Raw genomic sequence first — 72,089 nt, forward strand, 5'->3', positions numbered from 1 at the left:
GGTATACTGATGCCGATTTCCAGTCGGATCTAGATGATAGAAAGTCTACATCTGGGTATGTTTTCACGATAGGATCATGTGCTGTTTGTTAGAAAAGTAGCAAACAGGGGTCAACGGTAGACTCCACAATCGAAGTCGAGTACATTGCCGCAAGTGAAGCTGCCAAGGAAGCCGTGTGGATGAAAAAGTTCGTTCACGAATTAGGAGTGGTTCTGTCCAGCACATCACCTATCCCGTTGTTGTGTGACAACAATGGAGCGATCACTCAAGCTAAGGAGCCTCGAGCCCACTCGAAGTCAAAGCACATCGAGAGGAAATACCATGTACTGCGGGAGATTGTTGGCAGATGGGACGTCCAGATTCAGAAGGTAGCATCAGCGGATAATGTGGCAAACCCATTGACTAAGCTACTCACACAGAAAGTGTTTGAGAAACACGTGGAAAGCATGGGACTCCGGTTTGTACCAGATTGGATCTAAGTGCAAGTGGGAGCCATTAAACAGTTTTGTATGCCCTTAGCTCCAATCAGTTTTGATGTACTTTTGACATTTAGTGTAAATGAATAAAGTGCATGTTTGATTCATGTTGTGTGGTATGTTTCTATGTAAGACACTTAAACTGGACACTTAATGAGACTCGTGTTAATTTAGAATGTTCACAGCCGTTGGATAAGTCTGGGGAGATTTATCCTACCAAGGCTGACACTAGTGTGCTGCCAAGTGTTGGGGTGGCCGGTCTCAGCTGCCAGGGTGAGACCCAAAGCACATGTAGTGTAGGATTACTTGAATCTTTGAACCGGACTAGATTTCTAGTATTGCCCTGGACCTTGGTGATTGATGGGAAAAACTGGAAAGTTACACCTGACCCCTAGACTCGATTATGATACAACACTAGGTGTCGGATTGGGCTGTCTTTGATAGGCCAATCAGTGAGATCCTTAGTGGGGATCAAAACCTGGGTATGTTGGGACAGTCTAAGAATTCATCTGAGTGGGTGATCATAGTGACAGGATCACCCCCTTTGTCGGACAAAGGTAATGATCGGGGATGCACTCTCTCTGATGGAAACCAAACTGTCGGTAGTTGATTTCAATCGTTGGAATTTTGTTTTGTCGGGCAAATGGTTTTAATTCCCGGGATCCATATGTGCAGAGAGTGCATTACTGTTCCTTGCAACCGAGGGAGAGGTTCTCTCTTGTCGGACAGTGTTTGATCATTATGGGCTGAGAGGTTAAGTGTAAAGCCATTTAGGGTTATACCTAATGGGCTAATCTTGCATCTGCCCATAGTCCTTGGGTTTTTATAAGATGGCTTGACCCAGGGACCACTTAGTGTAAGTGTTGGGAACATATAGTCTATGTGATGGACTCAGGGGGTTCACTGGGCTCTCCAGTGAATTCGGTTAGGCTTTGTAACAAAGGCTGGGCCGAACCCATGTGACTGATGTATAGATCAATGCTTGGGTCCCACGCCATACAAAGAAGCCCAACTGGGCAGCAGTTTGGAAGCTTGTTGAGCACTTAATACATATTGGGCCTAAAGCCCATATCGAACTGGCTGATTTAATTACCCACTTAAAGGGGCAGATTTGAGATTAGGGCAAGCCAAAGGATTGGGTCTTGACCCTATCCATTCTTGGAGACCAAATTCAAATAAAGATTTGAATCTGGTAACCTCCTGATTAGATCAAGAGTGGGCTGACCTAATCTGTAGATAGAATTAAGATAATTCCCTATCCAAATACAGATTTGGATTGGGATAACTCCTAATAGGATTAGGAGGTTTCTTAATCGCTAAGAAAGAGGAGAAACCCTAATTTTGAATTACAAGAATTCGTACCAAGGGTTTAGCAAAAAAATCCTCCTGCAATTTGAGATAGGATCTCAGAAACCCTAGAGAGAAGAAAAGCAAATACGCCAACTTCATCTCTAGAGTTCTCCTCTAGCCGCCGCCATTCACTGCCTGGTTCGATCTCTCTGAGAGGGAAAGATCAAGAAGGTGTTATTGATATCAGTCTTTGCTGAATGGCTGATTGTGTACGGTGCTCTTCACGTCCATCGAATTCTTGTGAAGAATTTGGTTCGTAGGATGAACACTGCTGGTTCTGTTCCAGTATCACTGCGTCATCTTCAGTGGGAGCAGATCTTGGGAGTATTCTTTGGGCGTGAACACCGACGTTGGGAGATACCGACTCTCTGTATCAGGTATAACCCTTCCCTTTCTCTTTGGTTCAGATCTGGTTCGGCTTTGGTTCGATTAGATCCTTGAATATTGTATTCTAAAATCAGGGAATATGATTCCCAGTTGGAAGGGAGGAGAGAAAATTTTTCAAATTCGCCCACCCTGTTCCGCTGCATTCTTGGCGTCCATACAAAGGATCTCTCCCTCCTTTCACTTAGTGAGATATATTTGACATGCAACTTTGTAACTATGGAGCTTGAAAGTTTTGAAGCAACAACAAAACAAGAAGTATGGGTAAAGGAGATAAAGGAAGAAATCAATATGATTGAGAAAAATAAGACATGGGAATTAGTGGGTCGTCCTCAAGACAAAGAAGTGATTGAAGTTAAGTGGGTCTTAGCTCAACCCTAATGGCTTAATACAAAAACACAAAGCGAGACTAGTCATTAAAGGCTATGCACAATTGCTTGGGATAGATTACAATGAAACCTTTGCTCGGTGGCACACTTAGACACTATAAGAACACTAGTAGCATTAGCATCACTGAAGAAGTGGAAGATCTATCAAATTGATGTCAAGTCGGCGTTTCTTAATGAAGTGCTCTAGGAAGAAATATATGTAGAGCAACCTCAAGGGTTTATAGTAAAAGGACAAGAAGACAAGGTACTAAGATTGAAGAAAGCTCTCTATGGCCTAAAGCAAGAAGAATGAGCATAGTACAATCAGATTGATAGTTACTTCATCAATCAAGGATTAGGAGTCAAATCATGTCAATGTCACTCAATGAATTAGTAAATTCCACTCCCACCCAAATCATGTCATTCTTGCAACATTGATTCCCTTTGGTACTTTGGTAATTCCACAAGAGGATCGATATGCAATTTACAGGAAAACAATACCTTAAGTTGATTGCTAACATGAGATGAAAGTTTGTCAATAACCCAAATAAATAGTTTGATATCTCAAATATTGTTCTACAGTTATAATTGCTAATTATTTTGAAACATCATAATACAAAAGAAACCAAAAGAAAAGCACAGACTTGTCTATTGAGATGCATGTATCAACGTGGGAAAGTCATTGAAAATATCATATCATTCTCAAGACTATATAGCCTTGATGCATCACCATGGTGATAATAGTCCTTCTCTTTCTTCTTGTGATTGTTGAACCCATGGGTGTCTCGCTGACCTTCTCAGTCCTTCAAGCTCCATTGCAACCTCTCATAGTGGGTCTTTCCTCACCTCTCACATTGAGGCATCTTTTGGCAAGATTAGCAACTGCAGTAATTTGTTCAGTCTTCCCCTCGTCTACAAATTGACTATTAATGAGCTGAAACAAGCGATTCTCGTTCATCATTGAAATGCTAGATTTTTTTGTTCTTCCGATCTTTCAAAACAAATTGGTTTTTTCCCTGTTAAAAGCTCCACAAGTACCACTTCAAAGCTATAAACATCACTTTTCTCTGTTAGTTTACTGGTGTGGAAATACTCTGGGTCCAAATATCCAAAGGTCCCTCGGACTAAGGTGGTTATTTGAGTTTGATCCATAGGAAATAGCCTTGAAGCTCCAAAATCAGAGACTATTGCTGTAAAACTATCATCCAATAGTATATTTGCAGATTTGATATCTCTATGGATGATTGGTAGAGAAGTTGCAGAGTGTAGATAGGCCAATGCACTAGAGGTTTCTGTTGCAATCCTCAATCGATCATCCCATGAAAGTACAGAGATTCTGTTGTTTTTATGAATGTGCTGAGAAAGAGTTCCATTGGACACGTATTCATAAACTAGTAGAGGAACTTCAGTCTCTAAACAACATCCCAATAGCTTGACTATATGTCGATGGTTAATTTGTGTAAGAATAATAACTTCATTTATAAATTGCTCAATTTGGCTCTTATCCCCTATTTTGGATTTCTTAATGGCAACTATTCGATGATCAGGTAGAATGCCTTTATATACTGTACCTTGACCTCCTTGACCAAGAATGCAACTCTCATTGTTATTATTGGTTGCCAATTCTAACTCTTTTTCTGAATAGATCTTTACAAACTCTAAACCACCTTCATGTGAAGATAATTGTTGTTGTAGAAGCAAACCGCCATTTTGTAGAAGCAAACCACCTTCACATCATTTTCATACTACGATTTTTTAGGAGCATTACTTACTCAACTAATGAAAAAAAATGGCAATTAGCTACTTGACAAAGAGTCAACTAGAATAAGAGTCAATTAATGAAAAAAAAAAACCTTGTTTTTCTATGCAATTACCTAGGGAAACCTTCATTACCGGAAATCCTTCACTTTTCACAGTGCAACCACTTCCATCTCTTCTCCCATCGCCATAACTACCCCTTGGACAAGAACAGTAGTAAGATCCTTTTGTATTAGTACAGATGGCTACACAAAGATTGCTTTTTGGATCCTCACACTCATTTACATCTGCCCATGAATAAAATAAATAAATAAATAAAGCATTAGCTCAAAATTACATGTGCAGCCCGAATTGATTTACAACCTTTCAACCAAAATTAAAGGGCCCTGCATGTTCCTTTTTTGACCCATTACTTTATTCATGGTGGCAAGTTTCATCCCAAGAAGTCCTCGTATAATAGAGTTTTGATATTTTTAAACTGAAAAAGTAAAACAAAATAAAATATTGCATGGCTATTGGCTAGATTGAATTCACATTTCCGCCCTACAGCATATCCCCGCTGTGTATTAGGAATATCTCCCGATGATAGTATCAGTCCTGATGATGTCATCATTGGGAGATGTTTCCAATACACAGTGGGGATGTGCTGTGGGGCGTTGTGGGTTGGAGATGTGATCTCGGCTAGATTCTTATACTAAATTGATTTTAGGATTAATTGAAAATCCTTATTGGGCCAATGGAAGTGAGGGTTGGTCTCCTCCCCCACAAGGGACTGCCCCACAATGCCCCACAGCACATCCCTATTGTGTATTGGGAACATCTCCTGATGATCATTGGTTCTGATACTATCATCGGGAGATTTTCCCAATACATGGCGGGGCTGTACTGTGGGGCATTGTGGGGTGGCCTCTTGTGGGGAGGAGATGTGAGCTCATAATCTGTTCTAGGAGCCGGAAAATCAGTTTCTCTTTGCATAAGAATGCTGTTGATTCGTGGTATAGTTTATGGGATGAGAGCGGCATTTCTGTGCTTCTGGCGTTTCTAGTGAAGATAAGACTAGTGATCCTTCTTCCCATATCAATGTCAGTGTAAGTAATGGCAAAAAGTAAGTGAAGAAGCTCTTTGAGAGATTTCTTTGTAGTTATTTGTGCAAAGAAAGATGAGAAGAGAGGTTCTTTATACTTCTAGACAAGGTTTTTAAAACCGATTTGGAGAACAAACCCTAACTGGTTCTTAGGTTAAGTTGTATGACCGTTCAAATCAAATGGTTGGTCCATCCTCACGAAAAAATAAAAATATTTAAAAAATAAAAAAATGTTAATCCATTGAATGGTTTGAACGGTTCAACTGCCCAGGTCAACGGTTTGTTGATCAAATCAACGTTTTTTGCAAATGTCTGGTTTTAGAAAAAAACAGAACCAGTCACCTGACTAGTTCCCAGTTTTTCCGGTCCGACCGTCTGGTCCAATCCGATTTTGAAAACTATGCTTCTAGAGACCGGGACAGAGGAACTGCTCCTCACAGAGCACGCCTCACACCAACCACACAACATGTTTTAACCGTGCATTGGGAACATCATACCTTGGGTGCTATGCTTTTGCTTTTGTTTCTAGCTATTTGAGTGCTATGCTTTTACTTATAGCAGTTTTGGTGGAAACCAAATCAGCCCCCCACAACATCCCACAGCACATCCCCGTGTGTATTGGGAATATCTCCCAATGATGATATCATCCTTCTTGGTATTATTATTGGGAGATGTTCCTGATACACAGCAGAGATATGCTGTGCGAAGTTGTAGAGGCAGTTTAGTGGGGGCTGATTTGAACTTTTGGTTGGCTTTTCTGGGCGAGCTGTACTTATTTTTCACTGCTCCCTCTTTATAAATTTTACATATTAATTAGCAATAAATAAATAAATAAGGAACCCTTTTCCTAGTTAAATTTATATTGTAAAGCATAACACGTTAGAAGTGAAATCATACCTTGGCACCCATTGGAAAGATAAGGATTCCCTTGATAACCGTCCACACAATAGCAAAGATATCCAGGGCCATTTGTAGAGTTAGAACAGTAGGTATTCTCCCCACAAGAATAATCGGCCTTGTCACTTTGTGCTTCCTCACAAGTCTTATTCCTAATTGCCCAGTCGAGAACTATCGGAACTCTCACCCCAACGTTTACAAGATATTCCTTCTCATTTCTTAAATTCCATAGGTAGGGTGCATTTGAAGTGAACCAGCTTTGGTCAGAGAGAAAAGCGTAGCTGCATTTGCTGATATTCCAAGTGTAGGCATAGTTGGTTCTGTTGTCATACATTTGAAGCTTCAGAAAAAACGTATCAAGATGATTTGGTATTGCAGTTTGACAACAGCCAATGCCACTACAAGATAGGTCCGTCGATTGCATGCCATATGGACAGAATGAAATGCATCCACTCTGGAACTTCTCAGCATAGAAATCAGACATGATGCCTAGTGTGTTACATCCGATAGCCGTGAATCTGTTTCTGGTGTTGGAGAATCTGTATGCGTTTGGCAATTGGATGTTTAGACTGTATTCCTTTAACCTTCCGCTATTTTCCTCATAACAACGGATAGCAGCCAGCATGGACAAGGTAAGTTGGCCTTGTAGTGATATATTCAAAATGAATCTCTCAGCATCCATGAAAAAATTATGGCCATACAATTCCAGTTGGGGAGGGTCAGTGGCATTGTTGCAGAACAACTTAAATTCATCTCTGGCAGTTCCTTTTTCGCATGTCTTCTTTGCAGCTGACCAGTCGAACACTGGAAATACAAAATAAGCCCTCTTGAAAACCTTCCTTTGAACAAATTGATAACTTGGATGTTCTAATATCATTTAATAAATAATCTAGTTATAAAAGATCAGGTGTTGGATTGAGTAGACTGTAATAACTTGAATGGCTAATTGATCCGATTATGCTATCTTTTCTATTTAAACAGTACTGAAACAAGAGATCTTTATAACTGAATTCCTACCTTTGCATCCATCAGGGAGATAAGGATTCCCTTGATAACCTTGCATACAATGACAAAGATATCCAGGACCATTTGTGGAGTTAGTGCAGTAGGTGTTACTCCCACAAGCATAGCCAATCATTTGGCTTTGTGCTTCCTCGCAAGTACTCTCATTTCGAATTGCCCAGTCAAGTACCATCGGCGTTCTGAACCCAGTTTGTATAAGGTATTCCACGCTATTTCTTATGTTCCAGAGAGGTAACATTTGTGAGGTGAACCAATCCTGATCTGACAGAATGGCATACGCGCATCTACTGATATTCCTTGTGTTGGTGAAGTTGCCATAACTTCCTATATGTATGACTAAAGAGCTCAGATCCTTGGGTATCGTGGTTTGGCAGCATCCAAGGCCAGAACAAGATGACCCCGTAATTGTGGTATCGTTCAAGCATGATGAAGTGCACTCGACATAGTAGACCTCCTGGTTGAAGTCGTACAAAATGCCATACATATCGCAACCAATACCAGTGAATCTGTTTCTGGTATTGGATACCCTGTAGGTATTTGACAGTCTAAGAGATATGTCATATCCATTTAAGCTTTGGTTCCCTCCCATGTAACATTTGACAGCTGCCCAAATGGAGGTTGTAAGCTGACCTTGCAACGATATGTTCAGAATGGGTAGGCCTCTCTTGGTCCGTAAGGGAAAGTCACTAGAAGTGTTGCAGATCAACTTAAAATCTCCATTGACGAAACAGTTTGGATCATCTCCAATGCCAAAAGGGTAGGGGATGCTAGTGTTCCCGCATAGCTCTGGGCAGCCAGGCTTTGTGTGAGACAATGTCGATGCTGCTGCCTCTGCCTTCATTACCAACATCCCTATTGAGATGAGATAAAGCAACATGGGCCAAAGCATTTCCTTCTTACTGTTCGTCAACAAGATCATCGTTTTGTTCCTGCACGAAAGAGGAAAATAAAGCTTTTCGTTTAATTACTGGACCTCGCAATATGGACATAAGAACGGGCCGGACTGTAATATGCACGTTAGGTAAGCACAATGAATGAATGAACATGTAATAGCTGTGTCACACATGTCCCGAATTAATGCGCTTTCATCCAAACGTTTAAGTTTTTCTTTTTTATTATTTTTATTTTTAATTATTTTGACAAAAATAATAAAATAATGAATAATTACTATCTAACAGAACAAAAACATTTGGATGAAGATGAATTAACTGATAAATGTGTCACACAACTATTATGTATTTATTCATTGTACTTAAAGTATAATATTTTGTAAGAAGTATAATGAAGGCATACTTGAATAAGACTGAAAGTGGACTATTTAAAGTCTAGAAGAAATCACAAATAAAATTAGCGAACAAAAACCATGCCTCAAGAGAAAGTAAGAGAGAGAATTATAACAACAATAACAACAAAATTTAATAATAATAATAATAATTCAACCAATTATGAAAGGTAGGGACAGCCTATAAGTTTTCAGACCTGGGCCTAGGGTGGGTCCAAAACTTCTAAACCCATCAGACCTGGTTGGCCCAGTATATATGTCTTTAAGCGCAGGTGCCAATCCGGGCCCATCCTGGCCCATGTTCAACATCACAAGCAGTGTAAAATACAGCCTTTCCCTACCTTTCCGTTCCTCGGCTTTTTCCTTCAAACCAAACACAACCTACGGATTCAGGACACCGCCATACCCAGACTATCTAAGAATATTAAATTATTATTGCGCTAACTTTCAATTGATTGCATTATCAAATTCCTTTGTTAATTTTTATACCATTTTTGCATATTGCATGGTTCATGAGATCTGATTTGATTTTACTTTCCAGTTTCATAACATATCAACTGATCACGTTGTTTGGAACTTACCAACCTCTACAACAAAAACTTTAGTTTCCAGTTTTCGTAAGCCCATTGTTTTCAAATATATATATATATATAGCCTGCTTGCCTTTCACAAAGCTTGTGTAAATAATAGAAGGATGCTTATACAATTAATTCTGTAAAGTCGAAGTGCAATATTTGAGCCGTATTTATTGTTGGATTTTAATCTTATAAGATATTAAATCTAATAAGTTTGATTGGTCAATTATATGAGAAATTGTATCTATACATTTAATTGAAAAATTAACTTTTTTCTTATAAAATTCGATTTTGAACTTGTTTCACATTGAAAAATTATAAGCTTTGTTTTCAGTATTTTAATAGGAGCTGATTTAAATCCTTATAAATAGTAGAGGAGAATATGGGGGTTTGATACCGCGCAACGCGTGCGCACGTGTGCGGCGCAATGAGGCGCACTTTGCGCGCACGTGTGCGATGAATGGCGGCTTTAGTTTTGGTGCGATGCTGATCATTAATGAGATCAACGGTTATGATTCGATCAGGTGTGGTCAAGAGGCACAATTCAAAGTTAACAGTCATTAACTGTTAACTACTTTTTAAATAGTGTTCAAGGTGTCTTCTTTGAACCAGCACCTACTTTTCCTTCATACCTTTTCATAAACTATTTAAGGAGCATGAATCAGACTTCAAAAATACACATTTTCGAAATTCACTTTCTCTCTCTCTTAGTCCGATCTGCTATAGTCTCACAGAAGGTTTCTTCGGAGATTCTTCAATTTTGTTGGTTGCAGATTCTCGCCTAAGGTTCTGTTGTATCCTGGGAACGAATTTGCCTGTAACCCAACAGCAAACTCAATGAAACTGAGTGGGAACAAATAACGTTCTAAAGATAGTATCTCTAAAGTTACAGTAACCCCATTTTCCTATATCTATTAACTAGCTTTCACAGACAAAACTGCACTGCATGAAGAGTATTAAAAAGCTGCAATGATTTCAAATACACGATCATTAGTTATTTGGTTCAAAAATGCATTATATGGTTTCAGTATCAACCATTAACGAACAAAGAAAACTTTAATTAAGCCCATAAAACTAGACCAGTCAACAAGATATGCATGCAGGCTATTTTCATCATTAATATAACTACTATGATCATGTAGATACCTACCTATTCAAATTTAAAATTCTGTATCCAAACAGGGAAAAAGAGTTGTTTGCTCCTAGAGAATGCATGCCACGTATATACGAGCCTAAGAAACACATTGTTTGAGAAACCCTTCTAACTTTCAAGAAACATCTACATGCTGGAAGCTTAAAATCTGGATATGGAAAACTGAAACATAGATCAACAACAAATTAAACTAACCTGCAGGCCAGGGCTTCTTTTAGGCTTCTTTTCTTCTAGGGTTTTCGAAGAACTCTCATATCTAATATTGATTTCTTAAAAGTCAGAACTGGGTAGGGGAATTGAGGTTAGATTTGGGGAAGTATTATCGAGAGAATTAGTGATTCGATGTTGCAAATAAATAAATAATATATATTAGTGCTTCTAAGTTCGATGGAGGTGAATCGCTTGGATGGTCCAGATCAGCGTTTGGATTTTGAAAATTTTATCCTTGTCAACAATTAGATATTAGGACAGTTATTGAACAGTCCCAAACAATGTATTGGATGTTGATGGATATACGGAAACCATGGGCTTTCGTAATTCATATAAGAGGCAAGAGCAAAGCTTCCTCGCTTAAGAAACTCGGAATTTATCAAGGGATACAAATAAATCTTACAGCATACATCGGAACATTGTCATCGGAGTCACAGATAGGGGACCCACCTCGACTGCCTTGAATGTTCTGTACGTTTGCTATTAGATTGATTTGTATACATGCAATGTTTCTTCACTTACTTTTTTAAAAATAAATTTTCAGATTCCACACAAGGCGTGATGTCATAAACTTGATTCTTCAAGCAAAAGTAACGATGAGAATTTGGTTGACCAGAACGAGGCTAGAAGGGTTTAACTAGTCAAAACTAGATTGCAAGTTGAACCAGGAAGTTTTCTGGGTCAACAATTAACCGGTTTAACCTAGTGTTTTAGTTCAACTCGTCTAATTAAACCACCCAAAAACTGGTCCTCATTGGTCCAACCAATCATTCCGGCCAACAACAACATTAGCTTAAGAGGCTGGGAGTGGCATATAAGGCGTTCCAAAGTCTAAAGCCTCTTGTATCCACCTATCCAAAACCCATATTGCAAGCAATATAATACGTCTGGCTCATTTGTTTAATTAGATGTGCGAGAAGAGGCCCATAGGATAGGAATGGGTCTGTTCAAGAGTTATTGCTTAATTTTATGACAAATTCAATGGTACTGAACCATGTTTTATAATACTATTGTATCGAAAACACTGTGCTGTGGCACAAAGTATAATGTTTTCTTCGACATGGGGCCGTGGCTTTAAAACTCCTTGAGGTTGAGAGTAAGGGGCTGAGGTGTACCCAGGTGTGCAAATTGATTAAATTTGGATCACCTCTGATTGGATATTATCCACTATTCAATCTGATGTGTTATATATTTATAAATATAAATATATATAATATATATGTTATTTATTTATTTATTTATAAATATTTTATTTATATTATATTTTTATAAATTTGTTATATTATTTATTTATTTTTATAAAAAGCATGTATATATATATAAACATGATTTTTATAAAATGTAGTTATCAATTAATGGCTATTAACTTTGAATAGTGCATTTTAATCTTATCACCGTTGAAATATCAAAAGTTAAAACCGCTATTCTCAAACCACACGAGGTGTAAGCAAAGTGTGCTTCTAAAGTGCCTCATTGCGTTGCACACACGTATAAACATGTGTGCGCACGTGTTCCATGGTAGTAAGCCTCCATACTCTCCTCTTATATTTCTAACAAGTGAAAATAAGCTTATATTTAAAAACTCAAAATAAATTTAATAATTTTTTAATGTATGATAAATTGAAAACTGATTTTATTAAGAGAAAAAACGAGACAAAAAAGAGAATTGATGATATATAGATTCAAGCTTTTGAGACCCACGAAGAACTTCTCACCCAATAAGATCACTCCTCTAGTCCTAAGGGCCTATGGTAGGCAAGGAATCCCTAAGGATTTTCCATGCCAATTTTGATAACAAAGCTAAATTGAAAAGAGTAAAGGTCCATAAAACTTATTCCACCTTCAGCTTTTCTTTGAGAAGTCTTATCCCAACTAACCGATTTTACAATTCCCCACTACCTCTCCACTAAAAGGCTCTATGCTTCTTAACCAAATCTATGCATAAAGATTTTACTGAAAGGAAGTAGAACATAGTATAAGTAGAAATGACATTAATCATTGCTTTAAGAAGATTCTTTTCTTGCAAGTGATAAATACTGACTCTTGAAACCCAAGGTTTTTCCGTCAATACTATCAATTAGATGTTGAAAACATTCTTTGATTGACCTCAATACTATTAATTAGGTGTTGGATCTTTTATTGTTTTAATGAAGCAATGACCATCTCTACCTTTGGCATGGGATGGCGCAATTTAATTGCCATTTCCTGTCACTTATATGTATCATAGTTTTAAAAAACGATCTGAAAATAGAACTGATTTGGCCATTGCTTTCTGAGTCGACAGTTTAACCATCCAGTTCAAATAGACAGCCTGTTCTAACAAAAATAATAAAAAATAAAAAATAATTAAAAATAAAAATGGTAAAAGAACATTGAATGGGTCAATGGTTCACTATTCGGATCAATAGGTCATTGATTGATTTAACGGTTTTTGGTTAAGGATCAGGTTTGAGGTAAAACAGAACCAGTTGCCTGAACGATCCGATCGTCTAAGTCAGTGACGGTTTGAAAACCATGATATGCATAGTCAAGAAATGCATCCCTTGACTTTTGCACTCATAGCTTCTAGGTTATCTCGACCTAACACTAATTTCATATTATAAGAAAAATGGTATAAAAAAGTTTTGGATACTTTTCCCACAAGTTCTTTTTTTTTTCTTCCTTCAAATTAGCAAACTACGTCCTAGTGCTTCTCGTCAAGCTTTTCTATAACTCCCAATTGTGTACCCGTTTCACTTTTCACATTTTGTCTTTCAACTTTCCCTACATCATCTTCTAGTAGGGTTTGGAATATAAGAGGTGGCATGGAACACTTGGGTTCTTATTGTCACTAAACATGATGGGAAGAGGCCAATATGAAGACTACATGTGAAGGTTGAATGTAGTTTGTGGGATAAGTTGAGAAGCTGAATTGGTGAAGACAAAGGAGTGGTGAAATAGTTGTGATGGGTGCAATAGATGTCATAAAGGGAGGAGATGCAAAAGTAGGAAAGGATATCGGTGTAGTCAACTAGGTCACTATTGTTATAAGGAGAGGTAGAGGTGGTATTGATTGGGACCATTCAACAAATATGCATCAAATTGAGCTAACACTTCATCAAATCTCTCTTGAAGTCTAAGATATTCATTGTATAGGATAAAGGCCAGCACCCTGGGACTCTATTAATGAAGAAGCAATCAAATTCATAGGCTGAGAGGTGTTAATAGGATCATTTTGAAAAGAATCTTGTTCCATGACACGAGCAACTGATCTAGTCACTATCTATGAGTCACAGGCTTAAAGTATCCTTTATACATCATGTTTGAACGAAAACAAAATAAAAAAATAAAAAATAAAAAGAATCAAATAGCGATCATGGGGAATCAACCTCATGTTACTCAAGTGTAGCTTCTAAAAAGACAATGTGTTACTCTCAGCAACTACGCCAGTATCATGGGCACTATGGTGGGTCTCTTCTCAAATGGTTGTTGGAATAGTTCTAATAATACATTAATGATTGCGACATGTACCCAATATTAGTCAATAGGAAATTGTAGGTGTCCTGCAATGGCCATCAATAGCTTGTTCCTTTACCATTTGGCTACCATAATTGGGATCCTAGTCTGAGTTCTTTCTTTCACTTCTCCAAACTAGGAATCCTAAGCGCATTAGAGAACCTTCAACACAGGTACAAGGTCCATTGGTCCACCTTCAGCGCGCCACCACAGGATTCATTGGTCCTCAAACTTTAGTGTACAACCCTCAAATGGTGAATGGTTAAAAAACCTTTAGTGCTGCTTGAGGGTTCCTTGGTCCTCGTACTTTACAACCCTCAAATGGTAAAGGGTTAGAAAACTTTCAGCTGCCACAAGGTTCACTAGTCCCCAAACTTTAGCACACAACACAGTGAAATCTACACCAATCTTTCTTCCTTCTCTTTTTTCCCCTCTTTTATTTTTTAGTGATTTTTGGATTTTGATTTTGTTTGTTGTTTTTTCTCTCTCTCTTTTTTTTTTTATTTTGCTACTTTCTTGATTTTTTATTTTATTTTCCTTTCTTTCAAGATTTTCCTTTGAATTTTCTAGTTATTTAAAATTATCATTATATCTTTCATATTTTTATATTTTTTATTATTTTTACCTTTAAATTATTATTCCTTTTATTTATTTTAATCTTGCACCACTTCTGTTAATACTTGGACCGTAGTAACCTTCCATCTTCCCCTTTCTTCCCCCCTTTTCTTTTTAATTTTTTCCTCTTTTAATTACCTTTTTGTTATATATTTTTCATTTATTTGTTCTTCTTTTCTATTTATTTCTGACTTTCTCCTTCTCTCCTTTCTAACATGGATTTCATCCTATTCCTTAATCAAAATAAAAAAGTTTCTTCTCTCTCTCTGTTTTTATTATTATTTTTCCTTTTTCTTTTATTCTACTTTCCTTTAGGTACTACTTTCTTTTCTATCATTTCCTAATTAATTATGCCAAGATCCTAACAATTTATCTTATTCTTTTATTTTATTTTTGATTTGTTCTTTGGATTTTGTAAAATTTTCTAATCTTTTTTCTTTTCTTTTTGTATTCCTTCTTTATTTCTTTCATTTTTCTGTCCTTCTCTTTTCTTCTATTTTATTATTTTTTTATAGTTGTTTGGATATATACTTTTATATTGTTAGTGTTTCATATTTCTATTATTATCTTCCTTTCCTTTCTTTTTTTCTTTTTTTTGATACTATTTCTTTTTCCCTCATTTCCTTTGAAATTAAATTTTGCAACACTTCTTAATTGATCTTTTTCATTTCTTTTCCTCTTTTCTCTTTTTTTTTATGATTTTTTATTTTGATTTGATTTTTTTCTTTTATATTAATTTTTCTCTTTTTTATTTTCTTATTTTTTTTAGATTTTTATATATTTATTCTAAAGTACACCCTGCAAAGAACATGCAAGCAAGTAAAGCTGAGATAGCTAACGTCCTAAATGATTAGGATGACATATAAAGCGTGACACATGCAGAGAGGGTTTGACATCTTGATTCAATGGTTCCACAAGGTTGCTAGCCTTCTAACCTCTACCTATTGAACAAATGGGCTTTTTAGATTGGTAGCTCATAAGAACTTTCAGCATAGCCAACAAATACATTGATCCAGTGGCTTAAGCTTATAGCCTTCTCCTATAGCACAAAGTGATTCTAATTCTAATAAAAGATGATGTGTGTAGATAATGTGTGAGCAACCATACAAAGGGAGAAGCAAAGTATCAAACAATTAACCAACAACTAACAAGAACTAAGCAATTATCATTATGAAATAAAGCGATAAAATAAAAGCATGCTTTTTTTTATAGAAAAAATAAACGCATGCTTATTCATAAAAAAAAACAATTCAAGCAAAAATGCCTCCATGTGGGCCCCACCTACCATCCAAGAACTCCATAGCGGAGTCTCCAATCTATGAGCATCAGAAAACTACTCATTTGAGCTGAATTAGAGTCATCACCTCATTGGTCAAGCAAAATGGAGGTGATGAGACACCCTGACAATTATGTTTAAAATTGTTTTGGCTCGATAATGAGTTCAAACCCAAGGCACTAGTTAAACCAATCTAGGAGAGACTCGGATGAGAGAGGGAAGGAATTAGGTATCCTTCTCCTATGATCGATAGGTGGGGCCACTTGAGAACCTAGATGACGTGAACATGATCAGGGTAGAAAAGATATATATATTACCATCACATTTCTTAAACATCCAACAAAATTATGATGTTTGGAATGGGAGATTGAAATTCCATATTTAATTTGAGTTATTGTATATATGATTGTTTTTAGACAATATTAATTATATGTTCATTTCTTTCGTATGTTGTAAAACATTGTGTTTCTTTGGAAGATTCAGCCTCTCTACTACATAAATCTTTTTTTTAAGGAGTCATTTGATAACAACTAAAGTGGCATAATTGAAAAGCTTAATGCTTTGTCTTCCAAGGAGGTTGTCACAACCTCCTTAAAGCTAAAGTTCGATAGATCACCACAATATTTAATTTAAATTTTTCAAAAGTTAATCTAGTTGTCTCCATGTGTTAGAAAGATATTCAAGGGTTTCGTGAACAAAAAAGAGATTGAATTGCATAATGTAAAATATTAATTTTTTGAAAGTTGTGACAGGGTAGACAAGCAAACACTTTTAGGAAAAACTACATATTATTTTCTTGTAAAATCTTTTGCATGGCTTCTTCAAGGATGTGGCTCTTGATGATGGAGTTAAATCATATTATTATTTAATGTTTCTAGGCATATTTATATTAAACTTATACATGACATAATGAATAAACCAAACAAATGTGATAAAACACCAATTCAAACACCATAAACATAAAATGTAAAGAGGGCATGCACTTATTAATATAACATGTGTTAGACCATCTCAGCGAGGAAATTTCATTGACATTGTCATGCTGCTCTCCATGCTATGTTGCCCAGATGCATTATAAGGGTAATCACTTAATGATATAGGATAGAGGTCTGAGAAATTAGATAGTAAGTGCTCACTCTCTTCCTGATGAGTTGGTTGAACCCATGGATGTCTCTCCCTTCTCAACCCTTCTAGTTCTTCTGATACTTCTTTCATAGTGGGCCTTTCTTCACCTCTTACACTAAGGCATCTTTTTGCAAGCTCAGCAATTGTGAGAAGTTGTTCAGTATTTCCCTCATTTACAAATTGATTCTCAATTAATTCAAAGATCCGATTCTCTTTCATTGATGAAATGAAATATGTAGCTAGATTTCTTTGTTCTTCTGTTCTTTCAAAACACAGGGGCTTTTGACATGTTAAGATCTCCACAAGAACTACTCCAAAGCTATAAACATCGCTTTTCTCTGTTAATTTACTAGTGTGGAAGTACTCTGGATCCAAATACCCTAAAGTTCCTTGTACTAATGTAGTTATTTGAGTTTGATCCATAGGAAGTAACCTTGAAACCCCAAAATCAGAGACTTTTGCAGCATAATTATCATCTAGTAGTATATTCGCAGATTTGATATCTCTATGAATGACAGGTATAGAGGCTGCAGAGTGTAGATAAGCAAGTGCATCGGCAGTTTCTGTTGCAATTCTCAACCAATCTTCCCAAGAAAGCAAGGGAGCTTCATGCTTTTTATGGATGTGGTCAAAAACAGTTCCATTGGAGATGTATTCATAAACCAATAATGGAACTTCAGTTTCTAAACAACATCCTAAAAGCTTTACTACATTTCGATGGTTAATTTGTGAAAGAATGATAACCTCATTTATAAATTGCTCAATTTGGCACTCATCTACTATTCTGGACTTTTTAATGGCTACTACTCGATGATTTGGTAGAATGCCTTTATATACTGTGCCTTGTCCCCCTCTCCCTAGGATGCAATCTGCATCATAGTTATTAGTTGCCAACTCTAGCTCTTCTGCTCTAAAGATCTTTATGAACTCAAAACCACCTTCGTCATATGAGGATAATTGTTGTTGTAAAAGAAGTCCCCCATTTTGTTCAAAGAATTTTTCTCTTAATTTCATGAGCTTTCTTTTCCTTACGAAAAAGTATAACCAAGAAAAAATAACGAGGAAAAGTAAGATCCCAAAGCCAATACCTGCATGCCATGTTTAGGGATTATTAATATATCCATTACAAAAATGGAAGAGAAAGAGTGAAACAGAAACAGTCAATATCACATGATCGTTTGTTTAGTTAAGTAATAGCACATATAATTGAAACTGAATTGATATATAATACTTAAAGATGTTGATCTATATATATTGGTACTTTTGATGTGAGGTCATTTCCATCTTCGAGAAAAACATTGGCTATTTGAAAAAAGAAAACACCTTAAGCTGTTTTGGAGGTTTCTATATGTGGCGCAAAATCCCATTCAATTCTTTACTTATCTTTTGACAAAAAAAGAATGTCGGTTGCAAATACTCTATAGCCCACAGCCATGTTAATATGTCATGCACGAGAATCTTTAAAACAACCCATGCTGTTTTGCCCAAAGAGCCAAAGTTTTTCCCCATCTTCCAAAATATTATTCGACATGCTTATTGAATTAATCTCTTATAAGACTTTGTATTAGAATTTGTACTAGTTAAAATATATGTAAATGTCATAAATATTTTATAATCATATAGAACTACTTGTATTTAGGCCCCCTTTGCTTTTTGGTAAATTATTTATCTGGGTAAATGCAATTACCTAGGTGATTTTTTCCTGGGAAACACTTATTCAGGTAAGTGTATTTAGCCATATTCTTTTATTTCCCAAGTAAAAAAGGAAATGACCATTTTAACCATAAAAATCCATTATTAAAAGGGTCATTTTTGTCCCATATAAGTGTTGGAAACTTTTCCCCCAAGTGAGAAAATTATTTACCCACCTAGGTAAACTTTCTCTGGTCCCCACATAAATCGAAAAAAAAGAACATAGGATTCTTGGTCAATGGGAACCAAAATTCCATTGACCAACTTTACCCCCTCTCAAAATCCCAAAAAAGAACGCCCCCTTAAAATAATATGAAAATTCATTTCTGTACTAATAAATCTATGGTCACGATATTTCTAAATTTCATGAGTTTATGGTATGATATACAGGCTCTATGAACTTTATGAAAATCTATGTGCATGTCAAGTACTGTCTTGTCCATTATAAGTTGGCATGAGCTGAAGTGCAAACATGCAATTTGATAAAAATGAATTAATTGGTTGTTCTTTCTTTTTTTAATTATAGCTATTGGTATATCTTTAATTGATAAAGAAAATTTCTTTCTCCTGGTTTAGCACGCATGCAATGTCGTGCCTACATACTTTAAAGTAATTGGATGAAAATAGCTTGTCAAGATATACAGGTTGGTGTTAATTATAATTTCTAAAGGGATTTTTTTTCTTTAATGGTTGTGTTGGGAGTTTTTGAGTAGAGAAGAGTGTCATTTCTTGTTTTTGGACCTTCCAATAGTGTCTTTGCCTTTGAGGAAGGCTTATGGGAGTAGGAAGATTTCCTCTAATGGTTCTTGGTAGCTTATTTCTCAGAATGTTGCTCAGAACTTGAGTAGGTAGAAAATTGGGCAGCTTAATCCTGGAAAACCTGGAAAAGCTTAGGTCCTGTTTGCTTTTCGTTAAGTTATTTACCCATGTTTTCTTATTTTTCGGATAAATAAGACAATGCCGGTTTTAGCCATAAAAATTCATTATTATTAAAAGAGGCATTTTTGTCCCATCCAAGTGTTGGCAACTTTTCCCCAAGTGGGAAAGTTATTTACCCACATGGGAGATTGGTATCACCAAGGAAACAATATTACCTAGTCCCCGCATAAATCTAAAAGAAATAATAAAACAGCATGGGTCTCTTGGACAATGGGAACCAAAATCCCATTGACCAACTTCCTCCCTCTCAAAATCAAAAAACACTTACTCGGGTAATGGGTAAGTGTTTTCCAGGAAAGACTTACCCTGGTAAGTACATTTACTCATTTTTTTATTTCCTAGGTAAATAAGACAATGACCATTTTAGCCATAAAAATCAATTATTAAAATGAGTGTTTTTTGTCCCATCCAAGTATTGGCAACTTTCCCCCTGTGGGAAAGTTAATACCCACTTAGGAGATGCCTATCACTTACCTAGAAAATAAATTTTTCCTATTCCCAAAATCCCATTGACCAACTCCCCTCCCCCCCCTCACCTCAAAATCCAAAAAATGGAATGGAATAAATGGCATCTTGCTTTTTAATTTAAGGACGGAGTTATTGGAGCAATGCACTTTGTTTTTTCATTGTTCAATAGGCAACATCTAATCACTATCTTGATAGATATTTATGGGTTGTCTTGATAGGTAGAAGAATGGTTGTGTAGATAGTGGGTTCAAGCTTTCGGCAGTGAAAAATGTTGAAACTCTAGAACTACGAGGAAATTGTTTTTCCCTCCATGGATTTAGAACTCAATGGCACCAAATTCACACCCTCAATCAGTTTCAAAATGCACCCATGTCTCAAATGTGTGAAATTTTCAAAATGAAAATGGAAAGAATTGAACCATGACATTTTTTTTCATGCATACTGTCTTCTTACCATTAATACAATTTGTGTTCATTTATTTTTTGAAGGCATTTATGTTCATTTGTGAATCTTAATTTACATATTGCATTAATACACATGTATTTTAAAGAAGAGAAAACCTATGGTGCTGGAAAGACATGGTGTCGAAAGAGTTTTGACCAATCAAAAACCCATAATTTTGATAAATAACAACTGATTGCCTACCATGTTTATGATTCTAGTTTATTGGTAAGACATTTTTCAGATATCATATCTTTTCCATATCATAGTCAATCCCTTTAAAGAAAATGTGTGTTAAGAGGTTTGAACCTTGATCAATTGCTTTAAAAACTAAAAAATTAGCCATTTATTCATCACATTTAATCACTACATTATTTGTATTATATTATTTATAATATTTTATATATATATATATATATATGTCATGTCATCATAGTTTGACCTCTAGTTTGAGTGTGGTTGAATCTCTGACCCATAAACCTCTACCCTTTTCAGTTTAATGTTCAGTCTTGTTCCCTGAACATTATCTTCAATAAAGTTAGTTGAGATTGTCATGGTATGAACCAGTAGGCCCTAAGTGGCCTTAGTTCGTGGTGGAAGGACCAACTAAAGACAATAATAATGCTTCCATAGTAGAAGACAGAGTAGAAATACCTAGGTTCTTGTTTCCGGTGGTGATGGCCTTAGTCCAATGGTGATCATGATGAATGGCAGGGCTTTGTTGATAGGTTGGTCAATGGTTAACCTCTATAATGTGCTATTTTCTCCCTCCCAGTTTGCTTTCTGTTTTTTTTTTCTTTTTATTGTGAGGCCAACACCATTGATCTATACCCTCCCAATTCATTGAAGGTTGGGCATGCTGTTCAAATTTGGAACAAGTGCACTTTTGACTTAAAAAAGGCAGTGTTGAGTGGTGCGGCTCCAACCTAGATCCGAAACCAATCTGTTACCCTTTGGTGAACCCAATTGTAGTCTCTATCTCATACTTGCTAGGGATGAACATTTTTCAGATAAAATAAAAAAATTGGTTTGGTTTTAATTTTTTTTTTCTTCGGTTACTTTGATTTTTAGTTAATTTGGATCGATTAATTTAGTTTTACAAAATTTTGGTTTCGGTTTTAGTTTTTAAGTTAAGTACTTCCATTAACTAAAAAAACCAAATTAACCAAGCTTTATTATTTATATAATATATATTAATATTTTAAAGAAATTCAGTTTTAATAAACAATCGAACAAAAAATTCTGGTTTTAATTATTTAAGTTTCAATCTAATTTTCCATTTCAAACATTGGTTTTGAAAATTTTCGTTTATTCAGTTCAATTTTTAAACAATAAACCGATTGCTCACCCCTAATACTTGCTATCTCTCCCAATGATACCATCTTTACAGTCCAAAGGGCTAATCCCAGTGAGAAAAGTTTAGAATATGCTCAAGCTTGACTTGGTACCCAAGAGTGGTGGGAGGAACCTGCTTGGTTGGTTGGTTTCCGGATAAAGATATAGAAAAATCGTGTTGTCGAATACCACAATAAGGAAAGAAACTACTACCTCTGGATTGGTTTTAGAGGTGTGCACTCACCTTGTTTTTAGGCTTTATCACACACTCCATTGGGTCAAAGAAGTAGACCAAGTTTTTAAATAAAAAAAGAGGAGGGTTCAAGACCAAAGGTCAAGTATTCCAAACTGGCACATGAACATGAACCACTACATAGAACAGGCATTAATCTTTGGAAAACTCCTTAGAGTGTCTTTCACAGTTGGATAAGTGGATTAGTGCACAAATGTCTCAGAGACAACGAAGTTTCAATAATGAAGTCCCGCCCTTTAACTCACAATTATAGTTTGAGACTTGATTCGGATCTTGAGAGAATTAGTTTGGATTGGTCCTTTGAAAGCTTAGGTTACCTCCTCAGTTGTAGAAGATCCAAAAAGTTAGCGGATTTCTATGACGAGGTGGTGGTGACGCCAAACATCAGGGGAGTTCGTAGTAATAGAGATATGGGTAGAAGAGGTAGAGGAAGATCCATGACTGTTAGGTAGACAACTCTGGCTGTTTCTATATTCCTGTTTAGGTTCATGTTAAAGGTTGGGTTCATTTTGAGGTTTTCGGTTTGTAGGGTATAATTGTTTTGAGGGGCATGTATATTTTGTTTTCTGCTTTGGGCATTTGATTAATTCTAGATTTATTTTACTAGACTTAATCCCGATTCTATGTGGGATTAGGGGGTGCAACTTGAGCTTGTACCGACCCAACCTGTAGGCTTACATGGGCTGGCCTTAGATTATCAGTTCTTGAGCTGGACTCAACCATAAACGTTCAGACTTTTTAATATTTTTGGTTAGCTAGTCCCAACCTGGCCTGATCCTAACCTGATTATATATACATCTATATACGAATACATAGACACATTTGCATGCATATATATATATATATATATATATATATATATATATATATATATATGTATGTATGTATATGCATATCAATTTTTAGTGTGAACTGATTGTCCAATCCGATCTTAGCCAGGCACCCGGTCCAATCCAAACGCATCAAATTTTAGTATGAACTAAATTTGAAAAGATAATTTAGACTTGATCTCAAACTCAAACTTTAGGCCCAATTCTTATGATTGGGCTTCGATTGAACTAAAACCTAGCCCAGTCTGCCCAACTTACACCTCCATTCAGTTTTCAGTTGAGGCATTGTCTGTGTACTGTTAAGTGTATACATATTATATACTTTATTTTAATAAATAATACCTTACTATTTAAGAAAAATAAAAGAGAATTACCTAGAGTGACCTTAATCACCGGAAAAACTTTGCTCTTTGGTGTGCAGCCTTTCCCATTCTTTATACCATCACCATAACTATCCTTTGGACATGAGCAGTAGTAAGATCCTACAGTGTTAATGCAAATACTTTCACATGTATTGACCTTCGGATCTTCACACTCATTTACATCTAGGGAAGCAGAACAAGATAAACAAAGCATTAGTTCAAATATTACTTTTCAAAAATTGCAAGTTAAAACTTAAAATAACATCACATCACATATATATACAAAAAGTTAAATGGGTATGGACAAAGCAACAATTTTAATTAAAATGGAATCCTAACACGTGAAATTTATAGGAATTCGTGTGAAATATTTTGCTATTATTGTTGGCACCAATGGTTCATGTGACGTTCATGAGCCCATTATTTTTTATATTAATTTTTTTGATAATTACAAGTGTTTACAAGAGTGTCATTGAAAGTAATCATTGCCTATCTTTTAGTTGTTAATATACAATTGAATTTTCATGTAATTAGAAGAGTATTATTATTTGCCACTTTGAGTTCTTTACTAATTACAAGAATACCATTGAATGCAATTATTGCCTCTTTTTTAGTTGTGTACATGACATTGAGTTTTCATGTCATTATAAAAGTGTCATTAAAATGTAATTACATTATTGGCACAAACTTATTATTACTATCTTTACTTTTCATTTATTACCTCTCTCTTTTTTCTCTAGGGCTGTCAATGGGTTGGGTTGGACCCAATGGACCCGAACCGATTGGGGTCAATTCTAGTTCCAGGAACTAGAACCAATGGGTATGTTATCCCAATTCTTCTCAGGTTGGAACCAATTCCACCCTGTACTAAGTTGGTTCAGATACGACCCGTGCTATATGTATATGTAAAATATATAAAATAAAGTAATATTATATATATATAATATTTTCAATAGGTTTATTATAATTAGGTCCATTGGGTTAGAACTAATTGTATCGAGAATGATCGATTTGGTTTTGGGTCTAAAATTACAAACCCTATCGAATTCGGTTTAGTTCTATGTCCTTAGTAATTCTTATTGGGTCGGTTCCAATTCTACTTGGACTCAACCCGTTGATAACCCTATCTCTCTCTCCACTCCCATTAACACTATTTTTAATTTTTCATTTATCTTTATTTTCAATTTTTCATTTACTCTCTCCATGAACTATTAATATTATTTACAAGATAATAAATGTTTTTAATATTTTTTAATTAATCAATATAATTAACTAATTAAGTTTTCTAATTTTATTTCATCTCAGCAAGCCTCGAGTTGGGGATGAAGTATTGGAAACAAACCCAACTTAGAAACTCGTGAGCCTGATGCACACTTAAGCCCAAGGCCAGGCTTGATCAAAATACCTAGGCCCAAGCCTTGAATTTTTGAGTTAAGTCGAATTTAGGTTGGTTAGGCCCAAGCTTGACTTGGAAATTTGTGAGCCTAATGTGTGCTTGGGTTGTGCTAAAGTATTAGACCAAAGCTTGGGCTAAAAATTTGTAGGGCCAGGCCCAAACCAAGTCTAAACACAAAACTTACGACCAAACTTAGAATTTTTGGGCCAAGCTGGGCCTTTTCATCTACATCTGTTTAACTTCTCAATCGAATTCCATAGAAGAAAACCAAACTAATATTTTAAAACATTCTTTCCTCTCACTCTCTTTCTCTCTCCAAGAATTCAACCACTCCCTCCCATGGTTTTCAAAATCGGACCGGACTCGATGGTTGTACCAGAAAAACCAAGAACCGGTCACCTGACCAGTTCCGTTTTCCCCAAAAACCGGATTTCCCCTCAAAACCGTTGATTTTGGTTAGCGAACTACTGAACTGAATGGTTAACCGTTCAAATGGTTTTGACCATTTTTTATTTTTTTTGAAAATTTTTTATTTTTTTATTTTTCTGCCAGAACGGGCCGAGTGTTCGGTTTGAACGGCGAACCGTTTGACTCGGTAACCAGACCCCTGACCGGTTCGATCACCAGGTCGGTTTTAAAAACCATGCTCCCTCTCATCCCTCCCTACCCTCTCTCCCTTCATCCCCCTCAACCCTCCAACAATATACACTTAGTAAAATGTCTTAGTGCAAATCATATGTTAAGTTACTTAATTTGCTTAAATGTTTTTTTAAGACTTTATTAATTACTTTAAAGTTATTAATTGTAATTATAAAACTATTTGTTTTAAAATTTGACTAATTAATGTAATTTAAGTATTTAAATAGACTAATTAAATTAATAATTAATTAATTTACCATATTTAGTGAATTAAGTTAAATTATCTAAATTAACTAATTAAATTAAACTAAATTAATTTGTTTCATTTACCCGAACTTTCAAAACATGACAATTTAGTACCCAAACTTTCAAAACATACCAATTCAGTACCTATCATTAATGGACCGTCAGTTATATGTAACATAATGTGACATAATGTGCAACTTAAGACTTGAAAATATTAAAATTAGCCTTCAAAATAAAACACTATTCATCATCTTCTTCATCAAGAAGATGAAAAAGAGGTGCAAAACACTGAGTGAGGGATGCTTATATGCTTGTGAGAATGAACGACAGTGATCCTAGCCCTCATGGTGATAAGCATAAGCATAGGAGATGTTATCTTGGAAAGGAGAGGAACAAGGAAAAAGCAAGCTGCCAGTGAAATAGTATATACATAGCATAGCATAGCTCTTCCCAACTTTCCCTTGAAGTTGGTAAAATGGTGCTCAGTGTTCAAGAGAAGATTGTTATCTATGCTAGATTTGGGCATTTGAGTGGTTGACAAAGAAAATTAGATGATACCTGAAAGGTATTTATCTTTTCACATATCACTTAATGGCCGATTAATGATACTGAAGTTTAGGAACCAAAGTGACAGTACTAAACCCAAATTGCAGGTTACTAATTATTAATCACTTGTTGAAACGAAATATCAGGATCTTTTTTTTTATCATGTTTCTACTACTCACATCTACACATAGTAGCAATTGTCAAATGGTAATGACACTAGGTAGAATGTTTCAATATAATTACTGAATAGGAGAAGTGAGATATGTTACCTTGGCATCCATCAGAGACATAAGGATTTCCATCGTAGCCTTGCATGCAATGGCAAAGATATCCAGGGCCATTTGTCGAATCAGCACAATAGGTGTTGCTCCCGCACGCATAATTGGCCAGGTCTTTTTTTGCTTCTTGGCAAGTCTTGTTTCGAATTGCCCAGTCGAGAACCACCGGAGTTCTGACCCCAACATTTACAATGTATTCTGCCTCATTCCTTAATTCCCATAGGTTTGACGCATTCGAACTGAACCAGTCTTGATCGCACAAAAAGGCATAGCTGCATCTGCTGATATTCCAAGTATACGTGTAGCGGGTTCTACCGTCATACTGCCAAAGCGCTACATAAAATGAATCAAGATCCTTTGGTATCGCGGCCTGGCAGCAACCGATTCCGTCACAGGACGGCCCAATCAGTTCCGTAGCGTAAGGACAAGATGAAGTGCACCCAATATGAAACCTCTCGCCTTTGAAATCGGACAAGACGCCAATTGTGTTGCAGCCAATCACAGTGAATTTGTTCCGAGTGTTAGATAATCTGTAAGTGCTAGGCAACTGCCTAGGTATCCTGTAATTCTCCAAGCTTTGGTTCTCTCCCATGTAACAGATGGCAGCAGCCCACAAAGAGAATGTCAATTGGCCCTGTAGAGAAATGTTCAAAACCCATATGTTGGCATACTTCATATAATCAGGGCCATACAACATCAGTTCGGGAGGGTCCATAGCGGTGTTGCAGAACAGCTTGAATTCATCTCTGTAACAGGTTGGATCATCACCAACCAGGCCGAACGGGTATGGGATGCTGACATTTCCACATTTGTTTCTACAGTTGGGCCTGGTCTTCAGTGGTGTCGACGCTGTTATTGCCATTATCGTAGTGGTCAGCAGTTAGATGAGGTGAAGCAAAATTTATCTGTCCTAAACATGACAAGTGCTACGATAAAATAAAGGAACCTCTATGAGCCACCCCTCTCCCGTGAATCAACAAGCTTTTCACTTACGAGTTCAAATCAGTCCCCCACAATATAATTTTTCACAACGTTTCACAGCATATTCCCGCCTCTATTGAGAACATCTCCCGATGATAATACTAAAAATAATGAGACATCATCGCGAGATATTCCCAATACAACGAAAATGTGTTGTGGGACGTTGTGGAAAAGTATCTTATGGGGTGCCGATTTCAACTCTCTACCTATAATATCACCTCCCATGAATTGAATTGAGAGGCCGAAATTTTCCTTTATTCTAAAGGAAACCCATTTACTTTACCATACCGAACCCCCAAACCCCAGAATATTTTACTAATTTCCTTGTATTCAGTACTTAATGATGATCTATCCAACTTCTTTCATCCATTAATTAAGGACCCCCTACAGCCTCTTTAAAATCTTATTCACTAAAAGACTTTTCAGTCCAGCATATCTTCAATTGTTTATATGAATGATCAAGAGAAGCTTAATTGACTTGATTAGCTATCTTTTTTTCTACCTGAGTTGTGAAGTGAAAGAGAATGCTAAAAATAAATTCATACCTTGGCAACCATCGGGAAGATAAGGATTTCCATGGTAATCTTCAATACACTGGCAGGTATATCCAAGGCCGTCACTTAAGTAAGAGCAGTATGTGTTATTTCCGCAAGCGTAATTTGTGGCTCCTTTCTCACAGGTCTTGTTTTCAATTGATACTAAGTATACAAAAGAAAATTCCTGTGAAGGCATTACTTCAGACGAAGAAAAAATAAAAACAATAGAGAGATTAGAGGAATAACGTCATTAGAGCTGCAAAAGGATCAACTTGAATAGGATATTGTTAGATTCAAATTTGATTAGTTAATATTCAAATTCGAATTCGGATCGGATAAAGATAGATCTATATTCAATCCAATTAGAAATGGCTAAAATTTTGATTTTTCTTAATTGAGTCAGATTCAAATATGAAGTTAATAACACTATTAGCCCTATATTAATACCAGATTAATTAAGGAAATTTTTAGAGTGAATATAAGCATATAAAAAAAATACCCTCATCCAGTTGACATTTTTCTTGCCTGATTCATGAGAATACATAATGGGGGTGGAAAGGGATTAAAGAGTAGGCTCATAACTGTCCCCAAAACAGCCAAATTCATAAATCATAGGGAAAACCTCCGATTAGTATCCTGTACTTTGGGTCTAGTGTCACTTTGGTTCCCAAATTTTAAAATGTGACAATTTAGTATTCGAACTTTTAAAACATAACAATCCAGTATCATTAAGTGATATTTTAAAAAGGCACAAATGCCCTTTGAGTATCATTTAATTTTCTTTATCAATTATCGAAATATTGACAAAAAAATAATAGTCCCAAATCATTGCCTCTTCCTTTCAAGAAAGTTGGGGTCATCTGAATGCCTGATCAAACTTAACCCCAACTTTCTTGAATGGAAGAAGCAAGGATTTGGGCTGTTCATTTTTTGCCAATGTTTAGATGATTGATAAAAACAATTAAATGACACTCAAAGGGCATTTTTATCCTTTTCAAATATCACTTAATGGCAGGTTAATTGCTGATTAATGATAAATACTAGATTGTCACGCTTTGAAAGTTTGAATACTGAATTATCGCATTTTAAAGTTTGGGGACCAAAGTGACACTAGACACAAAATACAAGGTAGTAATCGAGAATTTTCCCTAAACAATACCTTCCCCCAATCCAATAGTGACGAGATTTGACCCAGATTTCCACTACAATGAAAACCCATAAACCATAACCTTGCCGCGGCCAACCCTAATAATAATGGAGTTTGACATTTTGACTCTAGATTTCTGCTACAAACAACCAGAGAACTTACTAACCGAGCCACCATCAGTTGGTCTCATCCAATTAAGAGTTAGCAGTGAATTTTTGCATTGGCTCAGCTGATCCATGCTCTAACCAGACTATACTAAACCAGGCCAGACCCAATGTGAACCCAACGAATAGGCGGGGAAAGCGTGAGGGAATGAAGCAGGACAAGTTTGGTGTAGATGAAAATATTAGTAGAAGAAATAAAAATATAAAATACAAAAGAAACATTTGATATATATGCACATAAAAGAGGATGTTAATCATAATCATGAGTTAGGTTTCCTGTGGAAACTTAGGGTCAAATCTCCCCGGCACTGGGCGGTGGTTTATAGGTTTGGGGAATGGGCGACCCCAGTTTTTTTATAAAAAAACTCAGAGTTCACCAGCGCTCTTATAAATGTCCAATGTCAAGGGTATTTTTGTCTTCTTCATGACGAGGGTTGCTTCCACCTAATGCTCTAATCAGATTGAATTTGGATCAGATCTATCCATATTTTAATCCAATTTGATGAAATAAAATGAAATCTAGGGGTCTTGAATCAGATTTGGATCTTATTTAATTTTACATCGGATTTAAATTTTACCTTGGTCTTTTTTATTGTCTTTAAAATAAGGATAAATTGTTGAAACCTCTCCTAAAGTTTCTGACCATTGCTGAAACTTCCCCTGAAGTTTAGTAATTGCAATCGTCTTCCTTGAACTTTCTAATACAGTTGCAAGTAGACCCTTTCTGGTAGAATCTTCTTAAAAAAAGGCATAAAATATCAAAAATACCTGTACAATTACTATTGAAGTTGGTTTTAAGGGAAAAACAATATAAACCTTATGAACAACAAAAACAAAGAGAATTTAAATTTGTAGCTTTACCATTGAGTGATTGATATAAAGGGCAAATTTGGAAAATAAATCAATTTCAAAAAAGAAATTGAAATGATTTGAAATAATATTTCATATGAAGAGAAAATTTGGAAAATAAGCATTTTTGTTAAAAATAATTGCATGAATATTTTAGATGTTTTCATGTTTTCTTTTAGAAAATTCTACTAAAAGGGTCTACTTGCAACATTGTTAAAAAATTCAAAAAAAGTGGTTACAACTATCAGACTTCAAGAGAAACTTCAGCAATAACCAAAAACTTCTGGGAAGTTTCAGTAATTTACCCTTAAAATAAAAGAAAGTCAATAAGGCAAAATTAAATAATTGATGATTTATATATTCATTTATAAAGAATATATTGGGGTCAAGTTGGGTAATTATGTCAGTACCCAGTTGTCACTTTTGTTTTTTCTGGCCGCAGCTCATTAGTCATTATATATCTATTCTGGGAAATTTTTAGTAATAAAATAAAATTTATTAAAATAAAAAAAAAAATAGAAAACCAAGAAAGAGCTATACGATAACAAAACAATAAAACCAGCCAAACAATAACAAAACAAACGAAAATCCTCCTAAAGGCCCCCAACTAGAAACTCTAGGGACTGTTTTAGCTATATGCAATAGAGAAATTGAAGGGTTGTGAGGCATATTCACTTATGATGCTGTAAATTAATGAGAAATTGAGTGGTTGTAGGGCATAAACAGCTGATACCGCAAATGCCATGATGCAGAAACTACATCATATGAAGTTAGCGGCTGACGTTTTACCATGGCATACTGTTAAATCTTTAACAAAATCTCATCTATTTATTTATCAGACCATTGGCATACTGTCAAATCCTTAATAAAATCTCATCCATGGCTTAGCGTCCAGATCATATCAGAAAATTTTCATCTATTTATTTATCACTCTTCTCTCTTTCCTACTTCTATTTTTTTTTTTCTCTCCATATTCTATTCTATTACCTATACCACTCTAAAAGAATAGATAAAAACCAAAAAAAAAAAAAAAAAATCATTTCTGTTTCTCAAAGAATCATTTAAAACCGACCTGTTGGATCATTCAAACCGAAAATTTGGCCCGTTCTAACAAGAAAATAAAAAATAAAAAATATTTTAAAAAATAAAAAACGGTCAAAATCATTCAAACGGTTCAAACAATTAGTCACCCAGTTCAACAATTCGTTGATCAAAATCAATGATTTTAGAGGGAAATCCAGTTTTTGAGGAAAACAGACCAATTCCCAGTTTTTCTGGTCTGATCATCCAGTCCGATCCGGTTTTAAAAACTATGCAAAGAACCATTTAATCTAAAAGATTAAGCTGTTATATAAAGTCTTGATATTCTCTAACAAACCCCCTCACACGAAAGCCCATTGGGCTTAAGCCTGAACAAGCACAGAACCATTCAACCTAAAAGCTGTTAAATAAGGTCCTTGAATAAAAACCCATGACAAATCCTGACCTGAAATGCTATGTGCATCTCTTCCAATATGAATAAAAACCCATGACAAATCCTGACCTGAAATGCTACTTGTTCCCTAGTTTAATCGCCAGTTCCAATCCGATTCTTGCAAAACTGATAAGATATGATTACATACCTTGGCATCCATCAGGGAGGTAGGGATTTCCGTAAAAGCCTTTCATACAGTGACAAAGATATCCTGGACCATTCGAGGAATTAGTGCAATAGGAGTTATTCCGGCATGCATAATCAGTAGCTTCTCTTTGTGCTTCCTCGCAGCTCTTGTTTCGAACTGCCCAGTCGAGTACAACTGGAGTTTTAATCCCAAACTTCACAAGTTCTTCAACGTTGTTTTCCGTGTTCCAGAGTTGGGACACATGTGAAGCCAACCAGTCCTGATCCGACAAAATTGCAAATGCGCATCTGCTGGCATTCCAAGTGTAGGTGAGGTTATAATAATCTCTCATTGATATCAAATAAGAATTGACATTCTTAGGAATTATGCTCTGGCAGCAGCCAAGATGACTAGCGCAAGATAAATCGGTCACTGTGGTATTGTTCAAGCATACTGGACTACACATTACATAGAAAGCCTTACTCAAGAAGTCGGACAAATACGCATTCATCTCGCAGCCGATAGCCATAAATCTGTTTCTGGTATCCGAGATTCTGTACGCATTTGCAAATCTAGCCCAAGCCCAGGTATACCCCTGCCAGTATTTGTCCGCACCCATGTAACATCGGACAGGCCCAATAACGAACGCCGTCAGTTGTCCTTCCAGCGATATGCTCAAAACGGGCTGAGTGTCGGAGATCTGTAGTAGTGGAGTATCACCGGCGGTGTTGCAGGTCAACCGAAAGTCTTCATTCAGGAAACAGTTGCGATTGTCGCCAACACCAAACGGATAAGGGATGCTGATGTTCCCACATTTGTCCTGGCAGTCAGGCTTTGTCTGAGACGATGTCGACGATGCTACTTCTGCCGCTACCTCCATCATCAGCGTCCGTAATAGGATGAGATGAAGCATCTTGTGCCATACCATTATCGGAAATTTGGGAATCGTCTCGTGGATCTGGAAATTGTTCCAAGCACTGGTAATGATTTGTAAAACTTTGCTGATCCTGTCAGAAGGTCATTCGAAGCTCCATATTAACACCGCCGAGTAGATCGGACTGATCGCCTGATTAAAATACAAAACAACAGGAAAAGAGTTAAAAACTGAAACCACAACTCACCCTAGGACTAACCTAAGAGTAGTTTTGGTTCTCACCTCTTTGTTCTCTACAGTCTACTGCAAAATACGAAACCTTAGCTTGAAACTACCCCAGGTAATAAATCTCGACAGACGATAGTGAACACCGAAAAGTCTCTGAAATCAGGGGAGAGTATTGAGTTTCAGTGGGAGAAGTCGATTAATCTATTCTTCTACCTCTCACTGATTCACATGTCACTAATGTTTGCAAATTCTTCTTTTATTTGGTTGTTCTTGGTCGCATCCACTCCAAATTCAGATATAATCTTCACCTTCTTCAGGAAGAAAATAAGAAGATAGGACGACGACTTCTATAATCTTTGTCCGCTTAAAAGGCGTTGTGTCTTCGGTTTGACGAGTTCAGATCTGCGCTGTGGGACGTTGTAGGGCGCCCAATTGTAGGGCGCAGATGTGAACTCTCGGTTGATGCCGTAGGTTTTGGTTCACGGTTGATATATGATAAGGCTACTTCCCCATCACCATTCGTTTTCGAACCAGTAGTTTTAACTGGTTCACAGTTCAACTCTCTTGTCTATTTACCAGCAACTCTAGTCCCTATCCGTCCAGTTGAAATTAGCTTTTTCTTTCTTTTTAATTTTTTTGGTGAGAGTCTAATTGGAATATCTTGATCAATAGAATATAAATTAAGTAATATCACCATCCTCCTTTCTTATTTAACTTTAGGGTAAAATACAAAAATCTTTAAAAAATCTTTAATGAAGTTTTTGATAATCATAAAAACCTCCCCTTTAGTTTAATTTTAACAAACATCTCCTCTAAATTTTTGAGAAATTCAACAAAAATTTCCTTTTTCAACAAAAACCTCTTTTAACAGTCATTTTAGTAATTTTACATAAAAAATTACTGAAATATGTTTTTTGTTGAATTACAATGAGATTATTTTAGTAATTTTGTATGTAAAATAATTTATAAAAGGGTAGAATGAATATTTGGGAAAATTAGTGCATAAGTTTAACGTTTTTCATCTGGGACAGTGGCAGAAGGGAGGCTTTTGTCGAGTTTCTGAAATGTTCAGAGGAGGTATTTGCTAAAATAAAACTATAGGAGAGGTTTTTATGATTGTCAGAAACTTAAGGGGAGATTTTTGTATTTTACCCTTAACTTAATTTCATAGAAAACCAAAAGCACTAACGCCATTCATGACGGAAGAGCTTTGACCAATCAAACCACCCCATGGTTTCTCATCTAATACCCTGATTGATCTCTTGTAATGATAACGGTTGATAGTTGAACCCAGAAACTAAAGTACCATTTGGCAAATCTTTTTTTAAAGATTTTTAGGAATATTTGATAGTTAAAATAGGATGTGAATTTTTGCATCAAGATGTTAGTAGAGTGAAGACCATTTGGTTAAGGCGTCTTATCGTTTATTTTTTTCACATGAAGATACCATAAAAATGTCGAAAACGTTGTTAATTAAAGTCGTTACCTACTAGCAATGTTTAAATATATCATGGACTGGAGATCGAATTGTTCTTTTATTAAATTTAAAAGGCATATTAAATTGATAAAATACTCAGATTACAAACAAGATCAACCAATCATTAACAACTCTTGAAACTGGGACTGAATATGACCCGAGGAATAAACCCAACGTCAACTAACAGCCCAAACTTGCTGAAGAATAAAGGAGTAATACTGAGCACGATATTATTTGCAAGCGGTGTCAAAAGTTTGTAAACACCAAACACAAAGGGATAACGCAACCCTAAAACAAGCTATTTTTTTAGGTGATGAATCAGTGATTCAATTTTTCAAAAAAATGTATAATGTTGCAATTGAATAATAAATACTTTTAAAAAAATAGAATATTAAAAATGAAAAAATACAGAATTATGTCAAAAATACTTAGGAACATTTTTAATGTTACATATTCATCATATTAAATAAAAGTATTTATTAAAATATTTTTTTATTTATGATAAAAATGGAATATAAAATTTAATAATAATAATAATTATTATTGTAATTTAAAATTCCCACTTACAATGTTGTATACATTTATTATAAACATTTAAGTTTATTTTTAATCATATTGTTATTTTTGTTAATTTTTAATTTATATCTTAATTATAATATGTCTAAAATTCAAATAAAAAATATAAATAAAATTTTCTTACTTAGTACTTCCTTAATTACTAATATATGTATATATATATATATATAAAAGAAAAACTGTCTAATCCGGTGGTCTTTATGACTGCCACTATAACAAGAGTTGAAATGGCTGTCTTCAAAGGCCGCCGCTTGAAAAACCTAAATAAAATAAAAAAATTTAAATGCGGCGGTCTTTGCGAATTGACAAGACGGTTCTAAGCTTTTAACCGATTTAACAAAAAAAAAAAAAAAAAAACTCTTCAAAATCTCGCGTTCTCTGCTATTTAATTTTGATGGAGAGCCCCAAAACTAGAGTGAGAGGAGGAATTACTGAACTAGGAAGAGAGCCAAAGGTGGGTCCTGCGTATTTTTATTTTGTTTTTCTATAATTCCTTTCTCTTGAGTCTCGTTCCGATGATAGCTTAAGCATTTCTCTTTATTAATTTTGATCTATCTTTGTTTTTACTGTTTTTTCAGGTTTTCTAGGCTTTGTCAACCCTGAAATTTTCAGTCGAGGATAAGTCCCATTAACATGACGGTCAAATCTTACCGGCCAAGTTTATTTGCTAAGCTTGCAGAGGAGAAATATTGGAGATTTCATCATGAATGCTGGTTCTGTGCTGATGTTGGAATGATGCTCACTTCAGTGAGCAAATATCTAAACTTGACCAAATGAGCATGATTCAATTTTTTATTTCTCTCCTAGGGTTGATTTGCCATTTTCCAATGGAATGGTGCTCACTTCAGCGAGCAAATGTCTAAACTTAACCAAACTAAACCCAGAAATAAAAAAAAAAAAAATGAAAAAAGAAAACCAGTTTCTGGGTTTGGTGACATAGAATCCCTACATGGGTTTTGGGCTCCCGTAGAAGTTACATTTTACAATCACACACTAACATCTTATTATTTTGTTTTCATGGATTAATGTTGCAATTGCCAAAACGTCTCCTTCCTATAAAGATGCAGGGAAACTATGGCCTAATTATAACCCCTTAGGAATCTGAACCAAAAAAAACTCTTATCTCTCTCTCACTCTCTCTCTCTAAAACAAAGTGATTACAGCCTGAAGATCAGTCCGTAAGATTTTGTAAGATCAGGTTCCTAACTGAAAAGTACCTTTGCCAGTTAGAGAATCTTACAAACTACAGATCTTGTTTTGTAATATTCTCTAAATGCAGAAATCATGTCAAGAAGTAGAAGCTAATCCGACCATAAGTTTCTTTAGTAATGCACATATATATTTCCTTGATCTCTTACTCTTTGTGATACAGCAATACACCTTGCATATATAGTTTTATACATAATACAGGTGAAAGGGATGGATTGGACATGAACCTAATATCCAGTATTTTAGCATGAAATGACCACTCTCAAACTCAAGCTGATATTCTCGCATTTAACAGCTAATAATTTACCATTTTTCCAAGCAAGGCCTATATAGTCCTTTTATATAAAATTGTAGGAAGTGTTCATAATGTGTTTTAGATTTACCCTTTATGATGATTAATTCATTCTAAAACTAAAAGCAGGTAGGGAAATGTTTAAGCTGCTATAAACTCCAATTTGATCCATTGTAGCTTTTTTTTTCTATATTTTCTTCTTTGTGTGTGCATGTATTTATTTGTTTACTGAACAAGGTATGAAAACAGCAATGGACACACACATGGTCATGTTTTTCATTTCTTTTTATTTTTCCCTATTTGCATACTTCTTGGAAATGTTGTTTTTGGATATATGAAATTCTGGAGTGAGAATTTAACTAAATTCATTATTTATTCATGATTACTAAAGTATCACATGATAATTAAGATACAAGAAAACAAGAACACAAAGAACCGAGAAATAGTATAGTGATAATACATTAATATAACCTCTATTTAGCAGGTGCTGGTTATTAGGACTGAAATAGTTTGATGAGCTTCAAGCCTAGAGTAAAACTTATAATAGAAATATAAATCTGATTGAAGAACAGAGATTAAGAGGCTGCTTGGTACTGTTGGAATTTCTAGTAGGCCTTACATTAAATGAAACAAATTACAGGATTATAAGATCTTACTAGAAAATTTATGCTTAGCTATCTAACTATCTTAAAGAATAAAATTTGAAAACCCAAAAACATGATAGTTTCAAGATTATGTCATCCCAATAAAAAGGATGGATGGGTGAACGATTTCTTATACTGATATGGAAAGAATAATTGAAACAAAGCAACCTGCATGCATGTGCCCAAGGTGGACGGTTTCAAGACTCTTAAAATCTTGGGTTTGCTGGATTAGCCTATCTAATGACACCTATGTCAAGCCAAAGGAGCAAGTTTTTTCCCCTCAAATTTAGTCCAAAATTTGGGTGCCAGACTTGAGCCGATTTGGTTGAGGTCCAAAACAGTTCATGAACCATAGACATTTACTTCTTGTCATGTCCTGCATCAGAAACCTTTATAGGAAAAAGGGCTCCTATGCTAGATAGAGACTTTCCTAGACTTGGATTATTGGTACCAGAACATTTCTTGTACTTTGAAAGTTAAATAATTGACATTATGACCATTATACCCCCATGTATCCTAGGGGGACCATCATTCCTGTAGTCTTTGGCCCTCGCCATTGCTCTTCACCGCAACTTATTAAAATTTTACCTATGGGATAGCCAGTTCTAGGATGGATCAAAACATAAAGTTTTCCATGAATCCATTAATCATCTTTGATCTCCAATTGAAAGTGTTATAGCATTTATTCCTGGAAACTGAACAGTTATCTCCTTAAGGAACCAACAGATTCAAAGTGTCTAAAATCAGCAATAAGGTAAAAGAGAAACCTTTATTTCAAAATCTGTAATTCCTTTAACAGATGTATCATAGGCCTCATGCATACTTAAATATGTGGAGCCAAAAATGCCTAGATCCCATATATATTTCTTTATTAGTAAATACCAAATCTATATGGTTTTAAATAGAATGGGTTAGTGAAACTGGATTCATGTAGCCCACTCCATGATGATCGCCTAGGATCTGTCAAGGTGGTATTCATTGCGTTTTGCTTCTGTATTCTGGTAATAGACTTTCAGATTTTCTGGATTCTAAGTTTGCTGAATATTTGAGCTTAGACCATAATTTGACATGCTTTGGATTTGGGATTGACATGCTTTATTTTCTGAGTTGTTGAGTTATATTTTCAGCTTTTGGGATTAGCATCTCACAAAGGCGGTTGTTCAATCTTATTGCTTCTTGTTTCTATCTTCTTTAAACTAAATTATCTTGTATGTATTGGATCCTGCCTTTCTATATTTTTTGTATTCATGGTTTTCTTTCTTAGGCATTTTATGTTTCAGAAGTTATTCAAAAGTCAAGCAAGTTATGATGGTCATGAGTTCTATTTTGTTGTCTATTTCTACAAGACATGGGCCAGATAGGTTGGGACCTGTCACTTTAAATGGTCCTTTAGGGGTTTTCTAGGTTAGGAATACAATATGTTGGCCTTTCAGTAGATGGTTTTCCATGTTCAATTCCATAAATCAAGTCATTCAATCAGATATTAAATGAGTTATCTCACTAGTATCCATTTGAATGTTGATCCCTGGTTCCAGACTACTTTGATGCATGAGTAAAGCAGAACCAAAGAGAATGGCTTGATTTAATCTTCTTGACCTGATTTCTCCCAATCCCAACTATTTTTATAAAGTTAGAGAAACTGCTACTATTGTCAACCTGTAGTGCAAAAGTAAGGTATATGCATGACTTTTATGTCTGTGCTAGCTTTTCTAGTTTTTGGACTTTAATGGTGTAGTATGTCATGCTTACTCTCATAATCTTTTATGAATGCAACTATCTTAAGCAAAGTGGTTGTTTGACGATTGATGATGTGGATGATACAAAGAAATTTCACATGTTGATAGTAATGTGAAAAATAGCATGTTTCTGTTGTTACGCATACTAAATACCAAATTTCCAATTTAACTTGTGCTATTTAAGGCCTCGTTTGGTTCGTTTGGTTGGGCGGAATCGGAATCCCATTCCCATTTCAGCCCATTTGAGGGAATGGCCATTCCCTGCAAGAAATTCCATTTCTGTTGATTTTAATTTCCATTCTCAATTTTGTCTGAACCAAACAGATTATGGGAATGAATCATTTCGATTCTAATTCCAAAGGATTTCAATTCTGATTCCAACTATAAACCAAACGGACCCCAAATTTCATAATGCTACAATTCTATTTTCATATTTTGTTTGATTAGGAGGTCTTAGACATCATTAAACTTCCCAAAGATGATCAAGGGAATATATTTGCAATGCTTGCTAAAGTATTATGGCTAGAAGACATTACCTTTCAGATAATTGATAATGAAAATCATGTGGATGTGGTGGCAAGTGATGGTAATGTTGATATAATTTGTTTTTTTACTGTGTCCTTATTTGTTAATTTTTCAAATATGTGTTAACATGTTGATGTTCTTTTGGAGCAACTTTCCTTTTCGATCTCTAATTTTATTAATAGGCTCTTTTATAATTTTTCAATGGGCAATTTGTGTGTGAACTTATAGTGCATATTAGAACTCTTGGATGTTTGTTAAGCTGACTAATTCAATAATACCAAAGCTTGAAATGTGTGGTGCATATTTATTAGGCGTTTTCTTCCAAGGAATTGGAATGAGGGTCCTAAAGTTGCATCTTCCCTATTTCTGTTGTATGTGATCTCTTTCCTTTTCCCTCTCCTCTTGCAAATTCTTATTTTCACTTAATCCTATTAGTTATTAAATTATTTTTGTGTATTTTATGTATGATTTCATGCACTAAGGTGCATCTGTTTGTGATCTCATTTGCTTATGCAGAACAAAAATGGTTTTCTTTTCGTTTCTTTTTTTTTTTTTAAAGATAGGTAGGTCGACAAAGTTTGAACAGTGGTTTCAACAAAAATGGTGAAAGTTTTGTTTTTTTTCCCCTCTCCATCCTCTCCACTCAATTAGTAATAAGAAAAATAAGCCACTCAACTGGTGATAAAAACGAAGGGCTATTTGGAGGTGTGCCATGACTTGGTTGAAGAATACTTGAAGCACTATATTTGGCAACTTTTAATGAACTCTACGCATATCATTTGATAGGTGGACATCTGATTGTATCTTTACTGTGCTGAATGATGTTTATCTTTGTTCCTTTCTTACACAGCTGTGGAGGTTGAGTTCATAAAGTCTCAGATATCCCAATAACATTTTTCTATGCATTCTATTCTAAGAGAAGCATTGACTAGCCAACAATATATTGGGATTAGCATTCTGCATTCAGGTCTAGTTCAAAGATATCAACACTTGTGTTCTACTTTGTTCCCCCCCCCCCTTTTAAATGCTTATTTGATTTTGTTCCCTTTCATTACAGGTCCTCCAACACTTGTTGTACTGGACATGGACACGGCTATTCACACCCGTTAAGCACCTTAACACTCGATATCAACACAACTTAAGAGAGTTTGAGCTTGCATGGCTGTATATTCACTTCCTACATGGAAACCACCTCTTCTGTGATTACATGGAAAACAGACATGTATTGTCGAGAATTTGATTTTTTTAATATTTTCTATTTGAACAATTGGGCATTGTATTTGAACAATTTGTTTTGGATATTATAATAATTAATTGTGAAATTAATAAATTTTGTTTTAAATTGCATTTTTCTACATGTTTAAGTTTTATGTATAATTGTTATGGAATTTGCATTAAGCAAGTATTGAAGTAATAAATCAATAAAATTGAACATACAAAAAGGATCTAAAAAAAAATAGGATCTAAGATGGCGGTCATAAAGATCTAAGGTAGCGGTCAAAACCGCCACCTAAAATGTGGGAAGAATGTTTGGCGGAACCAAAGGTGGCGGTCATAAAAATCTAAGGTGGCGATTCCAAACACCGTCTAAGAGGGGCATGTAATGTAAGGCGAAGTCTGAGGCAGCGGTCCAAATTGCCGGTTTTAACATATCTAAGCTGGCGGTTCTAACAAACCACCACTTTAGAGATACTCGAACCGTTTTGGACCAGCCACCAAAGGCGGTGATCATTCTTTTTTAAACCGGCGGTCCTGACATAAGGCGGCACCCGCTTAGACGGCTGATGAAAGACTACCACCTTAGATCTAAGGCAGTGGTCCAAAGGCCTAAGCCGGCGGCCTTTAGTCCGTCGACTTTGACCGCTTTTCTTGTAATGAAGGGCCCCATGTGATGGACGAAAAAAATCCAATGTTTAATTGGACAAATGAAAAGATCAATAGAAAATATAAAGTTGTGCCATGTATTGGCTTATGAGAAATTTTGGCTTGAGATCGTAATGAAAGGAAAAGAGTCTTCGGACTTTCATATATATGACAATTGTAAGATGATAAACACCTTACAATTGTAAGATGATCAACACTGATATCTTGGCTTGGGACTACGATGAATGGCATAGGGTCTCCAAGCGAAGATATAGAAATAAACAAAGGGATAAGAAGATTCTAATCATATGGACACTCTTTGCCTAACTATCAAAAAAATTAAACCAATATCGTAATCAAGTATCCCTCCAAAGTTATTGAAACTTCATTGTATGGTGTGTATAGTAAACTTCAAGAGAGAATGAATAGAAGAACAAATAAAAGTAACTGGTATAGATAGATAGATATATTAAACCTTACGTCTAACACCTAAGATTTATAGTCATCCTTAACAATTAATCTACTACTGTATCTCAGGTACTTCCATCTCCTATTCCTGTTCTCTACTCGACTCTATCAGTCTTGTCCCTTCATTTTTTGAAAATGGTAAGGTAATATTATTTTTGAAATAACACATACAAGTGGACTGGGTATTTTGAATTAGGTATGTTACTTGGACTGGGTATTTGGATTGGGTATTTTAAGAAGGGTTTTCTGATCATATAGGTTGTTTGAATACCCTATTCAAACAATGTAATAGTTATAGCCTCAACTTGAATACCCTATTCTGTAAACAAAATAAAGCATTATATCTTTCTGTATCAAATTAGGCACTCTACCCCTTCATTTTTTTTTTTTTTTTCCTTTTATTGTATTTCTATGTGATTAGTACACAAAATCTGATGTGCTCCTTATGCAAAAGCTGAGATGGATGTTGCATGGCAAAACTAGGAAGAATGGGATTAAAAATGATTGCATACGTGGGATTCTAGGTTGGACTCAGTAGGAGCTAAACCAGACAAAAAGATGGTTTCATAACTTGGTCTAATCAAATCAATAACTTATATAGAGTGTACTCATTTTGACAACATGTGCCCCAATCTGAGTAACGTTGTCTACTCTCTCACTTAAGAAATTTAACATGCATGAAACTAAGGATTGTAAATTTACCAAAAACTAGAAGACCTTTCTTGCTATGAGCTATTGTGTTGAAGGTCCTTCAAAAGTAAAGCTTTCCTGCGTATCAATAAGGGTTCAAAATATAAATCAATATCAATAATTGTTGGATCAGTACCTAAAGTCAATCAGTTAATCATTTAAATGAGTAATTCACCTGATATTGTTGTATTGTATTGTTTCGTATTGTTTCTCACCCCAGGCGGTGGTAGTTGCAACACTGGCCTACCACTGGCAATGTGATGTGGTGCTCTACCCTATCACCAGATGTCTGATGTGGAGATCCATCCCTATGAATTGGTGCTTTATGCCTCAGAGGTACAACTCTAGCTCCACCCCTATGTGCTAATGACCTCCCAAATTGTGCCATAACCTCCAAAGCCTGTGTTCTACTCATGGTGTCTGACATGTGTGCAGATTAGGCACCTCTTCCACTACCCCCACTCCCACTACGTTTTGATGTCTCTTCTACTTGTCTATCCTTGCATCCCCTCTTGTTGTAGCCCATTTACCACACTGAGTACATCTCATGACTGCCTGTTTTGTACACTTGGTGTCCAAAAACCATTTCATTTTGGTTCTTCCTTCGTAACTTCTTTGGTCTCCCTTGTTGTGGTCTATGTCAGGTGGGACAATGGGGAAAACTCGTTCAACCCAGGGCTACTGTGTCTCATTAGGAATGGGCATAATGATCTTCTCGTATTCCCCAATGCACCTTCCAACTGTGTAGATGGGATCCACATAATCGTACATTGAACCCTTCTACATTTGTATATATGAAATAGCGTGGCAGTAAGGAATCCCAGTTAATGTCCACTATCTCCATGTATATATCCTCTTTTCCAAATTAACAACTGCCCTCCTACCGAAGTAAGTCACCTCAAATGTGGACATCCCAACATATACAAGAAAACAATCACGAACATGATTTTGTAAATACTTTATCTTCTTCTTCACCTTTGGGCAGACAAGACTTCTCTCATTAGCAAGTGAATGATGCCTCTTTTGCAACAACTTCATCAACTATCTCCTGGTTTCTACCAGTATGATGATGGGTTTATCTCTTGCATCCAAAATCCACATGTTAAATGTCTCTAAGAAGTTATTGCATATATCATCATTTCGTGATCTTGGCCTAAGTGCTGACATGGACCATAATGCTTGGGGTACACTCTTTAACCAGTCAATTGCATCCCTGTTTAGAGCCTTTCAGCACTTCATATGCCAATCAAATTTAGATGTTGTGTATGCAGTAGCTGCCCCCATAAACAATCTCTCAAGTCTCTACCTCTGAAGATTCCTTTAAAGATTGTGTACATGTGCCTCACACAGGATCGATGTTTAGCCCCCGGAATCATTATCTCAAATGTCTCAAAAAGGCCCTAAAACACAATGAGTAACATAAGTCCTAATATATTAAGATAATTAAACACAAGAATGCATTGTAGTTTTGGCAAAGAAAAAACATGCATGCATGTATATACACGTACCTTTTGTCTATCTGAAATGAAAGACCAGCCATGCTCCTCTGAGCCCCCAATTACTTCAAAAAGCAAAGACAAGAACTATGTTCAAGAATCTCTGGCTTCTGACTCAACAATAGCAAACGCAATTGGGAATATACAATTATTCCCATCCAATGCAGCTACAGATAATATGTGACCATAGTTTGGTTGCTTCAAATGACAGCCATTCAGCCCAATAAATGGGCGACAACCCTCCATGAGACTGACCTTCATGGCATTGAAACACGTAAACAGTCTCTAAAATTGTCCCTAGGAATCATCCTTCAATTTATCTTCACCATACTCCCTGGATTTGAATTCAATAATACATGACACTAATCAGGCAATTTCGTGTACTACTACTTTGGATCCCATGAATACCATTGATTGTGTTTTACTTTGCTCTATATGCAGCTGACTTACTAGTGTTAACCATGTACTGCTTACCTATCCATTCTTCAAAGCCCTTGCACATTCACACTTGTCTACAAAAGTTTGGGCCTGAAATGCCTCCCTATCCTACATCCAAGAGGCATATATATGGCAACCACACCTTTGCTTGTAGATAGCGGAAACTTTCTCCTCGTTGTTTTTGACACAATCAAATTGGATGTCATTGATAATTGCAAATGTGACCAGAGCCTCCTTAAACATTGATGGATTTGGAAATGTCAGCCCACTGACATTTGTAATGCATCCATCTACCTATCATGGAGAAATGACTCAAGATGTGGGGCTTGTTCATCATCTGAATCATGTGCACCATGCAACTCAAACAGATGCTCATAATCGTCTAACATCTCTGGTATCTCTGGTCCAATTACATCTACTTCAGCTGGTATACAACCAACTTCATTATGAAATTCATAATGAGCCTACCATGCATCATTAGGACGGATAGGGTTTGAGGTTTGCCTATTGCAACAATCATGTGCTATACTTGTTTCCACATCTAATGATGTACACTGGCCTTCTTCAAGATCATCACCACTCATTTCATTAGATTGACCCTCATGGGGCTCAACCTCACCATCCACCCCATGTGGGACAAGGTCTATGTGAGGCCTACCCTCATGTGTTGCACACATGCTTTAACACATTCCTATCATTTTCCATATGTACCAACCCATCCCTCAAGTCAAATCTTGGCATTTTATAAAACACCCTCCATTTGTCAGAATACCATAGCTCCCTCAACATTGTATCCATCTCAATAAACGATAACAAATCACCACCCACATTATTACTAACTGCCACATCACCACCACAATAAATTAATGTTGGCAATCTAACAAATGTGCCCCTGTGGTGGATGAAAATGGTAAGCATCTAAAGAAAATCTAATAATGTTGGAAAATATATAATTACCAATAGTATAACCAATTCATTTACCAAGTGCACCAAAAAAGACATAAAATAATGATATGTCCCCCTTCTATACCCCACAAGAGTAACATTAAAAGGGCAGATGGTCTCCCCTTCTACCCCAACAATGACAATGGTAAGTCAATAAATACCCAAATCAATTCTCATCTAGGGGACAAGATAGGGGACCAACACATACAATCTCAGTTATCTAAAGCATTAACAACAAAGTTAATAAGAATCTCAACATTCTAAAACCCATGAAGTTTGAAAAGTAGAGTTTCACATGTACAAATTAAACTAAAGTACACAACAAACTAAAACCCTAACCCAAATCAAAAAAAAAATATATCAACATGGAGAACTCATATACATTTGCATGCATTTGTATCATGTGTACACGTGAAACTCAGAAACTAACAAAGGATTATGAGTTAAACAAAAAATATGTGAAACTCATTAACTGACAAAACATTTGAAACTTAGGAAAAGTAGGGTTTTTTAACAAAATATAGAAAACATTATAGGTTAAACAAAAAATTCAATCTAAGAAACTAACAAAAAAAGGGAAAATGTCATCTCGTGTTTGCCTTTCTTCTTTGGTGACGACAAGATCCGTTTGTCTTATCCAACAATGGCAAGGTTCTTTTATCTTCTCCAACGATGACATCGGAATGAGAACTTCTCTCCTCTTCTATAAAGTGCATGAACGGGCTGGAAACACTCGTCTACAAGGGTTTTGTTTGTAGGTGGCAACTAGGAACACCAGAAAAGTCCTTTCCGGCAACGATTTGATGAGGGAACAAGCGGGTGGCGAACGCTATAACTTCAAATAGTCAATTGTATTTCAATGAATAATGTTTGGTCTAAGCGAATAAGGGTTTACACGCATGGGCAGTTCCATCGTTTCGAAAAAATCTCTCTCTTCTTCACACCACAAGGGGTATTTGTGTCATGAGACTTGTCCATTAACATCTGTTGACAGGCAGGGACTAACTTGACACTTTGGATACTATAATGACACATTTGAAAGTTTGGGTATTAACTTGACACTTACTAAAGTGGAATTTTTCTTTTTCTTAAAGGATAAGGTATCTTTTGTTCAAAAAAAAAAGGAAAGAAAAAGAATACACAAAATGTATACAACAAAACAAGCCCATTTGAATCCACTTAGAGCCCAAAAACAACACTCAAGGGCCAAAACAAAAGCCCAAGCACCTATCACAACCCACTGATAGCCCATGCAAGGAAATCTAGAACCAAATTCCTAGTCACAACCAAACCAAAGAGACTATGTCCATAAAATAGCAGGCCAAACTAATTCTTCCTCTGCCTCTTCTGCCTCATCCCCTAATATTGCGAGTGTCTTAGAGGAAAGGTGTAGCAACTAGTAAGTTATAACAATCCCTCAGAAACTTCGATCCAAGCGAGAGCACCAAAGGTGTAAAAGAGACATTTGAACAAAACTTTCTATCTTCACCTCTATTTTCTATTCCGAGCATCTATCATTTTGTGGGATATGAGCCTTTGTTTTGCTAGAGAGAGAAGATCTAAACCACTCTCGTAAATGGGGTTCTTGTTCCATGGTGAAGGAATAGACCGGTCCAAATGGTTGTATGGACTCTAAATGGTCCAAATATAAATGGTCCATATATATTGCAGACTAAATTTGGATAGAATCATTGATTGAAAGGGGTCTAGTTCTCAGTTGGAGATTTCAGAAATTTTGTTAAGGTTCCATTGCTCCCTCTAGCAATTGAACGAATAGCCGATTAAGTTTTCCTCTCTAGCGAAATTTCCCTAGCTTCAGCGGTATTCACAGTGGTTACTCCTCTCTCTCCAATGGTGTACAACACCTCGCCCATCCTTGTTGGTAGAGTGGCCAAAGGCCCTCGTTTGATCATCAACATGTTGGAATGTCCAATAGCCATGTGACAAGCCACATGTTGATGGAAGATGATTATTTTATGATTATCTCCATGCAACACTCTCACACAAACCATTCATTTTAAAGTATTACCTATTTATTTATTTTCTATAAAAATAAATTTATTTGATTGTTTATTTGAAAACGTTTTTATGCATGGAGATACCAATATTGTTGGATTATTCTAGATCCAAATTCCAGCTCTTATTGGATCAATGGATATCCATTTGACGCAGTCTAGACTGGATGACCGTGTGGCTAGATCCTTGGTTAGTATGAGACACTTGTCTCAATCCGGAGGGGCTTGACTCAGCCAACCAAACGGTTATACTTCAATGTTCCTATTAGCATTTATTGCACACAGTAGGACGTTGTTATAAAATGGCACTTAGCATGTTTCTAAAGCACACGAAAAAGGAAACTAAGCGAGGGAAGAGCATAGAGCTTCCCAGTTAGCCCAATTCGGATTAAGCAGTTCCAGGTTGCACTTTGCTTCCATGGGCTAGTGTCTCGGATCCTATATTGTGCGCTACTCTTTTTCTCCTGTATGCAGGTTTGGTATGCCAAGATCTCAGACGTCCATCCCTGCATCTACTCGGTTCTTCACCTCTTTCTCTCTCTCCAATGATATACTTCTCTCATGTTCAGGTATTTCTTGATTTTCTTCTCTCTTCTCTTTTGTCTTTCAGGTATTTTTTGTGTTGTATACATTTTATTAATTCCAGTTTCTTAGTCATCAGAGATTTTTAGCCATTCTCCATAGAGATTTTCAAATGTGCTTGAATGGAAAATAAGAGTAGTTTGGTTCATTCTTGAAATAAAACAAAAAGATACTATGGATTTTATCAAACTAAATATACAGAACATGCTCTTAGCTTAGACTTTAGATGTGAAAATGAATTGGATCAAATTGAGTATTATCTAAATCCAAATTTGATCTACTAATTTTTAGATAAAGTGGAATTTTATTGGCACTTTAAAATGGATAGTTTTTAATTCCTCTCACTGTTGATTAATTTAAATTAATCTGATCTTCTTCCTTTTTGTAACATTTTAGTTTTCAAAGGGTTTTATGACATATCAACAAAAAAATAAAAAGAAAGTGGGAATATGAATTGCATTTAGCAATACAATGTTTCAAGTGTTGTGATTCTTATTTATGAATTTGCTAATGTAGCGCATGTGGCTATTACTCTCTTGCTAAAACAATGATTAAAGTGTTTGAAATGCTACATGCAGCACTTCAGATGAAACCTTGCAGTGGCAGGTTCTTCGCTACCCTTTTCTAAGTTGGAACCTATTTTAGTCCAGAAAATGCTACAACTAGTGGATTGGATTGGACTAGTCCAATCTAGTCCAAGTTGAACAGTCCAATTTAATAGTGGTTTTCAAAAGAATTTCCAAAACCCAAAAAATATAAAGATTTTGTTTTCAATGAGTTTTCAAATAAATTTGTTGGTTAGACCATTAATGATAAGTCTAGGACATCCATCACAAAAGAAAGAAAAGAATTCATCAAGTTAGATAAATCTAAGGCCATAAATCACCAAAGCCACTTTTTTCCTTCATGTTCCAACAAGGGATATCAATTACATACATCAAAATCAGCCATCAAGCTTCAACACAAGTAAGCATCAGGTATGCAATCATCAATGCAAGCATATTCTCACTTGCATTATCTCATCTTTATACCATCATTGCATTGCATCCATTATGGGATCTATGAGCCCCAATATTCCCTTAATCCTTATATTAGGCAATTGACCCAACTCCTAACATCAAATAATATTTTGGACTTCAAAACCAAATGCCCAAAGAGTCATGCATATTGACTTACCCATGTCAAACATTTATGGTTCAGGTGTAGAAACTTGTTAGATGTCTTTCAGTTGTTCTTAACAAGAAAATACATTGGAATGACTTTCCCACACTCATTAGTTTTCCATTGAAAAGGTTTTCTCATTGACAAAAATCATCTTTCCTTTTTCATCATGTATTTATGAAATCAATGCATCTTAAATAATCTCAAGCAATTGGCGAGTGAGAGATTCTACAACTCCTCTATTGCAAGGATAACCATAGTCCTAGACAGCTACACAAATATTATGGATGAGAGATTTCATTTCAAAAATCATTTTAGGAAGATCCAAGGATTGGCATAAATACAACAATCCTTCTGTTAACAATTGAATGAATGTTAGATAGCTATGAGAGCGTACAATAGGGGGAGATTCATGGGAATCATTTACAATAAAAAACAATCATCTTCTTTCAAACAATTAGCACTTTTGTCATGAAAAGGTTTTCAAGTAGCATTCTTTTGAAGCTGGACAACCATTCCATTACATTTTTGTGCAAAGCTGGGTTGTCTCCTTAAATTTTGTTCTTTAGATTATCATTCTCCAACAAAGAGGGGTAATCTAAAAGCACCCTATTTTTGTGCTCTTTAGCCTTTTCCATCACTTTGAGCTTTAAGTATGCTTCAACTAATCTCTTAGCCAACCTAGAGGGGTTCTTAGATTTTTAGAAAAGTTTGGACCCCTAAAATCCAATACCATAGGCATGTAGAGCCCAAAAATCCAAATCTGATGACATCCAAATCACCAAAATCCAATATCATTTACCTCTTTATCTTAAGACTCAAAGCCGAAACCAATTCCATTCGCCTTATCAGAATCATTTTGATTCTGAACCTTATCTCAAGTCAAATAAAAAATTGAAAACCATAGGCATGTAAATCCCAAAAATCCAAATCCGATGACACCAATTCACCCAAATTTGATACCGTTTACCCCTTAATCTTAAGACCCAAAGCTGGAACCAATTATAATCATCTGATCGGGGTCATTTTGATCATGAACCTCATGTCATATTTATCATAAATCAAAAACCATAGGTACATAGAACCCGTAATTCTAAATCCGATGACACCAAGTTCACCTAAGTCCAGCACTGTTTACCCCTTAATCTTAAAAGTCGAAGTCAAAATTGATTCCGATTGGTTTATCAATATCATTTTGATCTTGAACCTCATCTTACGTCAAATTAAAAATCAAACACCATAGGCACATAAAGCCTATAAATCCAAATCCGATGACACTACAATCATCCAAATCCGATACTATTTACCGTTTCATCTAATAAGATATCAAAGATTAGAACAATACGAAATTAATGGGTTCCCGATAGTTTTTCTTGATTAAGAAGCACTACAAAAGAAAGCTTTAAAACAAAGTATCATCCAAAAACAGAGAAGGATTATTGATCATTCTCATAATACTTCAAATAAAAGTAATGGATAATTTGTTTTTGTTTCTAAGTATAATAAAAAATACCAAGATATCAAAGATTAGAACCATACCAAATGAGTGGATATGGGATGGAAAAAAAAGATCGGAGAAACACTCATCACTAGACTTCAAATATTAAAGCAAATGTGGATCACCTAAAATAGAATAAATAGAATAAGACCATTAATTCCACTCACTAAAGAGAGAATGGATAAGAGAATCTTGTCATAATTGCTATTCTAGAAATCAAAACTATTTTAAGCTTAGAAGACTATTTCCTAAAAATCCACCAACCGGTTTCCAAAGAGGCCCCCTTTATTAGAATCCTCCAGCTACGGTGGTTTGGAGAGACCAAGCAGGGTGGAAAATCAGACTCTGGATCTCTTACCCATGAGATCTCTACCCACGTGTACCCACAACACATTACACCGTGAATTGGGAACATTTCCCCCTGCATAATACTATGCAGGAGGATGAGATGTTCTCCATGTGTGGCTGCGATGTTATGTGGGTAGACATGGGCAGAGTTTGCATGGGCAGGAGATCCAGACTTGGAAAATCAATCCTCGAGACCCCTTTGTTAGAGTTCTCCAAAACAAGACATGAAAATGCCCAAAACAACCACGCAGTTACTTTTGACCAAATGTTTATTTTCCAAAATTTCTCTTCACATGAATCAATAGTCCAAATCCTTCCAATCTTTTTTCTGCAATTAATTTGTTTTCCAAATTTTCCCTTTGCATCAATCACTCAAACGTAAAACTGTAACTTTAGATTCTCTCTATCTTTCTTTTGTTGTTTATAAAATTTGTATTGTTTCTTCTGTAGAAACCAGCCTCACAGGTAATTGCATGAGTAATTTGGACACTTTTATGCCTTTTATTAGAAGATTTTAAGAAAGGGGGTCTACTTGCAATTGTATCAAAAAGTTCAAGAAAAGTAATTACAATTACCAAACTTAAGAGAAGATTCCAGCAATGGTCAAAAACTTTTAGGGAAGCTTCAGCAATTTACCCTATAAATAATTTTCTTTACAAACTCAGCAAATCCAAATGAATAGCCTAATTCCTCGGCCTCGGCTTCGGCTTCCCAAGAAAAGGCCTTACCTAAACGAGGTGGTAAAAGATTCAGTACATTGCTAGTTAAAGCCAGAAGAAGACCTCTATCCTGAATAAGGGCAATGATGATGGAATGAAAAATTAGTCAGGAACACTAAGCATAAAGTCACGAATAAATATAGATTGGCTAGCTACCAAACCACTTCTACATTGAACGGGCTGTGGTGTTAGAGGCTCAAACGAGTTCATATTAGGTCCCAACACAGGGTCCTAACAACCGGTCACAACAACCTTTACAGTTATATCTTGGGAACATCTCGTCATGAGGACAAGGAAGATATTCCCAAAGTAGAGCTGCAACAGCTTTTATGACTGATTGTTGGGACTAGATCCAGTCTCCAAAAATAACCACACGGATCCAAATGAAGCTTATTGCTTGGAATTGTCAAGAGCACTGATAATTCAACATCTCGTCTCTCTCAAACCAGTCACTCAACAGCCCAGGGGGAAAGCACAACCGGGGGAACTTCAAGTGGAAGAAACCCACACCAAAAATTATGAGGTCCTGTTTGTTTTTCGGTTAGTTATTTATCCAGGTAATTGCATTTACGTGGGTAAGTGTTTTCTAAGAAAGATTTACCTGGGTAAGTGCATTTATCCACGTTCTTTTATTTCCTATGTAAATAAGGCGATGACCATTTTATCCATAAAAATCCATTAGTAAAAGGGGCATTTTTGTCCCATTCAAGTGTTGGCAACTTTCTCCCCAAGTGGGTAAGTTATTTACCCACGTAGGAAATAGGTATCACTTACCCGGAAGTGATACCCAGGAAAATAAATTTTTTGTGGTTCCTACATAAATCTGAAAAAACAATATGGGTTTCTTAATCAATAACAACCAAAATCCCATTAACTAATTTTCCCCCTCAAAATCCAAAAAAAAAAAAAAAAAAAAAGCCCTCTGAAGACAAATTTTAGTGCGAATGCTAATATCAAAGTGGCCGTTCATTGGAATGCTAATATCAAAGTGTCTATTGTTGTGCTACTCCAATCCACCCATGTAGTCCTATTACAACAGAATCCAATTGGGTTTGGAACTGGGTTTGACTGATGTCCGTTTTGAAGTTGATGTTCTTTGCCACAATGAGACTTCTATTGGTGACTTCACCATGGTATATCAACATGTACAGTTATTGCTCACGCAGCCACCTCCAACATTGCGAGGTAGGCCTTACATGGAAAACTGCGGAAATGTGTTTGGTAAAAACACAGAGCTGAAATTACACTTACAAGAGAAATTGACTTTCCAATGAAGGTATTTTTGGTATTTCCGGCATCATAAATTTGCCCTTTGTTAAATTACAAAATTGTCATTGGGGAGAGCTGTTTGCTAAAAACAATGCTAGGCACATTACAGTTTTTGCCACCTGCCCATTCTTGTAAAATTTCAGAAACCAATGTACATAAATGCCAGTTCGGATCGCCCACCTACAAGAACCCTACCTACACCAACCCACGCCTCACTACAACAGTACATTGAAAACATCTTCGGTATTTGCATGTTAGGATTTGAGTCCGGATCTCCTGCCCATAAACTCTGTCGATGTCTACCCACATAACATCGCAACTACACATGAAGAATATTTCATCCTCCTACATACTATTATGCAAGGGAGATGTTCCCAATTCACGGGGGTAGCGTGTTGTGAATAGAGGTGGACAATTCTCATGGGCAGGAGATCCAGAGGGGTAACGTTCCCAATGTACAGCTGTAGCGTCATGTAGGTAGGATTCCTTTTGGTAGGAGACTTGAATTGTATAAATGCATCAATCTTCACCCCAAAGAAAATATCATAATTCCTATTTCCTATGGCTGTAATCCTAATTTCGATAAAACCCAAACAACTAATGGGACCTTCGTGATGCCCACATCATCTATTAAGCAAGATTTGTTCCGATCAGAATCAGGATTCTTTCTAATTTTCTTCACTGTTTTCATATTTATACAATTGTGGCATTGAATTACAATGGCCAATAAAAAGGCTGAAGCCACACAGTAATGTACTTGCGTTGATACAACTATTGGAGAAGGTATGTTATCTTGTATATGGTATATAGTTAATATAATTTTCTTGTAAACTACAAAAATTATATGCAGAAGTATCAACCTTTGGAATGAAATACATCAAGGAGAACTCCGCATGATCGTCTCAGTAGCCCCAGAACTAAGTTGATGCTGCAGCACGATCTAGTACCACCACCTTGGATCTGGTAGTTCCAATTAATTGATTGCATATGTACTAAATTTCCCCCAACTAAATTATGAACATGTGACCATACTCCTGTTTATACATACCACCTAAATCTTTAGCTTTTCCCCAGGATAAACCCCATTGACCCCAGTTCTTTGTTGTTGCTTTTGCTTTAAAACCTCCCTACAACTTGTCTTCTGTATTTGTGTAGACGGTAAACTTGTTTCGTCAAATTTATCCCTACTGTTTTTCCTCCTGTAGCATGTGAAAATGGGAAAACATAAAACGAAGAAAAAGATTCTATTTCATATAAAAGCTAAGCAGTAGAATGATATTGGATGACATTGCTTGGGTTCAGCAATATTTAATCTCTGAAAAAGCATATTGATAGGGGACATACCTGCTGTGAAGTAGGAGGAACAGTGCACCGAAGAGCGTAATCCCACCAGCAACGGATCTTAGCATTAATTTCTTGTTCAGCTTCTTGTTCTTTGCTCTTACTGCACTTGCTTCATCCACTCCCCTTTCTAAATTCTCTGTTGCTTTCATGTCCAATATTCCATATAATGCTTTGTCCTACTTTCAACAATTAAATTGATTAGAGATACTATTCCAAAGGCAAAACAATGACTCAAATTGAAGTTTTCCATCAACTCACCTTATCTATTATTTTTGTAAAATAAGCATCAATTTCTTGATTTGTACATGTTTGATCAACTACTTGCAAGTCATTGCTTATAAGAAGCTGATCATTCTGACTTTCATCAATATTTCCTGAACATGAAGGTGTTGAGTATTGCAACTTTTGTGATGATGGAATGCAGAGGGTCACAGAAACATCATTTTCATTGAAAGAAGGTTCATCAACATCAATGATATTGGCTCTGCATGTATCTTGGTCACTGCTATCTTGAATATCCTGAATTTCTGTAAAATAAGCATCATTTTCTTGATTTTTACATGTTTGATCAACTACTTGCAAGTCATTGTTTATAAGAAGTTGATCACTCTGACTTTCATCAATATTTCTTGAACATGAAGGTGTTGAGTATTGCAACTTTTCTGTTGATGGAATGCAGAGGGTCACAGGATCAACACCATTTTTATGGAAAGAAGGTTTATCAACACCAATGATATTGGTTCTACATGTATCTTGGTCACTGCTATCTTGAATATCCTGAATTTCTGTAAAATAAGCACCATTTTCTTCATTTGTACATGTTGGATCAACTACTTGCAAGTCGTTTCTTATAAGAAGCTGATCATTCTGACTCTCATCAATATTTCCTGAACATGAAGGTGTTGAGTATTGTAACTTCTCTGATGATGGAATGCAGAGGGTCACAGGAACAACGCCATTTTTATGGAAAGAAGGTTCACCAACATTAATGATATTGACTCTGCATGTATCTTGGTCACTGCTATCTTGAATTTCTTTAGTCTGAAGGTAGAAGCATGACTTACTAAATTCAAAAGGAGAATCACCGGACTTCGATGGGATGTTTTTTCCTTCTAAGGCATCAAGACCTGTTTGGAGCATCACCAGACTTTGAACTGAAATATCAGCTAACAAGGGGTTTCTGTGGCAATGCTGTGAATGGCTGATTAATGCCTTATATGCATTGGGCATTTCTTGTACGTCGGTTCCTCCATCAACAATGCTTGGTAAATTTACTTGAGGATAATGAGATGGTTCTAAACTCAAGTATGTTATAAAACCCACGAAACTTTCTGCTCTTTTCAAACCTGAGGAGAAGCTATTCAAGACAGTCCTTGACGCTGAGGTGCTTTTGCAGCCCAGACCCTCTCCAGTACTCTGCTTTAAGAAATAGTTCAAACCATCTCCTGCAAGCAAGTGTTCAGGACATTCCTCTCTAATTATAACAATGCCAGCTTCTGGGTGTCCTTCAGTGTCATAGGTCTCAACCCCATTGCAGTAGAAATAATTAACACTGTTAGGATGTTGCAAATCACCACCATTAGCACCACCAAGGGGAATAGAAGTTCTGCTTTTTTCATTCCCTCTAGCTGCTATTGTTTCTGCATTTAACTCTTTACATGCGACTTCCGCACTATTATGAAAGTAAGCTGTTGAAAAATAATTGATCAAGTTCATTGTATCCACACCCGGTTCCTTTAAGGTGGAGATGGATACCACATTGATTGCATCAGAAGATATGAAATCTGCATCATTAAGCCTTAGATCCTCAGCTGAACTTCTATTAGGATACACATTATGTGAAGGCACAGGTTTGGAAGAAGCACTAAAACTGTTGTGGTTCATAACCCCATTGAAGTAGGAATAATCAACAGTGTTAGGATATTGCAAATCACCACTATTAGCACAACCAAGGAGCACTGGAGTTCTGTTCATTTCATTCCATCTTGCTGCTATTGTTTCTTCATTCAACACTTTACATGTGACTCCTGTACTATTATGAAAGTAAGATGTTGATAGATAATTCATCAAGTTATTCATTGTATCCACACCTGTTTCCTTTATGGTGGAACTGGATACCTCGTTCATTGCATCAAAAGTTATTAAGTTTGCATCATTAAGCCTTAGAGCCTCAGCTGAAGCTTTATTAGGATATACACTATGTGATGGCACAGGTTTGGAAGAATCACTAAAACTGTGGGTTCCATTTGATATCTTTACCAGTGAACACCTGAGTTCATCAGTCCATTTGATCTGAGCACTACTGGGAGCATTAGATTGACCTGACAGTAACCCATTGAGTTGGACCCTGCAAGCATTTCTCAAAGTTCCTTTATCATTTAGGCAGTCATTACTATTAGCTAGCAGTTCAAAGGTGTTAACTTCAACAACATCCAAATCAGTGTGAGACATGCTTACAATGTGATCATGGAATGAAACATAATGTTCATCTCCAGAATGAAAGTATAATTGCTGGTCTGGGATTTGTGTGCAACTTTTGGTGGATGAACCAAAACATTCAGAGGCAACAGAAACTAGGGCTCTATCAGAACTTAGTGTTAAATCATCTACAAGAACATGATGTTCAATTGTGTCCCAAGATTCATGCCCACTCATAGAACTCTTGTTCACGTGATCAATTTCCAGATTCTGATGCTCAAAGAATGGGATTTTGCAACCATCTTTTGCATCAAACTGTGCTTTGAAATCTGTGTCCTCCACATTACTTGGAAAACATTTCACACAGATTGTAGGGGACAAATCAGCATTTTCAATCTCATCAGATAATCCCCTTCCAAACCCACACCCCAACCTTGGAACTGAGGTTGATTCATTAAAAGATGCATCCCTGTAAATAGTAATTGTTCTGTCCTTCCCTCCTTTATTGAATCCACAGTAACTGATTTTAGCTCTGTGGTCAGCTCCTGACAAAATACAGTTTTCTGCAATCACTGAACTTCCTCTAGGAGAATTCTCTAAACTAGGAATCAACAGGGATGCACTGTCACATAGAGCTTCTGAGTCTGGGCTGTGGACAACAAATTCCCTAAAATTGCTTTCTGCATCATCGGAATCTTCTGAATAAGAATCACACTGCCTGATGTAGTCCACACCCCAGTTTTTCTACAGTGCAAATGAAGAGTTATAAACACAACATGAACATTTACATATGTAAATGTATATATGGGTTACTGTCTAGAAGGTAGTTTCTTATTCTTTATTTAACTTATAATTGGAACATCACCATCTAGCACTTACCTGCCTGTGATTTATGGTTGAGTCCAAGTGTGGACTCCGACGAACAAAACTTGATGAGCTACACTGTGATTGCTCCAAACTTCTACGGATGAATCCAACCATATCTGTAGGCATTGCTATTGTATAGGTAACAATATCAAAATCTGGAACCTATATAGAATATTAACAGTTCCTTAGTCTTCATAAATATAATGACTACAGAAATCATAATAGGATTAGAAAGAATGAAAAACCTATGGACATATTGAAAATGAAAAGGGAATAACTAGTATGCTGACTACACATTTCTTACATTTAAATTTTTAGACCTTGCCTTCTTTGAGAGAGAACGAATACACAAACAAACTCTACGTGTATCTCTTTTCTCAACAACATCCGATGGGGAGAAGAGATCAATACTAGTCAGTCCTAAAATTTGGCAGATCTAGAAATAAGAAAGGAAAATACCAGTTAGAAATCCAAAAAGAATACTTGATACCAATTTGAATCCTTGATAGAAAAAACCTTTCAAACAGTTTTTTCATTAATGCAAAAGTGGGGGATAGGAGTTATATACTTGCATGCTACTGATGTAGGTCTCTCCATTGCAGAAACGTCTTGAGACACCACATGCTATAACTTATTTTAAAGTTAAAAAGAAAAAGGAGAGAAAATAATCTAAAATTGTAGATGCTGGTAACATTACCAATATATAATGAAGAGTTTCATTCATGGTTTTAAGAGGCATTATCAAGGTGTCACTACCACTCCAATTCCAATAAATTCCAACACCTAAAATTTCAATCAACTTTCATGAATTCAGAGATACATTTGTAAATTGAGCTAACAAATCTGTAACTTCTCTAAGGATGTATTTGGATAACCGTGGATTTGGATTTGAAGAAAGTTGAAAATTTTGGTATTATCAACTGTAGAACAATGTTATAAAATGAGGAGGCATGAGATGAGGTGTTCCACTACGCGGAGGCATGAGGTTTAGAACATAAGAAGTGTAAGCCTCCTAAACAAAAAGAAGGTGTAAGCCTCTTTAAGAGGAGGGGGATGAGGAAGAAGAGGAAGGAGGAGAGCCCCTACATTGACAAGACACCCCAGCACAAAAAAAAAAAAAAAAACAAATTGGGCTGCACTGAAAAGGGGTTGGGGGGGTCTGGGGGTGAACCGGGAGCAGAGACCCCTGCCAACTTTCTTTCCCCTTATCTTTCCTTCGCTTCCCTTTCCTTTTCTTTTCTTTCTTTTCTCTTGTTTTCTTCTCTTTCTTTCTTTTTCTTTCCCTTCTCTTTCTTGTCATTTCCCCTCCCTAACAATCTCGCCTTTGCAGGATCAGAATGTGCACATGAGACCCAATCTTAAGCTGCTTTGCCAGAAGCCACAAAACAAGCGCAGCTTCCCCAAAGACCAGCCAAACTTCATTCAGCCCACCCTGTCTCGCCACAACAAAAGGAACTCAAAAGGTCACCTTTTAGCACCTGGCCTTGCTTGAACAATCTCATCAGCTTCCAGCCTCACAAAGCCAAGACCATGAGACCCAGCCACGAAGTCATTTTTCCCAGTCTTGCAACCTCGCCAAGACCACTCAGGCTTCACCTCACAAGATCACCACAATAGATACTATGCCTATTGACCCAGTCCTTCTCATTAGCGCAAATCTTTCCAATCAACCAACAATGCCTCCAGACACCTGAAACAAGAATTTCCATTCTTAGTTTTGAGTGTCCTCACAGTTCATTCTTTTCCCATTTTGCTTTGCCATTTTTTGTAAGTTTGGTCTGGTGCCAAGTTTAAAACTTTTGTAACGATTGGCTCTATAAAAGGCCATCCAATGATTTTTAAGAGAGCTTTTGGTTGAACTCAATCGAGTTAATACTTTTATCCCTCAGGCATCAACTTCTTCCTCTTCTCTCTTGTTGGACCTGTTTTTGGGCCACTAAAACCCCCAAAATCCTTACAACTGTCTACTTGGAATAGAGGTTAAGGTCACTGCCTCTACAGGTTGCAAAAGTTTTTGGTAATTAGAAGAACCGAGAAGTTAGTGTTATTTTTCTGCTTCAATCATCAACTGTTGCACCGTTGTTGTTGCCGTTGGCCTTCTCAGTGAGTCTTCCTCCGTTAGAGACTTCTGGCTGCATCACTAAGTTTCCACAAATTTCAACTGGGTCTCTCCAAATTTTATGTATTTTGATAACATTAGAATTTAATTTTCAGAGAAGGATGAAATGGTTGCTTGAAATGCTGATTGGATAATAGTTCACCCTTAGAAAACAAGCAAAGGAATTCTCTAATAAAAAAATGCATAACTTAATAGTGTGACACTGATTCGATAATAGTTCCTAAGGGCCTTGAAATGCTGCACAAGGAAATGGGAACATGGAAGTGCCAAATTTTGTTCACTATAGTGCCAAACAAGGAAGCTTTGTTCATGGAATGTTATAAAAATTTGGACTCACAATTTACCTAGAACCCTGAATTTAGAAGGAATATGAATGACTGGGAGATGGAGGACCCTTATTAATTGCTGTCCAGGTTGTATTGAATATCATCTCCCCAAAGGCATCAGATAGTGGAATGTGGACTGGTGAAAAGCCTGGTATCTTCCTCTGAAGTTCATGGGATGTTATAAAAATTTGGACTCAAAATTTACCTGGAACCCTGCATTTAGAAGGAATATGAACAATTGGGAGGTGGAGGACCCCTTTTCATTGCTTTCCAGGATTTATGAATATCATATCTCCCCAAAAGGCATCAGATAGAAGAGTGTGGATTGGTGACAAGTCTAGTATCTTCCCCTCAAGTTCATGCACCTGGAACCCTGCATTTAGAAGGAATATGAACGATTGGGAGGCGGAGGACCCCTTTTCATTGCTTTCCAGGATTTATGAATACCATATCTCCCAAAAGGCATCAGATAGAAGAGTGTGGATTGGTGATAAGTCAGGTATCTTCCCCTCAAGTTCGTGCAACAGGATGATTTCATCCCATCTAAACAAGGTTGTCCAGTAGGCTTGGTTTTGGAATGCACAGACTACACGCAAAGTGGCTTTCTTTCTGTGGACTGCAGCCAAGGACAAGATGCTGACCATGGATCATTTGTTGAGCAGAGGCATGCTATTGTAAACTCCTGTAGACTATGCAGCATAAATCCAGAATCTGACAATCACATATTCATTCATTGCACTTTCATTCATTCAATCTGCGCCCACTTCCTTCGGCTCTTCAATATCAGTAAGGCAACACCCCCCAATCTTCCAACACTCTTAGCATCCTGGCTGGTAGTAGGGTTTTCAGTTAGAGGGAAGACCCTGTTGAAGATCCTTCCACTCACCCTTTGCTGAGCGGTGTGGAAGGAAAGAAACAGTCAAGTGTTTGAAGATAAGGCTGCTCCTACTGAAGCACTGATTAGTAAGATAGAATGGACACTGGTCCGGTGAGTGTGGGTTTTAATGTTGTTTGCAAATATACCTATACCAGATTTTTTTTAATGGATTAAGTTTTATCATTTTTAATACAGTATAGCAGCATATAGCTGGGGGGTTTTGGTATACTTGTAAAGATCCTTCCCTTTTTTGAATCAATCTATTTTAACTTGCCTTTTAAAGAAAATAAAAATGTTTTCAATACTTGCTCATGTGTGTGTGTCAGTTATGACAAATTTTTGTGTATGTGCAAGCAGGCGAGATCACAAAATCCACAGCCAATGACACTTAATCATAGATGAAGAACGTGGTTTGGTGTGTTACATAAATTCATGGAAACATAATTATGAATTAACCACTCTCATTTATTCTTCAATGTTGCTTACTTGTTAGCAAACCCTGTATGATTGGGACAAGGCTTAGCTGAGTTGATTTAAGAAGTTGCTTATTTCTTATTTGGCCATGGTAGTATCTTTTTATTAAGAACATATATGACTTTGCAAAAAAACATACAAAATATGATCTACAGTAGAAATTACAAGTTCTCCCCAATTCTGGATGAATTTCTTTACAGCTATCTAAGAGAAGATATATTTTGACAATATCATGCATATATTACATTAAAAAATCTATTTGACAACTCACAGCGATGTGGAAATATGGGATATCTCATGTGCAAATGTGTGTGCATGTAAGGGTGAATGTGCATGTGGGTGTTAAGGGATGAATTGTGTTTCCAACTTTGTGTATGATAAGATCTGGGAAAAAAGATACTTTCAAAGTATATGCAGACACAGGAATATAATGTAGGAGAATAAATTGTTAACGAGGGACAGAGTAGTAGAAGCGAGATGAGTACATAGAGCAGCAAATAAGCTTTCCGATTCATTGGCAAAACAAGGGGTAGACAGGAATGGACTCTTTTGGGTAGTTGGGAGATGTAAATGTAATAACATGAAAACTTAGTCAATTTCTTTTCTTTTCTTTTCTTCCTTTTCTTCTTTTTCTTCTAGTTGTGGGGAATCTCTCCACACTTTGGGATGCTTGGCATCTTGTACATAATTGTTTTACTCATTAACAAAATCTTTCTGTCATCTATCAATTATATATACATAAAGACATGGACCTCACCTTCAAAAATGAGTCGACTTTGGAATAATGTGTATACCTCCTTCTTCCCTTACCATAAGCAATTGGTTCATATATATATGCCTTTGAATATCTTAGCTCAATACACTTTGTCAAGAGCAATTTCCAGACCACCTTAGAAACTTGAAACCTAACGTCAAAAATAAGAAAATGTGATTTGACCAATGACCAACAAGAAATTTCAAGATTTAGAACAATTCTGACCTATGACATATATATGATCTTTCACATATCATTCACAAATTCAGCCCATAGAAGGCCTTCTTTGACATTGGACAAGCCTCAACCTGAAAAGCTAGTGATTTAGACTCTTATGACGTGGCAATGTATTTCAACTTAGATTCATGTTTGGCACATAATAATATGGTGAATAGCTCCATGTTTTTGCTCATTTATGATAATATCATATAACATGCAGTTGCTACTAGCCTGTCTCTAAAAGGAGTAATCCAACAATTATGGATTTTATATTTCTATATCAGATACATAGACATCCTCACCACCTATGTTACCTGGATATGACAAGGGTACAGTGGAAAACAAACCGTTGAATTTACACTAAAATGAAAACATCCAATACAATATATCACCCTTGTCCAGGTATGCTAGGTATCTAGGCTAGTCCATAGGACCATCACAACCCACCCCAAGCATCTAAACCATCTAAAACATGGGTTCTGACTGTCATGCCAAATCACAGGTCTCATGTCACATTTGGGCATCTATGTAGAAACCAGCTAAAAGATGGTCCTCATGATCCCACTTGACATTCACCAAGTTGAAATGCCTGCTTTGAAGACATAAGGTATTTATAGAGAAAAGGATTATCAAACAGGAAAGTCTTCATTTTCTCCTTTTTCAGATCAGGATATGGTGCCATAGGTGCTTTGGAGAAGCAAATTTATAAGTTCCTACTAATTACACACATTGGAATCTGACACAGAGTCTTGAGAAGACACTTCTACACATGGTCTTCTTTTCTTTTGCATATTTGACTTAAATGAACATCTAACATGAATAACTAGAATAAATTGGGTAACATAAAAATCCAACTTTGGCCATATCTGCAAAACCATGATTTTTTTTTTATTTTAATTTGGCAAGTCGGACTTCTGGAAAGTGCCAGGTAACTTCTGTCTCCATGTCCATACAACACTTAAAAGACATTGGAATGTGGCTTGGGGACCCATCATCGGTAGATTTCATGATGGTACTAAAGGGTTCTCTGGAGAAGCATCCTCCTTGAAAATGAAGTGGGATCAAGGATTTCAAAGTGGGTTGTCAAGGTAGTTTCTGGATTCCCAATTAAATTCTTTTACAAGATTGCAAAAATTGATTCCATGTCCATAAAGGAGTCTTCAACCTCAATTGAAATTTTACCAGCAACATAGGAAGCAAACATGGACAATATCTTCACTTACTGCAACTATCACTGAGTTCTCAACAAGCTACATTTATTTATATATGATGTCCATCCAAAGTGTAATTACAAACACTAAGATTTTGGAGAGAAACATTCAGAATAGTTTTAAGTGGGTGAAACCAGCAAAATAAGGTAAAATTCATGACCGCCATGCAAAAACGGATCATTTTCCCGCTTGCTTTCAACAGAACCTTTAGAGGATAAATAAATTATGTCTTCATGGACTTTTAATGCAGAGTATTGTCAGATGAAACTTCCCTACATTTTCAATCCCATTCCTCAGTTTTTTGGAATTATTCTTACACAAGCCCTTCACTATGGTAAAGCAAAAATGCAAAATATATACAGATAAACTGAGTATAAGGACCAAGCAATTTTCATACTAGTTACTATGTCTTTGTAGATGCATTTCTAAATTATAAAGTTAGTTTCTTGAAAATGCTGGCCACACAATACGAAAAAAGATAAGATCATGTTTAGTGTGATGACAACCATTTAAATGTATATTTCAAGACATCCGCTTTTTCCCCTGCTACAGCAGCAGGGATGATTGATTTCTACAAAGCCTAGATGGAATGGATAGTAAGTATATGCTTTTCTCAGATATAATTCATGTTAACCTGCCTGAATGCTGTAAGCCTATAAAGTTGTAACAATGAGCCCAAGCCCAATAAGTTGTAAAATTAAGCAAAGAAAAAAAAAATGTACGTGCTTAAGTCAATTCTAGCAAGTCAAACAATATAAATTTGTCAAACTGTGGATCCCATGCACTGAGTATGAAATCTTTCAATTGAATCTATTAAAGATTTGTTTGCATCTTAAAGATTTTATACCAATTGGGATCTTTATGATTTAGTTAAACTTTGAATGTCTTTTAGCAAGCAATTTCGTGTTTAAGTATATAATTACACTTATTAGGAAAATAGATATCTTATAGATCCAAAAAATATGATGCCCATTTATTAATATTCCTGTAAACACCCTCTTGACATGATGAAGAAAACAGAAATGGTTTCTGGCATTTTTTTATATTAAGTTTTTTCCAGCTCCCTTTTCTGGTTAAATTTAAACAAAATTCAAAGTTAAACAAACAGAAGGGTTGCTGATGTCTTTCCAGCTAGATATAGTATCATTCATCACCATCTAAGCCTTACCCCAACTATATGGGATCAGCTGCATGAATCCCATTTCACCATTCTTCTGTAGTGTTATATCCATTGTTAAATTATGAACTTTTAAATCATTCTTACTACTTCATGTCCTTTATGGTGTGCCCCTAGCCCTTCTAGCCCCTTCAACTTGCAACAGGTTGCTTCTTCGGACAGGTGCTGTAGATCATTCCTAACCCTTTTATTTATTCACTATTTTATTCTTCAAGACCAACTTGGATAGAGCAGCCCATTGTTACAAATCAAGCCTTAAAACCTCATTTTAAACCTAGCCAATAGCCAGTGTTTTTCTCTTATATATTGGTAAGAAACTTCACTAAGATTTCCAGAGAAGATTTTCAGCAATTTCTCTATTCCTCCAGCATCACTTTCTCAAACCTTTCAGGTAGAGTTTGCACTTTGGAATTTAAGGTCCCTTATAAAAGGGCAAGTTTCATAGGGAATGTGTGGATATTGACTATTCATCACTCCATAAGAGAAATGAATTCCACATAACATACTATGCATAGTAGACATGAAGTGAGTGGACCATCTCCTTGTATTAGACTTTGCTAGATTAATGTGTAATTGCATCATGAATCACCCAATGTTCATGATTGGTAATTACAGAGTAGGACCCTCACAACAAGAATCATATTTTATGAAGAATGGTCCAACTATTTCTTGGTGACACGAAAAAATAAATGGAAGACATTTAACAATTGAAAACTTCATGTGAAGTGGCGGCATACATAGTGAGAAAACATAACTTTTTGGGATTTATTTCCTTGAAAAATTAAGTTATCTTTTCTTTGTTTCTGGCCAAATTGGGATTCATTCCTCACAGTCCTGAGTGAGATTGTAAAGCAGACGATAACAACTATTGCTCAAAGCTATCTTCTGCCTTCTGTATCTTAAGGTTTTGGGCTTTTGCTTCTAAATGATTTCTTAACTCCACTTGTCAAAAGGAAATTAATCTATGTTTATGCTTGTACAGATATAAATTTTACATGCTAAAGAAAGTAAAATTTAGCTTAATTGCATTTCTTTTCCACTCTCCAAATTCGCATAGAATGTAGCTATTCTCTATTATTAAAGTATGCATCACTGATGAAGCAAGTGCAAGATGTACTTTTAAGGGCCATTTTCAAATGGTTTGGGAATGAATGAAGGACGAAGAATAAAAACTAGTCTTACCAATATTGTTGATATAAACATTGCTCTCACGGCAAAGAAATTCTTGTGAATAAATATGAAAAAATCTAGAAAACTTTATTCTATGACCCTTCTCTCTCTGCAAAAAGAAGAGAACACTAATACTCATTGTTAAAATCATCTCAAAGTCATCCCAATAGAAAATGAACTATCCTACAAGTCCATGAGTCCAAGCATAAGTTCTACTACATATTTATGTCCATCACCCATGTGACAGGACCAAGACAAAGAAGAGGGAAAACTTTGAGGACATACAATATTTCCCCATCAGCAAGTAAATCAGCAATTATTGTCCCTTCATCCATTCTTGTATGTAAGACTTCTCCAAGCCATATTCTTGTTTGGGTCTGTACAGTAAACAAAAATGTAGTTCATTATATTATACATAATAATATTTTATAATCATCAGGTGGTATAAGCTCATCTTCATGCTACTAGCTAAATTATGTTTTATGGCAGAATGAATTAATTGGATAAAGCCACAATATGCTGGATAAACATTCCAAAACAGCAATATAGGATATCAAAGCAGTTGTCATGGAACTAAATTAGAACCCCCCTACTGCAACCCCAACCCCCCACCCCACCCCCACCCAAAGTAAAATGGAAAAAGAAAAACATGCCTCCAGAAAGTCTCCTCTTCAGATTTTACCCAGTCCAAAGCCTAGCATTTCATCACTAAATCATATTCATAATTTACAGCAAAATATTTAAGTTCTGATTTACATTCTTTTCTAGAAACTTCACCAGACAAGTAGAGGAAGAAGGGCTGTGGAAAAGTATTGAATCAATTCCAGGGGGGAGCAGGTTCATTTGCTTCAGTTTGCTGATTACACCCTCTGCTTCATTGATGCTAAAGTGGAGCAATTGGAAGTTCTTCTAGGGGTGCTGAGTTGGTTTGGAGTGGCATAGGGGCTGAAAGTAAATTGGTCAAAGAGAAGCTTAATTCCAGTCAGAAGGATAGAGAATTTAGAAGGTTTGAAGTGGTGTCGGGGCTGAAAGTAAATTGGTCAAAGAGCAGCTTAATTCTAGTCAGAAGGATAGAGAATTTAGAAGCTCTTTTTTTTTATCAGTAAATATGTATTTTATTAAAATTCAGATTGTAAGCAGTTTATACAACTTGATGATGGGATTGTTGATCCCCTTTAATCATTCTATTCACCCCTCATTACAGTGTAGCCCAAAATAATTGCTGTCTCAATGCCCCTTGTTAATCCATCAGCTAGCCCATTTGCACTTCTTCGGACCCATTTAAATTCAGCTTCAACCTCCTTTGCAATCTTCTCTACTTCCCTAATCATATTTAAACGTCCATGGGGTGTGGCTGCTATTTGTTGCCCATGAAATTACTACTTATGAGTCCCCTTCCACTTTAACATGTCTACATCCTAGTCGTTTGACTAGCTTTAGCCCTTGTAGTAATGCCAATAGTCAGCCTTCAGCAAGTTTCCATTGCCAATCGGTCCTGAGAACATACCCAATATCCTCCTATCAGAGTTTCTTAATACTCCTATTCCTAAGATGCCTGGATTTTCATATGAGCACCCATCAAAATTCAGCTTTACTTTATTGCCTTCAGGTGCTTTCCACTCCAGCCTTACTTTATCTCTTACGCTCGAAGATTGTGCTACTTTGGACCATGTTCTTAGAATATCTGTGACTGAAAAGACTTGAAAGCAATCTAAGGGTTTTACCCAATGGGCTACTTCCACCTTGATACTATCAATCACCTCCTCTATTGTTCTACTTTTCTCCAAGAAGATTCTGTTGTTCCTCTCTTCCCATGTTACCTGGCAAATTGCTGCCTTTGTTGCTTTCCACGTTACCATCCCTCTTTTCTTTCTCTGTCTCAAGAAATCATGGTTGAAGAGTCCTGCCACATCTTGAGGGGGAACCCACCTGCAGCCAAAGAGAGTACAAAAGAATTCCCAAATTCGATGCACAAAAGAACAGGATATCATTAAATGAGAAAGGGTCTCACTACTTTCCTTACACAATCAACACACATGAGGAGAAAGGCAAATATACGGCCTTCTTTTCTGCAACATATCACAAGTGTCTACCTTACCAAGGAATACTTCCCAACATGAGGAGAAAGGCAAATATACGGCCTTCTTTTTTGCAACATATCACAAGTGTCTACCTTACCAAGGAATACTTCCCAACAGAAAGCTTGGATTTTCGGGGGAATAGGCTTGCACCAAATTTCTTTCACAGGGAAAATCCCACCTAAAGGGTTGGGGGAAGCAAGTACTTTGAAGAAAGAGGAGCAAGAAAAGACGTTGTCTAGAGAGCCTACCCAGATTCTAGAGTCTTACAACGAACGGTCCTAGTGGATTTGACCTAAGAGGTCCAGTAAAGGGATTAAGGATTCACAATCATTCTCCCTTAGTCCCCTTTTAAAGCCCAAATTCCAGTTCACACTAGTTGGACACGGTGATCCCAACATGGATATTGCTTCCCCCTTAAGGTTAGATAGCACAAAGAGATCAGGGAATTGGTCTTTTAGTGGGGTTTCCCCTACCCATAGTTCTTCCCAAAACAGATTTCTATTACCTTGTCCCACATCAAACCGGATGGAATTGAGGAAGATAGGGTAGATTTCATGAATTGCTTTCCGAGGAGAAGCTGAAGACTTGTGAGGGGAAACTTTTGCATCCCAGCCATTCCCAGCCACCCCATGAATGCTCTCAATCACTTTGTGCCACAATCTGTCGCCCTCAAAGGGAAACCTTCAAAGGCACTTACCTAGCAGAATTGTGTTCCTTAAAAGGATGTTCCCAATTCCCAAACCCCCTTGTTCCTTGGGTTTACTAACCTGCTCCCACTTGATCAAGTGATCCTTCCCTTCCTCTCCTGGGTCCCATAGGAAATCCCTCATATACTTCTCTAAGCACCCTTTGCTACCTTAGAAGGGATTCTAAAAGTTGAAAAGAAATAGGTGGGGAGGTTTTCCAGAGTGGCTCTAATCAAGGTTATTCTTCCACCCAAAGAAATGTAATTCCTCTTCCAAAGGGCTAACTTCCTATCAAACCTTTCTAACACTAGTTTCCAGAAACCGGCTGACCTAGGATTTCCTCCAAAGGGTAAACCTAGGTAACTAATAGGCCAGCTTCTAATCTCACACCCCAAAATTTCTGCAAATCTTATTAGTTCTCCTTCCTCCAAATTGACCCCTACAATTCCACTTTTGGTTCAATTTATCCTCAGCCTTGTTACTCCCACATAATTATTCAGCAACACCCTCAAATTTTCCACCAACTCCTCATTATTTCCTTCACAACAAAATATGGTGTCATCTGCAAATTGGAGATGGGTAACAATCACTAGGTTTCTACCTGCCCTCTACCCTCTGATGAGGCCTTGAGCATCAGCTTTTGCCACCATTCTACTTAACAATTTTGCCACTAGAGTAAACAAGAATGGGGATAGGGGGTCACCTTGCCTAATTCCTCTCCTGGCCAGGAAGAAATCCTTTGATGTACCACTGATTAGGATTGAGTAGTGATCTAAACTTAAACATCCTTTGATCCAAGCCCTCCAACTATCTCCGAATTTGAGTCTTTCTAAAACTTTTAGAAGGACTTCCCAATTAACCAAGTCATAGGCTTTTTCTAGATCTACCTTACAAACCAGCCCCTTTTCTCTACCCTTCCTTCTTTCCCCTATGCATTCATTAGCCACCAAGATTTGATCCACAATCTGCCTTCCTTCTACAAAAGCTCCTTGAAAAGAAGAGATGATCGAGGGTAACACCTTTTTTAGTCTTTCTGCTGAAACCTTTGACAAAATTTTTTAAACAGTCCCAATGAGACTTATCAGTCTAAAGTTTTTTGGAGTTTTGGCCTCCCTCTTCTTTGAATTCAAAGTGATAAATGTGACATTTGCTCCTGGTGATACCTCCCCTTTGGAGAAAATTTCATTAAAGACTTCTAGTATGTCTGATTTCACCATATCCCAACACTCTTAATAGAAGGCCATGGAGAAGCCATCCGGCCAAGGGGCTTTAGATTTGTCCACTGAAAAAATAGCTTCCTTGATTTCTTATAGAGAAAATCTCCTTTCTAAGGAATGAGATTGTTCTTCTGACAGAACATCCCCTTCCATCTTTGGCAATTCTGGCAACACTCCGTGTGGGCTTGAGAAAATTTCTTTAAAATGATTTGCAAAAATCCTTGTAATCCCCTGACTTTCTCTTACCACTTGTCCCTCTTCCTCCATGCTCAGGATTAACTTCTTCTTTCTCCTTCCAATTGCAAGAGAGTGAAAAAACTTTGTGTTTCCGTCCCCCTCTGCAAGCCACTGACACCTTGACTTCTGTCTCCAACAAATCTCCTCCTTTCGTACTATCTCTTCTAGTTTTTTCTTTTGGTTCCATCTTTCCCCTCTTTCTTCTTTTGAAATGACTCTGAGAGCCTCTTTCCTATCTAGCTCCTCAATCTTTTTCACCAAGTTATCTTTTATTTCCTCTACCCTTCCGAAATGGGCTTTATTCCATTCTTTTATTTTTTCTTTTAGCCTCTTCAGTTTTCTGGAGAACCCTACCATTTTTAACCTCCCCAAAAGTCTGAGTGCCTCCCACCACTTTAGCCTAATCTTAAAAGTAGGGTCTTCAAACCACATGTTCTCAAATCTGAAAGGATAAGGGCCTCCCCCTGGGATTTCTTTCTCGATACAAATAGGGCAATGGTCAGAGGTAACTCTAGGTAAGCCTCTTGCTACCAAGGATCCCCACATTTCTTCCCACTCAGGAGATATGAGGAATCTGTCTAGTTTGGAGCAGGTTAGGAGGATTGAAAGTTTGAACAAGTATAATCCACCTGAAGCAAGGGGGGGTCTCTTAATTCCAAGGATCTATTAGCCTATTGAATTTCCTCGTGCTAGTAGTAAATCCCTGGTTCGGGTTGTTTGATTCCCCTAAATATCTGATGACATTAAAACCACCCCCCACACACCACGTCCCATCCCGCAATCCCCTAATGGCACATAATTCCTCCCAATCGGCCGATTAAGTATCTAGGGCTTCCTTTGGGAGCCAAGTGCACCTCCTCTCTAGTGTGGAACCTTGTGGTGGATTGTTTAGAAAGAAAATTGGCCTCTTGGAAATCTAAATACATGTCCTTGGGAGGTAGAATCACTCTCATAAAGAGTTCCCTTTCAAATTTACCCTGTTACTTTCTTTCCCTTTCCCAATTCCAACTAAAGTGGCTCAAATAATTGAAAAGCTACAGAGGGACTTCTTATAGAGAGGCTGGGAAGAGAAGAAAATCTACTTGGTCAATTGGGATCAAGTGTGTATGCCAAAAGAAAAAGGAGGACTTGAGATTAGAAAGCTGAAAATCTTCAACAAGGCCCTATTGGGGAAATGGATTTGGAGATTCGGGAAAGAAAGGGAAAGTTGGTGGAGGAATTTAATAGCAGAAAAATATGGCACTGACAGAGGTGATTGGACAACTTTTTCAAATCTCTCCTCCTTGGGGTGTTCCCTATGGAAGAAAGTTATGAGGCGACTCCACTTCTAAATAGCGCTCTGTCCCTTAAACTGAGATCTGGTCACCTGGAAAGATTCTTGGTGTAATAACAGGCCTTTAGATGAATCCTTCCCCCAGTTATTCCAGCTTGCAGAAAATCAGGATGCAATGGTTGCTGACTGTTATAAAGTGGGAGATAACAGTGTCACCTGGATTCCCGGTTTCAGAAGACAAGTGGCTGAGCTATTTCAGTTGCTATCCAATCAGTCGTTGAACCAGATGGAAGAAGACTCTTGGAATTGGATCTGGACTACAGATGGGCTTTTTAAAGTTAACTCCTTTGCTAGGAATCTAGTAAATGGAGATAGAGCCGATATTCCTGCTGAGAAAATCTGGAATCCAGTTCCTCCCTCTAAAGTCAATGCCTTGGTTTGGGCTGTGGTGCTAGACAGAAGTCCCTCTAAAAAGAACCTAACCAGGCGAGGAATCCAGATACAAAATTTGATGTGTGTGTTGTGTGGCCAAGAAGAAGAGGACAACAACCACCTATTTACTCATTGCCCTGTTTCCGTAGAAATTTGGGACCATTAACTCTCCTCTGTGGGTTTATCCCGGGTCATGCCTAACTCTGTGAAGGATCTGCTTTGGTGCTGGGAGCTCCAGGGTCTGTTAAAGTTGGCTAAATGCCTAACTCATTGCCCTGTTTCCTGCAGCAGTAATTTACACCATTTGGTTGGAAAGAAATAGAAGAATCTTCCAAAACTGTTCCAGGGATGTAAATTGTCTAATTTCTACCTCTTTTGAC

General features: G+C 36.5%; 2 protein-coding genes across 6 annotated transcripts in view; both read right to left on the bottom strand.

Annotated features, from left to right (window-relative positions):
- Window positions 1–3,304: 3,304 nt before the first annotated feature.
- Window positions 3,305–33,303, bottom strand: LOC104590379 (uncharacterized). The gene is given in 13 exon segments (XM_088888248.1): window positions 3,305–3,404; window positions 3,406–3,544; window positions 3,547–4,291; window positions 4,293–4,345; window positions 4,399–4,623; window positions 6,318–7,184; window positions 7,335–8,134; window positions 17,004–18,159; window positions 23,404–23,574; window positions 26,488–27,345; window positions 28,023–28,175; window positions 31,796–32,840; window positions 32,931–33,303. Coding segments are annotated over 12 exon segments (6,174 nt in total). The 5' UTR covers window positions 32,703–32,840; window positions 32,931–33,303.
- A 20,164-nt stretch (window positions 33,304–53,467) lies between these two features.
- Window positions 53,468–72,089, bottom strand: part of LOC104590375 (uncharacterized) — a 20,783-nt gene continuing 2,161 nt past the window's right edge. Inside the window, exons 2-8 of one of the 5 annotated variants that reach the window (XM_088888755.1) lie at window positions 66,069–66,160; window positions 62,010–62,157; window positions 57,761–57,892; window positions 57,469–57,618; window positions 54,430–57,333; window positions 54,172–54,347; window positions 53,468–54,026 (exon numbers count right to left, since the gene is read on the bottom strand). In XM_088888755.1, coding sequence (XP_088744881.1) covers window positions 53,879–54,026; window positions 54,172–54,347; window positions 54,430–57,333; window positions 57,469–57,618; window positions 57,761–57,892; window positions 62,010–62,157; window positions 66,069–66,160 — 3,750 coding nt within the window. In that variant the 3' untranslated portion in view covers window positions 53,468–53,878. Of the gene's footprint in view, window positions 54,027–54,171; window positions 54,348–54,429; window positions 57,334–57,468; window positions 57,619–57,760; window positions 57,893–62,009; window positions 62,158–62,231; window positions 66,161–72,089 lie in introns of those variants that run through there. The other 4 variants (XM_088888757.1, XM_010249019.3, XM_088888756.1 and 1 more) reach the window with 4 other exon arrangements.

The sequence above is a fragment of the Nelumbo nucifera genome, chromosome 5 (assembly GCF_055504915.1).
Source record: "Nelumbo nucifera cultivar China Antique chromosome 5, China Antique-T2T, whole genome shotgun sequence".
In the NCBI taxonomy this organism is placed as follows: Eukaryota; Viridiplantae; Streptophyta; class Magnoliopsida; order Proteales; family Nelumbonaceae; genus Nelumbo; species Nelumbo nucifera.